The following is a 72,089-nucleotide window of genomic DNA, read 5'->3' as shown; positions in this document are numbered from 1 at the left end:
TGTTTTGTGGTAATTTGTGTGGCAGCTCTAGGAAACTAATTCATACCACTAAATTAAAATAGATCCCTATTTGTATCAATACCAATATTAACACCAATATTTGTATACAAGGATGATATTATTCTTCCAATTCTTAATAACACAGTTAATAATTACGTATGATTGCATCTTGGCTATTAAAATTAAAAATTATTTGTTTGCCTATTTTTTTCCAATCACTATTTTTTGTCTCTCTTTTGGTTTTAGAGACTTAGGAATTTTACAATGGACTCTCTTGTTGTGGCAAACAACAAGTTTTGCTTTGATTTTTTCCAAGCAATAAGCAAGGATGACGATCATAAGAATATCTTTTTCTGTCCACTGAGCCTCTCAGCCGCCTTTGGCATGATCCGCCTCGGGGCTAGAAATGACAGTGCACATCAGATTGATGAGGTAGGTAATTGTGCTGGTGTTCCTGGGGTCCTGAGCCCTGTGTGCACTCTCAGAGTCAGACACTAATCCCACTCAGGTCAGCTGAATTGCTTTCTGTACCCTGGGGTTGCTTGGTTTCTCTGCAATCCTGTCATTCTTCAAGACTCACTCAAACTTCAATTTCCTTTTTGGAAATTCCCCAGCTTTCCCCTTCTACAACTTTTCTCAATGTTCTTCTTTGTCTCCATCTCTGTCTCAAGTCTGTCAATCTTTATTTCTCTAATTATTATTATTAATATTGCTAGTAATTTTTTTTTTGGTACTGGGGATCGAACCTTAGGACCTTGTGCTTGTGAGGCAGGTGGTGAAACCACTGAGCTAAATCCCCAGCCCGCTAGTATGTGTATGTGTTTTCTTTCTCAAGCATTTTGTTGACTGGTTATTGAGCACTAGACATTTATTCAGTGGCTAGAGTGCTTGGTATTCTCCTTCCATCCTCTCTCTCTTATTCCAAATCACATTTGTCAAAATGTTCTATTGGCTTTTCTTTCCAAACATATCCAGGACCAGGTGCTTCTCACTATCTTCCTGGCATCTGAACCACACCATCTCTTCTATCACGGCTCCTATTCAGCCTCCTGCTCCCACTGACCATCTATTCTCCACCCAGAAGTTTGAGGTCCTTTCAAATCTAAGGCAAATCCTGTTTCTTAGTTGCTTAAAAACCCAGACTTCTCTTTTTGTTCATGATAGAAGCCTGAGTCCTTAAAATGGGCCACAGGATCTGGGGATCTGAGTCTCCAACCAGCCCTGTGACTCATCTCTTGCCCTCCCTGCCCCTTCCTATGCCTACCACATTGAGAAAGTCGCCCATTCCTGCCCTCAAGCCTCTGTTCCAGCTTCCTTGGCCCCATGGCTCTTCCCTTGGACAGCTAATATTTTAGTTTGCTTTCTCCTTCATGACTCTGATCCTCCTCTAAGAGGACTCCTCTGACTTCCCAATCTAATACCAAATTCATGTCCCCAATCTCATGAAAGATTCCAGCTATATTCTCCCATATGATATTTCCCACCATTTAACACACTGAATAAGGCGATCAATTACTATGAATTGCTGTTTGTATGCCTCATCTACTAGAATACAATCTCCTAGTAGACAGGAATCTTTGCCCCAGAACAGCTCATGATTTAGAATAGACATCCAGTAAATAATGTAGAATGAATGAATGAAGGTGACAAGAACAACTACTCAAGTAACCAAAAGCTCTTGATGTTGGCCTTATATGTCCCTGGATCTAGCACTCAACATAAAGTTTAGGTATATGTAAGGTTTTTTTCCCCTGAATATAAAGAGGTCAAATTTATGGACCAAGGCAGAATGTGTTTGGGATCATTCTGCTTCATTTATCTACTTAGACTTTCTATATTATTTTCTTGATCCATTTGCGAAACATAGCTGCACAATGTGGTTTGCATCTTCCAGGTCTGGCTGATTTTTCTCTATGGTACTTGAGAGTCCCTGGTAATGACGAGTATGAGCAGTGCCAGATGCACCACTTGCCAGGCTCTGGAAAGCTCATCTTTTGTCACCCTTCTTCCCTTGATTGTTTGGAAACTCTACATCAGCTCTATCTTACACAAATATGACTTGAGCCACATATATAATAAAAAAAATTTTAGTATCACATTAAAAAGGTTAAGGAATAGCAAGAATAGTTTCAAATTTTTTTTTAAACAAACATTTCTAAATATTTTGTCAATGTGTAATCAAGATAAAAATGTAATAAAATGTAATTAATGTAAAATTTCAATGAGATATTTTGCAGTCTTTATTTTTCATAGTACCTTCAGTTTGTATTTTACATTTGATTTACAGTCACTTTGGACTGGCCATTTATGAAGTGCTCAATAGCTACATGTAACTTGTGAATACTTTTATATTCTTTTAGTTTGTTATGTTTTTTCCCTTCCTCCTCCCTTCCTTCTCTTCCTCCCTCCCTCCTTTCCTCCTTCACTTCTTTCTCTTTAAAATTTTTTTTATTATTTCCTTCCTTCCTTCCTTCCTTCCTTCCTTCCTTCCTTCCTTCCTTCTTTCCTTCCTTCCTTGCTCTTTCTTTGTCCCTTCTTTTGCATACCAAAGATTGAACCCAAGGTTTTTGCACCATCTTGCTAAGTTCCCAGGCTGTACTGGAATTTGTGATCCTCTTCCCTTAGACTCCCAGAGTATTGGGATTACAGGCATGCTCCACCATACCCACTGTATATTCATTTCTAAATGGAGCCCCTGTGAGAGGGGTAGCATTCAGTTTTTTCCTCTCTATTCTACCCCACAATCTGAGGAAAGAAACATCCATTTCGTAAATGATTATTGATTATGTAATCATGGCTATAGTCACATTACAAAAATGTTTCTAAAAAAAATGTTTCTGAAGCTATTCAGATTTCCTATTGGTCACATTATTTGAATGACTCTGTCCCATTATTATACAGGTACTACACTTCAATGAACTTTTGCAGAATGAAAGCAAAGAAACTGACTCCTGCCTTAAAAGCAATAAACAAGTGCTACCTGATAGCTCTCCAGAAGGGCAGCAGCAAGCAACAGGGTCTCAGGATGTGCAGGTGAGCTGTGGCCCTAAACTCTTGCCCATCTTTACAAATCATTCTGCTGATTGCATTATATTTGGCAATGGTTGCTTATCCCCAAACATTAGGTACTGGCTTCTGTGGCAGCAATAATCTCATATGACCTATGATTCCTTTCTGATGATGCTTTTTATATGTCTGTGGCTGTGAGTTCATTCCCTAGAGTAGGACCTGTTATTTGTGCTCATGATGAACTTAGATTATAGCCTCATTTCTCCCCTGCTTCTACAGGGCCCAGGTCCCTAGAATGGAGCCTAGTTGAAGATGAAGGGCAGTAAGGGGTTGGGTCACTGAGGAATTCTCACTCCCCACCTCTCATGGTTCTATATTGTGCTGAAAGCTCTACTGACCCTTATGACCCTAATGAAATGAAAGTACTTGTCATTTAGTGGTGTTTAGCTCTTCTGATAGGGTTAAGGTCACATATTGTTTCTTCTTTTGTCAGCCTGAATCCTCAAGTGATGAGAGTAAGCTGCTAAGCTGTTACTTTGGGAAGCTTCTATCCAAATTAGACAGGATCAAAAATTACTACACCCTGAGTATGGCCAACAGGCTTTATGGTGAACAGGAATTCCCAATTTGTCAGGTGAGTTGTGCATGGCTGGTGACTGAAGGTGCCACAGGGCATAACCCTTAGAAAGAAGTGAGTTGGGCAGAGGAGTAAAGGTGCCATCAGCATATAGGAGCCTTCTGGGCTGTCATACCACAACCTCCAGTATTGAGGAGGTAAGCCTTCTGGGCTGCCATACCACTGACCCCAGCACAGAGGAGCAAAGCAGACACCAACATAAAGGAGCCTTCCAGGCTGCCTACCACTGCTCCCAGTGCTGAGGTGAACCACGTGGGTGCCAGAAGCACCCCCCCCCCCCGACTTGAGATGAGAAAACACATAAACAAGTCTCAAAACCAGACTTCCAGATCACCTAAAGCAATCCCAAAGAAAACAAGATGGAACAATCTGATACTCAACCACCTGGACTCCCTAAACTGGCAACAAAAGAGGATCTGGAAAAAAAGAAATAAGAAATAATTTCTAAGATAACAGCAGAGATTGTACCCATAGTGCAAGACATGATTAATAAACTAGAGAGGACACAGATGAAAAAATAGAGGAGGTGAGGAACATGATGGAATCCCAACATAGGCAACAAATGGAATCAATAAAACAGATGCAAATAGATTTCCAAGAGATTAAAAATTCCACTGAAAGTTTACACAGCAAAATGAGCCAATGTGAGGACAGAATTTCAGATATAGAAGATAAGATTGCAATTAGTGACCAGGAAAAGAAAAATTTCTCAAAAATAGTAAGGGACCATGAGAAATCAATTCAGCAGCTACTAGAGGATGCAAAGATGAATAACATAAGACTGATTGGAGTCAAGGAAGAAACAGGAGAGAGTGCAGATGACATAAAAAAACTGTTCACAGAAGTGATGGCAGAAAACTTCCCAAGCAGGGGAAAAGAGCTTGACATACAGATAAATGAGGCATATAGGACTCCAAATAGCCTTGGTCAAAAAAAATCTACACATAGGCATATAATTGTTAAGATTCCAGAAACTCAATAGAACAAAGTTCTACGAATAGTTAGAGAAAAGAAACAAATCACATACAAAAGGAAGCCAATCAGAATTACAGCAGACTTCTCAGCGCAAACCCTCAAGGCAAGAAGAGCTTGGAGTGGTGTGTTTCAAGCCCTAAAGGAAAACGGCCTCCAACCCAGATTGATGTACCCTGCAAAACTATCTTTCAAAACTGATGGTGAAATAAGAAACTTTCATGACAAAGAGCACCTTAGGAACTTCATGAATACCAAACCAGCACTCCAAAAAATTTTTGACAATATCCTAGGAAAAGACAAAGAGGATCACAACCCTAGGAAGCCCAGCAGAATGAATCCATTGGGCACGACAAGAAATTAAACACAAAGGGGGAGAATCCAACAAAAAGAAAAAGTCATGACAATGATAAGTCAATATGTATCAGTTATAACCATCAATGTTAACAGTCTCAATTCACCAGTCAAAAGAAATAGACTGGCAGAATGGGTCAAGAAGCAAGATCCAACAATATGCTGCATACAAGAAATAGTTAATTCAAAAAGAAACTCATAGACTGAATGTTAAAGGGTGGAAAACAATGCTCAATGTGACGGGAACCCCCCAAAAAGCAGGAGTAGCTATCCTCTATGCAGATCAAGTGGATTTCAAACTAACACTGATTAAGAGAGACAAAGAAGGACATTACATCCTTGTAAAGTGAATAATCCTATAGGAAGAGATGACAATCATAAATATCTATGCACCAAACACTAGTGCACCCAACTACATAAAACAAATACTAACGGACATGAAAAGTTATATATGCACTAATATAATAGTAGTGGGGGACCTCAATACCCCACTGTCACAAATACATACATCAACTAGATAAAAAATAAGCAATGAAATACTAGAACTCAATTGAACTTCATGAGATAGGAACCCCCCCAAAAGCAGGAGTAGCTATCCTCTTTGCTGATCAAGTGGATTTCAAACCAACAATCATTAAGAGAGACTAAGAAGGACACTACACACTTGTAAAGGGAACAATCCAAGAGGAAGAGATGACAATCATAAATATCTATGCACCAAACATTAGTGTGCCCAGCTATATAAAACAAATACTAATGGACATGAAAAATCAAATAAGCACTAATACATTAGAAGTGGGGGACCTCAATACCCCACTGTCACAAATAGATAGATCAACTAGACAAAAAATAAGCAACAAAATACTAGAACTCAAACAAACTCTTGAACAAATGAACTTAACAGATGTTTACAGAGTGTTCCACCCCCACAGAATGAGAATACACATTCTTTTCATCTGAACATGGGTTGTTCTCCAAAATATTCCACATGTTCTCTCATAGAACATGTTTAAGTAAGTGCAAAGGAATTGAAGTTATCCCTTGCATATTATCAGATCATAGTGTAATGAAATTGGAGATCAATAGCAAAAGAAACCACAAGAATTTCGTAAACACATGGAAACTGTACAACACACTTCTGAATAACCAATGGGTCACAGAGGAAATTAAAAAAGAAATCAGACAGTTCCTACAATTAAATGACAATGCCAATACAACAAATTGGAATCTATGGGACACAATGAAAGCAGTCCTTAGAGGGAAATGCATAGCAGTGAATGCTCATATTAGGAAAACAGAGTGAGCCCAATTAAACAACCTGATGCTCAACCTCAAGCTTCCAGAAAAAGAAGAGCGGGACAAACCCAAAGCTCATACAAGGGAGGAAATTACAAAGATCAGAGCAGAAATCAATGCAATGGAGACTAAGACAATGATACAAAAATCAATGAAGCCAAGAGTTGATTCTTTGAAAGAATCAACAAAATTGAGAAAAGCTCAGAAAAAGGAAAGAAAAGGCCCAAATCCATGCAATTAGGAATGAAAAGGGTGAAATTACAACAGACCCAGCAGAAATCCAGAGGATCATCAATACCTACTTTGAGAACCTATATGTTAATAAGATGGAAAACAGAAGAAATGGACAGATTCCTAGATACCTATGAATTACCAAAATTGAATGAAGAAGACCTAAAAATGCTAAACAACCCAATATCAATCAATGAAATTGAAAACATAATTAAAAACTTACCAACTAAGAAAAGCCCAGGTCGTGATGGTTTCACTGCTGAATTCTACAAGACATTTAGAGAGGAACTGCTGCCACTACTGTTTAAACTCTTCAAGGAAATTGAAAGGGAAGCAATACTCCTGAAATCATTCCTGGAAGCAACTATCACCTTGATCCCCAAAGAAGAAAAAGACCCAACCGAAAAAGAGAACTGTAGGCCAATCTCACTAAAGAACATAGATGCAAAAATCCTTAATATGATACTGGCAAATAGAATGCAGAAGATCATCAAGAAGATCATACACCCTGACCAAGAGGGGTTCATCCCAGTGATGCAAGGATACTTCAACATACACAAATCAATAAATGTAATACAGTATATCACTAGAGCCAAGAACAAAAACCATATGATCATCTCAATAGATACAGAAAAAACATTCAACAAAATCCAACACGCATTTATGACAAAAACTCTCCAAAAAATTGGAACAGATGGTGTCTATCTCAATCTGATAAAAATCATCTTTGAAAACCCAACAACTAATATCACACTAAATGGTGAAAAACTAAAATCCTTCACACTAAATCAGGAACAAAAGAAAGATGTCCACTCTCACCACTCCTGTTCAATATAGTTTTGGAAACATTAGCCACAGCAAGTAGACAAGAGAAAGAAATAAAAGGAATAAAGATAGGAAATGAAGAAGTCAAATTGTCATTATTTGCAGATGACATGATACTCTATAGAGAAGACCTTAAGAACTCCACCAAAAGCCTTCTAGACTTAATAACCAAATTCAGTAAAGTAGCTGGATACAAGGTTAACACACAAAAATCAATAGCTTTCCTCTACATGAACAACAGATTCACTGAGAGAAAATTGGGGCGATCAATTCCTTTCACAATAGTATCCAAAAAACTGAAATACCAAGGAGTCAACCTAACGAAAGAAATCAAAGACCTCTTCTCTGAAACCTATAGCACTCTGAAAAGAGAGACTGAAGATACTATCAGTAAATGGAAAGATATCCCTTGCTCCTGGGTAGGAAGAATCAATATAGTGAAAATGGTCATTCTTCCAAAACTGCTATATAGATTCAATGCAACCTCAATTGAAATTCCAGCAGCATACTTCATAGACCTTGAGAAAACAATCCAAAAATTCATTTGGAACAAGAAGAGACCCAGAATAGCACAAGTAATTCTAGGTAACACAGTCATGGCAGGGGTATTACAGCCCCCAACTTGAAACTATACTACAAAGCTACTGTGATAAAACAGCACGGTACTGGCAAAGAAACAGACCTGAAGACCAGTGGAACAGATTAGAAGATGCAGAAACCACTCCAGACACATTCAGCCACCTCATCTTTGACAAAGGAGCCAAACACCTTCGCTGGAGGAAAGATAGCCTCTTTAATAAACGGTACTGGATAAATTGGGTTTTAACTTGCCAAAGACTAAAACTAGGCCTATATCTCTCACCATGCACTAAACTAAAATCAAAATGGATTAAAGATCTAAATATAAAAGCAGAAATGCTGAAATGGCTGGAACAGAAGTTAGGTAGAACTCTTGAAGACATCAGTGTAGGAAAAGACTTTATGAACAAAACCTCAGTTGCCCATGAACTAGCACAAACAATCAACAAGTGGGATCTCTTTTCACTAATAAGCTTCTGCACAGCAAGAGAAACCACCAGCAGTGTGAAGAGACAACATACAATGTGGGAAAAAATTTTTCACCAGTGGTCCCTCAGAAAAAGGTCTACTATCTAGAATCTATAAAGAACTTAAAAAAAATCAGACCTCCCAAATTTGAAGACCCAATTCGAAAATGAGCATCTGAAATGATCAGACATTTCTCAGAGAAACAAGTAGAAATCGCAAATAAACATATGAAAAAAATGTTCAATATCACTGATCATTTGAGAGATGCAAGTGAAAACAACACTGAGATTCCACTTCACCCTAGAAAGAATGGCTGCTATCATGAAATCAACCACTAACAATTGTTGGGGAATTGTGGGGAAAGAGGAACCCTGCTCCACTGCTGGGTGGGAGTGTAGACTGGTGCAACCACTGTGGCAATCAGTATGGAGATACCTCAAAGAACTAGGACTGGGAGTCCCATTTGACCCAACTATTCCCCTGCTGGTTATCTTCCCCAAAGAATTAAAAGAATTATACCACAGTGGTATATGTGCACCCATGTTCATAGGAGCACAGTTTGTAATAGCTAAAACTTGGAAGCAGCCCAATTGCCCATTAACTGGAGACTGGATAAAGAAAATGTGTGTGTGTTTTTTTTTTATAAAATGGAGTACTACTCACCCATAAAAATGAGAAATTAGCTAAAAATGAGAAATAGCTAAATGGATGCACATTGAGGCGATACTCTTAAGTGAAATAAACAGGACACACATGTTTAAATACCAAATAGTTTCTCTAGTGTGAGAAACTGAAGGTGTAAATAAGGACTAAAAGTTATAATAGATAATGTGAAATTGGAAGAGAAGGGGCAAAGGGGAAGGGGAAGTGGGAGGGGGAGGGGAAAGGAAAGAAGGGAATGGAATTAATATGAGAAAATGAAAAAAATGGTAACAAAGTCTTTGTAAATAGGGAGGGATGGAGGGGTTGAAGGGAAGGCAGGGAAATGGGGGAAAAATATGAACCAGGAGAGATTATGTAAAGGTGCCAATTTCCAATAATGAATGTCATTATAGTGTATACCTAAAATGTACCAATAAAATTAATTTAAAAAAGAAGTGAATAGTTGGATGATTACCTGTCACCTAGCACACATATTTGACAAGATGAGGTGTCTGGGACCTGCCTCCTTGGCCCCCTACTAGTGTTTCCTTCTACTTGGTTTTTAACATGAGTGTATGAGGTCCATAGACTGGGTGGAGAAAGGGTCATGTGAGTAGCTGCCTTTGGAGAATGAGCAGGTTTGGCAATTGCCTTCTCCTGACTCCTTTGCTAATCAGGGTGCCTGGTAGATGCAGTTTATAGTGCCTCTGCCTGTGGGCTTCCTTCATTGTACTTTGCTATCCACCCCCTTATTTTTAAAAACCATCAGGCAGCCCCCAGGGGAACTGTGCTCCTTTCAGAAAGGCAGGACACTGTATAGGGGTTAAATGCCACAGGTCTCATCTCTGAGGCCAAGAGCTTTCACCTGGAGCAAGGTGTGCTTCAGTTTGGTCTCCAGAAGGAGCCAGGTATCAAGCTCTAAATGTGAGGGATGAGACCAGTGGCAAACATGTGCCACAGCTAGTTAGGACTGGGCTGGTCAGGGGAGGGAGGCAGGCGACTTTGACCAAAATAAGTGTATTCTCTTGCAATGGGAATGAAGCTTTTAAGAAAACAGTTTTTGAGATATAAATTCTTTTATCCCATAATTCATCTAATAAAAGTATACAAATCAATGGTTGCATATATTACATCATTTATTTAAAATACATGCAACACAAAATGTTCACCATTTAAAATATATAGTTCAGTGGTATTAATTATATATCTACTTTTATGCAGTTGTCACAGAATTTCTCATCACCTCAAACAGCAACTCTGCGAGTATCAAGCAGGGGTTTAATTCTCTAAATAGAAGAATTTTAGAGCTGAGTCCTTCAAGTTACTTGATATTTATCTTGTGATGTCTCTAGGAGTAGATTGTTCAAATAAAAGGATAACTGATAGGGGAGGCTCATGTCATTATAAATATAGACTACTTTATAAATGAATGTCTGTGTCCTGTTGTCACTACAAAACCAGAATCATTTCTGCCTAATCAAGTCTAGATAGCAGCTGACAGGCCTGTTTCTGCAATGCTAGGTGACGAGGTACATCTTTCCTACTAGGCTTCTCATGACTGCCTCACTCTTAACTGTTATCATCTTCAGCTGACTTTGTCGTACTATTTTGCATTTACTCCAATTGAACAGGAATACTCAGATGGTGTGATTCAATTTTACCACACGACAATTGAAAGTGTTGATTTCCAGAAAAGCACCGAAAAGTCTAGACAGATGATTAACTTTTGGGTTGAATCTCAATGCCAAGGTAAGAAAGACCAAACACATAGTAGCTGTTATTTCTTTCCATTTCAAAGAGAACCAGCCATCCCAGCTGTTCAGATTGTCCATCTTTTGGAGGTAGATGTTCACATGTACAGACTGTTTTCAAAGCTCTTCTTGAACATCATCAAAACAGTTAAAATCTTTAGCTATTTCTGTTTCTTATTATTGTTCTTTTTCCCCAACATAAATAAAGGTAAAATGCTTTTCAGCCAAGCATAATGCTGGCAGGATGTTAACATTTTCATTAATTTTAAAAGGTTAATGAAAAGTTAAGATTTCAAGTAATTCTAGTTAGTCAGAGAAATATGGAAATAATAATATCATCATTCTTATCAATGTTTCACTCTATGAATAGGCTCTTTCCTGAGTGAAAGAGCATGTTAAGTGCAACATATAGAATCATATTTTAATGTAAATCTCTCACATTCTCAGCCAGAATGGACTCTTCTAATTGGAAGTGAGATCAGTCTGTAAGATTACAGGGTTCCTAAAGTGGTCATTTCTTCCTGGGCACATTTAAATATAATCTGGTGCCCTCAACTTGCTGGGTGGCAGCCCAGTTCATTAAACATACTTTCCTGGCTGCCTTGTGTAGGAAGTATCCACCATCTGGCATTCATCTTCAGCTGGCCCCTACTCTCCAACTGTCCTCTTTATAGTCTCTTTTTCATGTAATTCAGTTATGTGATTATTCCAAAAAACACATAGATTATGCTGCTTTAGAATAATATTATTCTTCATGACATACCTGTACCTTGTTTGTGTTTAACTTGGTAGAGTAAGAAGTTCTTCATTCCTTTTTTTTTGGTACCAGGGATGGAACTCAGGACCTTCCCCTTGCAAGGCAGGTGACAGTACCACTGAGCTAAATCCCCAGCCCTGAGGTTCTTCATTCTTAAGATGTTTGCATTAGCTGGGTCAAATGGAACCTCTAGTTTTAGTTTTTTGAGGAATTTCCACACTGCTTTCCACTCAATATCTTCCCAAAAGAATTAAAAGCATCATACCACAGTGACATCTACACAGCTATGTTTATAGCAGCAATCAGTTTGTATAGTTAAATATAGGAAACAGCCCAAATGCCCATTAATGGATGAATGGATAAAAAAGATGTGGTATTTTTATATAATGGAGTACTACTCTGCCATGAAAAGAATAAATGAGGGATTTCTAGGTAAGTGGATCTACTTTGAAAGCATATTGTTAAGTGAAATAAATCAGACACACATGTTTAAATATTGCATTGTTTCTCTGGTGTGAGAAACTGAAAGGGCAAATTAGGACCAAAATGTATAATAGAAATTGGGAGATAGGAAGAAGATGTTCACATGGGAAGGGGAACAAGGGACGGGGGAAGAGGAAAAAGGAAGGGAAAAGAAAAAAAAAGGAGACTAGAAGAAAAAATGGAAACAAAGCCTTTGTAAATTAGGAAGGGAAAAGGGTTTAAAAGGAAGGGAAGAGATTGGCGAAAAAAAGAAGGATCAAGATATATTATGCATAGTTACAAATTCCCTAAGATGGATGTGATCATTATGTATATTTCAAATGTAAAATTAATAAAAAAGATGTTTTCATTAAAACAAAACATAAACTAAATGAAGCTGAACCTGTCTTCAGGTAAATGGCCTTGATGTTGATGAGCATCCTGATTCTCAGTAACTCTGTTTATAAAATGATAGAGGGGAGATTTCTTACTTCCATAAAATTCCATGATTCTCTAAAATGGTATTTTAAAATTTTTAGTAAATAGTACTCATAGTCTCATTGCCTGAATTGTTCCTCCTATAAGCACTAATTTTTTCTTTCAACATTTCTAATGCTTTTAATATAGAGTTTCATTTTCATAGTATGTGTGGATCACTATCACTCCTTGAATCACATCAGTATCCTCAGCGCTGAGTATTCATTTCCCCATAGAACCCAAACTCATAATCTCTATAATATATCTGGGACATATATCTGAGTCCATATATCTGAGTTCATATATTGGAATTGTTGAGGACCTCATTTATTGCACTTACATATCTATCATATAACCAAATAATGTATCACATGTAAAACTGCTCTTTAATTATATAGTTGTGAGTTTCAAAATTACAGCATGGCTTGAGTGTCTTATAATTACTTGTGATTAATATCTAAATTTGCATTTCATTTATAAGAATCTACCCATGCATTAAAGTTTTCAGTATTATTTTATATGATGAACTAAGAACAAAGAGAAGCTTTGTTTTTACAAGATGAGTCTGATTGTAGAATGGAGAGCAAATTGGAAGTGCACAGAGGTGGGTGTAGATCCTGGTGGTGGAGTTAGGGCACCATGGCAGAAGAAGAGGATGGAGGAGCTGGTGGCTGGGGCCCTTGGTGCTAGGTGAGGGGTGTGAAAAGGATGGACTGGAGAACTATGACTAGGTGCATTGGAAGGATTTTTATCAATCAGTTGGATAGGTGGTATGTTATTTAACGAGAGTTAGAATTATCAAGGATGACTCATAATGCTCTAACCTGAACATCTCAATTCTTTAAAATGCATAGCAGTGTCTATGTGCCCAAATAAGGAGATTCTCTTTTTGCCAGCCATTCATGTCTCCTTATAATGTGTCAAATATTTTAACACGTTTTTAATAAAGCAAAGATTGTCTGTAAAGAGAACATGCCCTGTTCATGACCTATGTTTTATTTTAAAAAAAGGGTTTCTTAGAATAAACACAGTTTATAGCCTATAGTTTGAAGTATTTGTTGTAATTATTACTATTTATTTATTGCATTTTCATTAATGCAGATGTTAATTTTATTTAGCTATCCTACAGTGTACACATATTTCATAACATCCCATTATACATGATAAATATATATAATTTTTAGTCATCAATTAAAAAATACTTTTGAGTCAGGTATGGTGGTACCTGCCTGTAATTCCAGCACTTGGTTTGGAGGCAGGAGTTTGTGCTACAAACTGGGATACATAGTGAGCTTAAGACCAGCCTGAGTTATATAGCAAGACTTTATATAATAAAACTGAAAAAAAACTTTAAAAAAAGAGATTGGCTTCTTCATCTTGAATTTGCTTTTGAATTAAGATAGCCAACAAGTGAGAGGACTCAACTTTACCACTAAGTATTCTTTCCCTATTTCTTGTTCGTTTGTAGTGGTCTTACCCTTCTGCCCCATCTTCCCCAAGACTTACCTCTTACCATCCCCATGTCAGAAATGCAAACCATTTTGAGTCTGTGTTTCATGGAGGAAATGGTCTGTAGTCTTGGTGGCAGTCCTGGAAAAAGAAGAGGGGGAATGAGGCCCCTTATTGCTCCAGATGTGCCTCAGAGTGCTCTTTTCTACCAGTGTTTGCACGGGTTTGCAAAACTGAATAAAATCCACCCCCACCCCCACCTCAGGGTTAGCAGCCTAAGGGCCAAGTTAAGTTGCTGGACATGTTTTTTGATTGCCAGTGTGTGGCTGCAGAAAATGTTTATCTGCAACTAAAAGTGTGAAGTACCTGAGAGAAAGGTAGTGCACTGCTTCTCCTGCCTGCAGAATAAGAGTAAGACCAAGGGTCTTGCTGTTCCTCATGGCCAACAGGCTGGGAACAATAGTTGACCTGCTTTCATTTGTCTTTGGTAACTTGTACAGTGATTTTTCCTTCCTCTGTTTTTGGAGGCTTTTCCTTCCTGTCTCCTACCCACCGGACTCTGACTTAGGGCCAGCTTACTCCTGGCCTTTCCTTAGGGGAAGTCTTTATATTCCAAAATTATTTGTCCTTCCTTTATCCACATGCCATAGATTCTCATTCCTTTAAGGATCAATGGTCAAGAGAAAGTAGTTCACTAAAGAAATACTGTTAAAGGATAATTATCTTGCTGGGGATTTAGCTCAGTGGTTCCACTGCCTGGCCCGCAAGTGCAAGGACCTGAGTTCGATCCCCGGTACCCCCCCCAAAAAAAAGCAATGAATAATTATCTAGTGTATTATGGGATTTAAGTAGAGATCTTCTTGAGATAAAAAGATCTTGTTTTCTTAAGACTGCAGCCTATGTAACTAGTGATTTGATATTTTGAGGTGGAAAAATGTATACGCCGAAATGGACTATTGCTCAATGGTGTAGGGGCTTTCCAGTCATTTTTAATGCTATGTTATTGAAGAGAAAGCCCCCAAAGTGGGCCAAAAGATGAAAGAGGGAGCTGCAGCACTGATCCTGGCCATCCTTACTGCTTCTGGGCTGTTTAACAGCAGCTCTTATTGCCTACAATATATTACTCCATTAAGAACAGGTAACTATACATACTTCTCATGGCTTATGAGGGGCAGAATGAGAGAAACCACGTGAAAATCCTTACAAAATAGGTTTTATGTCATGGTGCATAAATTGTATGCATTTTTGTTTATATGTCCTAAATTCTTGAGACAAACATTTATACCATAGTCATTTTCTCCTGGAGACTGTAGTCAGGTGGTTGGTGTATAATTTGAAAGTTAAACTATGGTATTAGATGTCTGATAACAAGTTCCAACCATAGTGGTGTAGAGAATCAGAGATTCTCTGAGTTCTAGTACTCTCAGTTGGATCCCTGATCAGGGTGGAGTGAGGGAGTTTCCCACATGATCACTCTCACCCTTACCTCCCACTTGCACCCCACCCACAATTATGAGTTGTTCTGTTTTCTTGGGTTTATTCTTAAATCAAACACTCTCTAAGAGTGGGGATATTAAGATGCATTGAAAAATCTTTTTACATGAACACTGTGATACTTTCTCTGGCACTTTGTCTTCAGGTAAAATCAAGGAACTGTTCAGCAAGGACACTATTAATGATGCGACTGTGCTGGTGCTGGTGAACGCTGTTTACTTCAAGGCAAAATGGGAAAAATATTTTGATTGTAAAAATACAGTTGATGCACCTTTCTTTCTAAATGAGGTACTATGTTGGAGCCCATGGTTTGCTAGATCTCTCACTGATATTTTCCACCAACAACAGTTTGCAGTGTGTAGACACAAGTCTAAAGCTTAGTTCTCCAAGTTGTAGCTTATAATTTAATAAGAACATTTTGTGACTAAAAAAGTCAGTACCTGAAGTTCATTGAGCATTTTTGTACTACTGCACTGAATATTTCTCCTTCATTATTTCTTTTGTTCCTCAAAGTGACATTATGAAATTGGTGTCATTATTTCTGCTTAGGATTTGAGAGCAAAAATTTCAAAGACTAAGTTACTCAACTGTGATTGAAGTTCACATTTGCACTTGTCCCCCAAATCCATGTCCTGAGCCACTAGGCTTAGAATAGGAGGACAGGGCAGGTACTGGATCCCAGCCAACCACTGGTGCTGGTTGACTTTGTTACTGGGGACAAGCTTTTTTCTCAAGCACTAAATGCCCTTATCAGTAGATTAATGACTTCCACCACAAGGTTATTGTGAGGTTTAAGGGGCCCAGAGTGGTGTCTTTTCTTCTACAAGAAACCTATGGAGCAAGTATTATTAATTAATATGTAGACAATTAACATTTAATCTGGTCCCCATGGGCACTGTGGAGGGATTGTTCAGAACTGAGAGGCTGGGACTGAGGCCAAGGGGGTTGGGGTGTAGCAGGCATTGAAGACAGAGAATTTGCAGGTCTTGCTTTGGCTGATGCAACTATGAGAGATAAGTAATAGAAAGTCTACTGATAAGTAGTCTTAAGAGTTGAAAAATGATTAAAAACACCAGAGGATAAAAGTGTAAGTATTGGCAAAGTAAGGGCTGATTGATCCATGGACAGAGGACTCTTAGGCTGGGTCAGTGGTGTGGGGCTTGTGGGGCAGACCCTTCTGATCTTGTTCTCAGGAAAAGTAGGGCCATAGGATTTTGTAAGATTTCCAGGGCTTCTTGTCACCTCCTGCCTTGTCTACTGCAGAATGAACAGAAGAGTGTGAAGATGATGAATCAGAAGGGTCTGTATAGAATTGGTTTCATCGAGGAGCTGCAGGCACAGATCCTTGAAATGAGGTACACCATAGGGAAGCTCAGCATGTTCATCCTGCTGCCGTCTCCTTCTGCAGACAATGTGAAGGTCCTGCAGGAGGTCAGTCTCCCTTTCCATGTCTGCACGCAAGTTTAATTAGGGATAGGTGGAGAATAACACTATCTATCATCTATCATCTTGAGAGAGGAGAATATCCCAGCTATTGGAGATACTGAAGACTATATAAGAATCTGAATTACATTTTATATTTATTTGTTTAAAACTAAAGAATAAATGCTAAAATATTGGAATATGATTATCTCTAACTTGATAGCCATTTGTAATCATTTTTCCAGATCAAGGAATATGGATGTTGAGTAATTTGAGAATTGCTGCAAATTAAACAGCACCTTTTACCTAAAGAGAATGACTTCTAGCCTCTTATTCAGACTGTTTTGCTGTAGTGCAGTCACATTCTGTTCTGATAGAAGTAGAGATTGACACACTAAGGCAGGAATTAATGAAGGTCTGGAAGGCTCAGTTACTAACTGTTCTAGTAGGGAAAAAGTGAGAGAAAGTGAGAGAGAAATGCTACTATAGTAATTACAATAACAGTAACAACCATTATTCCAAATGTACTGTGTGCCAGTACTATTTTAAGTACTTTATGCACATTATTTTGTTGAATCCTTGCAAGAGCCTAATTGTATTATCTTTGTTCTACCAAAGACGAGATTTAACTTCAAAATGTTAGGGCTGGCCATAGCTCCTCCCATCGAACTTTGCTGGTCTTTGGACATGAGTCTGTCAAACACCAAAGTCCACTGACACCCAAATTGTACTGTAATTTCTAGAGAGGAAACAGATTTAGTTGGAATACTTAAAAATGAAATCAGACACTTAGAAAAAAACTTTGAAGGTTATATGTAGTTGACTGTTGAAATGGACTCAGGCAATTTGAAGTAATTGGGAGTTCTTTGAAAACTTTTTAATCTTAACCCAAATATTATTTTCTTTCTCTTTCAGCTTGAAAGGAAAATAAGTTATGAAAAACTAGTGGCCTGGAGTGGCTCAGAAAACATGTCAGAAGAAACAGTAGTCATCTCCTTCCCCCAGTTCACCCTAGAAGACACCTACGATCTCAAGGCTGTTATACAAGATATGGGCATTACTGATATCTTTGATGAAACAAAGGCCGATCTTACTGGAATCTCTCCAAGTCGCAGTCTGCATTTGTCCAAAATTCTTCACAAGACCTTTGTGGAAGTGGATGAAGATGGCACCCAGGCAGCTGCAACCAGTGGCGCTGTTGGTGTGGAGAAGTCACTGCCGTCTTGGGTGGAGTTTAATGCCAACCACCCCTTTCTCTTTTTCATCCGACACAACAAAACCCAAACCATTCTTTTCTGTGGCAGGGTCTGCTCTCCTTGAAAGGAGTACAGCAGGTGTGGGAAGAAAATGACAATGCAGTCTTCCCCTTACTTAGCATGAGCACTTGCATTTCTGCCACTATTTAAAGTTGACCATATTCTGTTACCAGCTGCATGTGCTCTTCCTTCAGCTGTCAGTCTGAGTTTGTCCTGATCTTTCTCTTACCCCAAAGTTGATTTTCATCTCCCTGTTAGTTTTGAACGGAACTTAACTTCCTCCCTTTACTACCCTAAACTTTCAACCATATAAATTCATCCTCTCTGACTTGAAGTCTAACACAATTCAGAGTGGTATTGATTTATGTTACCTTCCTCATGAAGAAATATTAAAAGTTCAAATCATTAGATTGAGACAGTTAGGAAGCACCTGGCTCTCCCACTTTTCCTGTCTGGGCTGGAGGGGGCATGGGTTGGCTAGGGGCTGTTGTGCTCCTCCCCCCACTTCCTTCCCCAACGTATGGGGACACCTTGGTTTGGTGTCCTCTCTGGCTATCTACCAGCTACTCTCTACTCTAACATGAGTGCAGCTCAACTATCAGCGTGGTGCCCCTTCCCAACTTCTGCCACTTTACACACTACTGTTGCCTTTTTGAAGAAGGGAGGGTGCACCCTGGCAAGCCTAAAATCAGGGAGCGAAGGATCTGGGCCCATTGTTAACACTCCCAACCCCCCCAGGTCTTCTTCCAGAAGATTCTCTGGTTTTAGCCCTCCTACTTCACTGGATCTCTGCCATAACAGCTGAGGCTGTCCTGGAGCCCTGCACCAATCACAGATCTGTAGTTGAACCAATCACAGATCTGTAGCTGCTATATAAGCAGCACTCCGTACACACTTACACACTTCTCTGTTTAGTTTAGGAGGGGTTCCTCCAGTGTACTTACCCTCCTGTGCTGCAGCATAGGCCCTGTTAAAATAAAGAGTCATTTTGGTTGTCCTGTAAACCTGCTCATGATTTAATTTAATAGTGTGGGCTCCAAAAGGCCTATAAATCTGCTTGGGATTCTTAACCTGAGTACTGTGGACAGAGTGGTTGGTTAAAAAACAAACAGTAATAAACACTGGGGGCTGTTAGCACTGAACAGCTCCAGAGACCAGGAGCCAGTGAAGATCAATAGCAGAGATCAGCACTCAGCACAGTTGATCTGTGGTGTTCAACAAAAATCAGTGCCAGATAGTGGGGGACAGCAATGGCAGTGATCAGTTGCTGGCTGTGGCAGCTGTTCATGTGTAGAATTATTTGGTGTTACTTGGTTACATCAATACTGCTAGCAGAGCTAATTCATGAATTGAGCAAAAGAACCTTAGGGTTATTGGCAACAAGACTAGTGAGAGATGACAAATGCCAAAACCACTTAAATATGGGTGGCAAGAGAAAATGTTTGAAATGTATTTGGGAGACTCAGCTCTATTTCTAGGGTAGTCATAATCGTGGCCGTCACTGGGCGAGAGGTGCTGCCTCTTCCTCCTATGTCTTCTATTACCTGCAAGATATCTCTGAGAACTTTTGACTGGAGAAGGTAGGGTTCTGGGATATATTTAAATGATAGCTAGGGGTATGTGAATTCCAAGTCCAGCATTCCCCATGCAGCAGCTCACACAGCTGGAGCAAGAGAATGATATTTGTATTGTGAATTTGACACTAATCTAGAAAAGTGGATTTTAAAATGTTTGTCTCAGTTTTCCATATTGAATCCTCTCAGGTGCTTCCCTAATGCTTTCCTTCTACCTTTTCTTTGCCCCTTTCCTCAGAGAATTCCCATCTGTAGCTGGTTACTCCTAAATGCCCAGTATACTGAGGTGGAAAGAGGGATGCTGCCACTATTGTGGACACCTAGGACTCCCATTCCTCTTTTTCTGCTCTTTGGCAACATGGACCTATTTGTCCTGCCAGAGCCGCGTGTCTGACCACATAGTGAGAGCACTCTTGGGTCTCAATGCATGTGGAAATCCTTTCTAGGAATGCTGTTGGCTTCATATTAACTCTGGGCTTCTGAAAGCCAAACTCCTGAGTGATCAAACTCTTGGGCTCTCCAGCTCTGTTCTCTGATAGAACCACCTGAGTTCATGATCTCTACCTTAGCTAAGATTTCTGGAATGACCCCCGCATATCTCAAATCAAGGAATCAGCCAACTTCTTTTCTCCAGAGTGACTGTCCTCCTCCCAGCTGCCACTGGCCTGGGTAAGGGTATCTATAACAGGTTTTGCAGGAATAGACGGGTTAATTTTATCCGATTTGATACTGGCCTCTTCCCTAACCCTCTGTCTCCTTTGTATTGTGAGAGACAAATTCTACATTCTTCATGCAGTTTTCTCATTATCAAAGCTCATTTATGGAATAAAATAATTTGTTATTGGTAGTGTGAGGCAGTTTGAGGCAAAAAGGAATTCTTGACTTTTTACTTGTCTTGAACCAGTAGGATTTGGCTGCAACATGGGAGCCAAGGCAGAAAGGGTGTTCATGTCAGCAGACCACTCTGATTGCTAGAAAACCAAATCACCAGAAGAACGAGTCTCCCTATTTATCAGTCCAAGTCTCCCTTCATCCAGTAATGCTGACAAGTAGAACAAATGAGGTAGTGTAGATTCAAGAACAATTGCTTCCTTAATGACTACAGATATTGTGGTAAGAGAATGATGAATGTATAGCACCCAATAGGCCCTCTAGTGCTGTCTAGTTCACAGACTCTATGTTCTACTTACTGTGTTTATACCCAAATCCTCCTTATAAATTTATACATCATCTAGTGCATATCTTTCCCTCAGACTCTTGCTTAGTTTTTCCCTTGAGCTGGGGCAAGCCATAACATGTTGCTTCAGCCTTAGTTACTGTTTACTTCTTTTGCATGAATGGTATTTTAAAAATCATTCATTAAGCCTACAGAGGTTCCAAGTAGGGCAACAGGCTGAGGAAGCTGTGTGGTTGCCTTTGAATTTCTTTGCTTTATAGTTGAATGTGAACTCCAAATATGTTTTTCATCTACAGTATTCATGTTATATTGCTGCTTTCCCAAGTCCATTTTATTTTTAATCAAAATAATCCAAATCCTTTTTACTCAATAAAAATAGCAAAATACACTCACAAAATGCATATCATTCACTTAGATATTAATTCTCTAGACTTAAATATTTAATTTATAAGTTCACATGCTCGAATACAGTAAGTTTCCCTGGTAAATAATGTTATTCACCAAGTGCATCAAATAAAGCTTTTGCTGCAAATGACTGAACAGGATTTTAAAAGCAATTAGATACACCATAGTGGGGCTGGGGAAATTCACATGTCTTTTGTTAACACACATTGATTCTGAAAGACAACTCATGATCAAGGTGAAAAAATGGCAAAAGCATAGGGTTATGAAAGAAAATAAGGAAAGATATGCTAAAGAGATAAAAAGAAGCTTCACAAACAATTTATAGCAAGAAGTGGAAGTAAATTTTAGAACACATTATGGTATGCTTAATAGGATTTAACTAGACATGGTATACATGGAATTTAAACAGAAATCCATGCAGATAAACTGTGCTGAAAGCTTTACCTCTAAAATCAGGAACAAAACTCTTGAAGCCACAGGTGTAGGCAAAGACATTCTGAATAGAACCCCAGTTGTATGTAAAGTATTACCAAGAATCAGTAAATGAGATAATATCAAATTTAAAAACTTCTGTACAGCAAAAGAAACAACCAACAGAGTAAAGAGATAACCTTCAGAATGACATCTAATATTTAAATATACAAAAAATTAAAAAAATTAAATTCCAAAAATAAAAACCCAACAGAAAATGGACAATGAATTAGACACATCTCATAAGAAGAAATACAGGGTCAATAAATACATGAACTGTTTAACATTGCTGGCCGTTAGAGAAATGGAAATTGAAACAACACTGATATTGCATTTTACCCCAGAAAGAATGGCTATCATCAAGAAATCAAATAATAGCAAATACAGGCAAGGTTGTGCTGAAGAACCCTTCTATATTGTTGGTAGAAATGATAACTGGTACAACCACAGTGAAAATCAGTATGGAGATTCTTCATGAAATTAGAAATTTCATTTGATCCAGCTTTTCCCCCTCCATGTATCTTCCCGAAAGAGTTAAGGACATCATATTACAGTGCTACTACATGTATACTAATGTTTATAGGAGCACATTTTATAATAACCTCATTCTTGAAGCATCATATATGTCTATCAACAGATTAATGCATAAAGAAAATGTGGCATTTGCACGCAATTGAGTACTACTCTGCCATTAAGATAAATGAGTCATTTTTAGGAAAATGGATGCACTTTGAGACCATAATGTTTAAGTGAAATAAGTCAGACACAAGCTTAAATATCACATGGTTTCTCTTACATGAGAAACTCAATAAATAAGTCAAGAGCAAAATAAAAGCAATAATAGGAAGTAGGGAGATAGATCTTTCTAACCTGGGAAGAGATTCAAAGGATGGAGGGAGGTGGAGAGAGAATTAAGATGTGCTATGTACATGTTCACTTTTGGTAATTCATGTATATCTAGAAATCTATCCATTTCTTCCAAGTTCTCCAATTTATTGGCATTCAAGTTTGCAGAGTAGTTTCTAATAATCTCCTGGATTTCAGCAATGTCTGTTGTAAGTTCACCTTTTTCATTTCTATTTGCCTTGATTTGGATCTTTCCTTTTCCTTCCTTCCTTCCTTCCTTCCTTCCTTCCTTCCTTCCTTCCTTCCTTCCTTCCTTCCTTTTCTTCTTCCTTTCTTCTTCTTTCTTTCTTTCTCTTTCTTTCTTTCTTTCTTTCTTTCTTTCTTTCTTTCTTTCTTTCTTGTTTCTTCTTTCTTTCCTTTCTGGCTAAAGGCTTGTCTATTTTGTTTATCCTTTCAAAGACCCAGCACTTTGGGTTCAGATTGTTCTTGTTTTTCTAGGACCTTGGGGTGCATCATTAGTTATTTATTTGGGCCTATTATGTTTTGGTGATGTGCTCATTCACAGCTATAAACTTCCTTGTTATAATGCTTTCTTTGTGTCTCATAAATTCTGGTACATAATAGTGGCCTTACAGTTTGATTCTAGGAACTATGTTATATATTCCTTGATTACTTCTATGACCCACTGATTATTCAAGAAGGTATTGTTTAATTTCCATATGTTTTCATAATTTCTGTGCTTTTTGTTGCCCTTTATTTCTAATTTCATTGCAGTATGAACTGATAATATGCTTGGAAAAGTTGGATTCTTTTGCATTTATTTAAGCAGGCTTTATTGGTTAGTATGTGGTCCATTTTGGAGAAAGATACATGTGTTGCTGAGAAGAATATGTATTCTGTTTTTGGTGGGTGCAATAGTCTCTAGATATTTATTAAATCCATTTGTTCAAAAGTTTTGTTGAATTCTAGTATATCTTTGTTTGTTTAATTGACCTGTCTATAACAGTAAGACATTGAGGTCACCTACTATAATTGTATTGGTGTTTATCTCATATTTTATGTCCAGTAGTGTTTGTTGCATAAAGTTGAGTGCACCATTGTTTGGTGTGTATATGTTTATAATTGTCATCTCTTACCATTGAAATATTTCCTTTACCAATATGTAGTGGCCTTATTTGCCTCTTCTTATTCATTTTGGGCTGAAGTACATTTTGTCTGAAAATATGATAGGTACTCCTGCTTGTTTTTGGGCTCCTGTTGCCTGGAATATTATTTTACATCCTTTCGATTTTAGTCTATTATATTTTCAATTAATTATGTTTCTTGTATAAAGCATACTGTTGGATTTTGTTTCTTGATTCATTCTGCCAATGTGTACTTTTTGATTGGGATTTGAGACCATTCACATTGATAATTATTACTGATAAGTATTGACTTACTACTGTCCTTGCAGTATTTTGCTATTCCTTATTCCCTTTCTTTCTATTCTACTTAACTGCTTACCCTACAATGTGTATTCATTCTAGTAGACCTTTTGTCATTGTCAGCTTCCTTGTCTCTTTCTAGAATATCCTTGAGAGTTTTTTGAAATGGTTGTTTGTTGATCCTGAATTTCATTTGGTGCATTTTATCATGGAAATATCTTATTTCTTCATCAATTTTGAAAGATGGTTTTTCTGGATTTATCAGTCTGGGTTGGAAATTTTCTTTTCTGGCTTGAAACACTTCACTCCAAGCTCTCCTGTTTTTTGAGTTTTGTGTTGTGAAATCTGTAGTTCTAATGGTTTTGCCTTTGTAAGTGATTCATTGCTTTTATCTAATAGCTTTCAAGATTCTGTTTTTTTTCTTGGACTTGCAGGTTTTTGCCTATGATATTTGGGATATGCCAATAATTTTGCCATAATGACCATGTGGAGAGGGTCTTTTTTGATTTTGTTTATTTGGGGTTCTGTACAACTCACTTATCTGTATGTTAAATTGTTTTCTCATATTTGAAAAGTTTGATTATTTTAGTAAACTTGTTTTTCATACCTTTTGTGCTGTCTTCTGATTTTTCTCTAATTCCAGTTAGTCTTAGGTTAGTCTTCTTTGCATCACCTAGCAGGTGTTGGATCAATTTTTTAATGTTCTCTTGTTTTAAAGGTATCTCTTATTAATTGGTCACAGGCAATGGGCTTGTTTTCTAATTCTGACACTTTGTCCTCACATTAGTCATATCTACTGGTCATACTTTTGATACCATTTTAAATCTTCTGAATTTTTATGGGCTCTAATTAATTTCTATGCTGGTCCTTAATGTTTTGTATCATTTTGTTTAACCCAGCTGCCTTTATATTAATATTTTCTCTAGACTCAATGATCTTTTATTTATTAGGCCCATTATTTCTTTAGTTATATCTTTTTTTAGCTTATCAAGTAACTTATTCCTCTTCTTTTGTTATCTTCTCTGTTATTCTTTCAAAATATTTGGCTCTGTGTCTTTGGATTTCCTCCCCTTCAATGACCCATGGATCAGATTTAGGGGAGTTGGGAGATTTTGGAGGCATTTTGTTGCCTTGTCTTGTCATGTTTCTATATATTTTTTGTTTCTTGTGATGATGCTTACATGGTTATTATAGTGGAAAACTTTGTTGCTAGTGTGGAGACCTCTTTAGTTAATGGTTGCTTTTCAGTGATGCTCACTGAGCATAGATAACTATTGGCTTTTTCTTCTGTTCCAGGATCCAGCCACTGGTGTTTATTTGGGAGGGGCAGATACTGTGTATTTGGCCCAGTATCCAGTTCACCAGGAATTGTCTGCTGTAGTGTTAATGACACAAAGGCAATCCAGGTATTGGTATCCAGGGACAACCAATTAATAGCAACAACTATGTCATCTTGGCTATAGTAATAAAATTAGCAAAATAACAGCATCGAAGACAAACTGGATATTGACATACTCTAGGAATCAATAGTATATCACCCCTAATTATTGAAAAGAGATCTATAATTATAGTATAAACACTAAGACAAACCAAATACTATCCTACAGTAAATATCCACTAAATGGAACAACTATACCTTCACTAGCAATAGGACAGCATTCAACAGTAATAGCATAGTTAGCTAGCTACCTAAAATTTCTTAAAGCTTAATAGTTATACAAGTAAAGGTAGAAGAATGAAAATAGTAAACTTTGAAAAATTAATCTTGGAAGATGAGATGGAGGAGAATAAAGTTCGAAAGGGTATCCTATTAAGTCAAAGGAAACTACTAGTATTAGAAGAGAGTCACAGCAACTTGCTGCAATAAGTTGGGTGCTGGCCTTATACATGATCAGATTGGTCAGTGCTTCTATTGTTCTGTGCAAGGGTAAACAAAATGTAGAGTCAACTTGGAGTTGGTGGGTGGCCACAAGCAGAGTATGTAATCCACAGGCGTGGAATTGGTTAGGGGCAAATGGCATGGCTTCCTCTGCTCCTCTAGATGAGTAGATCAGTCCAGTCCATGGTGGTGGGGGACACAGCTCAGTCCAGTCCTTTGGGGGCTGTGGCATCATCTCTTCTTAAAATCTAAGCAGATGCCAAAAAGCAGCCAAGAAACAAAATTTACACAATGGAAACTTCAATTTGTGACAAGTGAGACAAAGTTGAATGTTTCTCTTAGAACATACAGAAGATAATGAAAAAAGTTGGTAGATGTAAAAAGTGTAAAGAAAGTAAGACAAAGAATGATGTTGTTTCTGAAAATGAAAGTGGATTAATTGGTATAAAATCAATAATCAAAGACCTAATGGAAGAAAATTTCCTTAAGTTGGATGCTGACTTGATTACAGTGATTGATTTCTAAGAAAAATAATACAAAGTAGACGGCCAAGAAACTTTAAAAACAAAAAATTGACTAAAGAATTTTGTCAGCATCTTAACAGAAAAGAAAATAGCTTATGTGTAAAGGGCAAAAGAAAATCATATGGGCCTCAAATGTTTATTTTCAAATTCTGAGAGCAATAAAACCTAGTTTTCAGGTTTAAAGGAAAATATGATTAAAGAATTTTGTACTCTGTCAAATTGGCTTCTGTGCACAGTAAAATAGATTATTATTCTCAGGTATATTTCTGTGTATGTGAGTGTGGGTTTAATCTCCAGCACTGGAACAATGCAATAAACATCACAGAAATTAAGATTAAAACCATGTTGTTTTGAGTGGAATCCAGTGGTAGTCTGACTAAAAAATCCAATAAGGAAATTTCTTCAGTAAAAATATGACCTCAATTTATAATCAAAGGAATAAAATTCCTTATTCAGAATTCTTACTATGCTAAAAATTGCTGGCAATTGTGATTCTTCTTGTTAGTGCTGACTTTAAAAAAAATGTTACATCCAGGCATGGGATGAATTTCAGTAGTCATTGTATTCAATTTCAGTATTCAATTGTAGCAAGAAAATCTCTGAATTAGACTAGTAATAATAATTACTAATATAATACTATTGCATTTATCATGTGCCAACATTGCTTGAAGTCTTATATGCATTAACACATTTATCTTCTCAATCATTCTGAAAGGTAGGTTATTGTTATTATTCACACTTAAAAAATGGCAAATTGAAGCACAGAAGAATTAAGTGGAAGCTGGATTTGAACCAGGCTGTCTGGTTGGATGTTATACATTCGGTATATAACTGCTCTATCCATCCTTTAAGTAGAAATAAAGAACAAGGGGTCATTTCTCTGCATTTCTTTATTTTATATACATGAACCTGGCAGCCAAAACCTACTCAAGGCAAAGTATTGGGCCATAGTTCAGAGTCTGAGGTTGAGAACACTGCTGTTTTGGGGGTTTAGAGGTCAAGAATTCAGGATGTGGTAGGGTACAAGGTGGGCAAACATTATATCTGGTTAGGAGTGCAGTAGGAATGGACAGGCAGGTCTGTGTCTTCTTGCTCCTGTCATGTGGTAGGTAATGAGAGATACAGGCCTGAAGTCAGAACAGGGTGTCTGCTTGAAATGTGGATGACAGTGGTGCCTGCAGCTGCCTGGCAATCTCAAGGAGGAGGAGGAGAGATTCCCACACAAGATTTATAAGCACTCACACACTTGCTGGGAGGCACATCTAGCCCTTCCCATTCCCAAGCTGCCAAAGCAGGTTGTAGTCATTGCCAAAATGGCACTCATTTACAGTCAAGTGAAGAATCTCAAATACAAAAATGAGCCTATAACCTAAACCCACCAAATATTTGATAAAAAAACTACATAAGAAAATCAACTTCTATAGAGTTAATAGGTCAAATAAGAGACTTTAAAGTTAGTAGCAGTCATCAAATAAGATCAGGGAATTATTAAAAGATTCACTTATCATTTCTGGTAATAAAATAATTACTACAAAAGACCAGTAAGTGGACTGAAAAGCTGAGTGAACTTAGGTTAAGGTTTAGTTGGAATATTGAGCTGTAGAATTATACAGAATACAGAATAAAAAGGGAAAGAAGTAAAAATATACTGTACTTAAAAATATTAGGAGCCATGTCAGGTAGTTAAAGAAGTCACAACATTCATTACTGGAGATTTCAGGAATAAGAGTAGAAAGAAGGGGCAGGAAATGTGGCTCAGTCATTCATCCCTGGATTCAATTCTCAGCACACACACACACACACACACACACACACACACACACACACGAAGACATAAACACAAAACAACAAAAACAAAACCAAACCCAGAAAGAAATGAGAGGAGGAAGTACTAGATAGTCAGAGACAGACAGACAGACAGGCAGATGGACAGGAAGGAAGGAAGAAAGGAGGGAAAGAAGGAAGGAAGGAAGAATTGAAAGAAATTGTGCATTTTCAGAATGAAAGAGGCCATTGGGAATACAAACATCCACACTATGGCAAATTATATGGTACCAAGAAAAAAAAATTCTGAAAGTATGATGAGTTAAAAAATAGAAGCCATAGTTCAGGTTTTTCTTTGACATTACAAGAAGATCGAATGATATCTTGAAGTTCTGAGAGAAAAGATTACAAAACCAAAATGCTCAAAGAAAGTGCCATTATTCATGTGTGAGGGCCACACACATGAGCAAGGACTCAGAATTTACCATAAGCCAACTTTAACCTTAAAGTGTGTCTAGATTCTAGAAGTTCCACTCAAAAATATAAACTAATTGGAGAGGAAAAAATGGAATATGAATAGCAATTACAAAAAGAGAAAAACATGATTTAAGCTCAAGCAGGAATTAATAATTAAAAAAAAGATCCAGACATTCTCAACATAAGAGGTGGGAAATAGAGGCACTGAGAAAGGAAAAGAGAATTAGAGAGATAGAGGAGGGAAGCAAATAACACCTCTGGGGTTCTGGATATATTTTAGGGGATGATGGGGAAAATAGCTTAACTCTAGACATTAATAGAATACCACATGCAATATTTGTGTTAAATCCATGGAAATTAAATATCACTCTTCTCAACAACCAATTTGTCACAGATTACATTAGAAAAGAAATTAGACAGTTCCTACAATTTAACAATAATGCCCATACAGCATACTGAAATTTATGAGACACAATAAAGAAGTTCTATGAGGGAAATTTATAGTAGTGAATTCTCATATCAGAAATACAGAGCAAGCTTAAAAAAACAACCTGATGTTGAACATTAAGCTCCTAGAAAGAGAGGAGCAAGTCAAGTCCAAAATTTGAACAAGGGAAGAAATTATAAAAATCAGAGCAGAAATTAATGCAACTTAGACTAAGAAAACAAAACACTGCCATTCCACCACTCCCAGCCCAGAGGAAGGGGCTTCTGGACCACTGTTCCACCACTCCCAGAACAGAGGAGGTGAGCCATGCAGGTGCCAACAGCACACCCGCCCCCCCAACCCCATCGAAATGAGAAGACACACAAGTCTAAAAAACAGACTTCCAGAACACCTACAGCAACCCCAAAGAGAAATGAGATAGAACACTCTGATACTCCACCACCTGGACTCCCTGAACTGGCAACAAAAGAGGGTCTGGAAAAAATGAAATCAGAAATTTCTCAGATAACAACAGAGATTGTGCCCATAGTGCAAGACATGATTAATAAATCTAGAGAGGACAAAATTAAAAAAAACAGAGGAGCTGAGGAATTCGATGGAATCCCAGCATAGGAAACAAATGGAATCCATAAAACAGATACAAACAGATTTCCTGGAGATTAAAAACTCCATTGAAAGTCTACACAGCAGAATGAGCCAATGTGAGGACAGAATTTCAGATATAGAAGATAAAGTTGCAATTAGTGACCAGGAAAAGAAAAATTGTTTCAAAATTATAAGGAATCACAAGAAATCAATCCAGCAGCTGCTAGATGATGCAAAGAAGAATAACATGACTGATTGGATTCAAGGAAGAAACAGGAGAGGGTATAGATAACATAAAAAAACTGTTCACAGAAGTAATGGCAGAAAACTTCCCAAGCAAGGGAAAAGAACTTGACATACAGATAAGTGAGGCATATAGGACTCCAAATAGTCTTGATAAAAAAAAATCTACACATAGGCATATAATTGCTAAGATTTCAGAAACCCAACAGAAGAACAAAGTTGTATATGCAGTTAGAGAAAAGCAACAAATCACACACAAAGGAAAGCCCATCAGAATCACAGCAGACTTCTCAATGCAAACCCTCAAGGCAAGAAGAGATTGGAGTGACATATTCCAAGCCCTAAAGGAAAACAGCCTCCAACCCAGATTGATGTACCCTGCAAAACTATCTTTCAAAATGGATGGAGAAATAAGATACTTTCATGACAAAGAGCACCTTAGGAACTTCATGAATACCAAACTAGCACTCCAAAAAATTTTCGATAATATCCTAGGAACAGACAATGAGGATCACAACTCCAGGAAGCACAGCAAGAAATTAAACACAAAGGGGGAGAATTCAACAAGAAGAAAAAGTCATAACAATGATAAGTCAATATGTATCAGTTATAACCGTCAATGTTAATGGTCTCAATTCACCAATCAAAAGGAATAGACAGGCAGAATGGGTCAAGAAGCAAAATCCAACAATATGCTGCATACAAGAAACACACTTAATTCAAAAAGAAACTCATAGTTTGAAAGTTAAAGGGTGGAAAACAATACTCCATGCAACAGGAAACCCCCCAAAAAGCAGGAGTAGCTATCCTCTATGCAGATCAAGTGGATTTCAAACCAACACTGATTAAGAGAGACAAAGAAGGACATTGCATCCTTGTAAAGGGAAGAATCCAATAGGAAGGGATGACAATCATAAATATCTATGCACCAAACACTAGTGCACCCAACTACATAAAACAAATACTAACGGACATGAAAAGTCATATATGCACTAATATAATAGTAGTGGGGGACCTCAATACCCCACTGTCACAAATACATACAACAACTAGATAAAAAGTAAGCAATGAAATACTAGAACTCAAACAAACTCTTGAACAAATTAACTTAACAGATGTTTACAGAGTATTCCTCCCCACAAAATCAGAATACACATTCTTTTCAGCTGCACATGGGTCATTCTCCAAAATAGACCACATACTTGCTCATAGAACATGTTTCAGTAAGTGCAAAGGAATTGACATTATCCTCTATATATTATCAGACCATAGTGCTATGAAATTGGAGATTAATAGCAAAAGAAACTGCAAGAATTTCATAAACACATGGACATTGAACAACACACTACTGAATAACCAATGGGTTACAGAGGAAATTGAAGAAGAAATCAGACAGTCCCTTCAATTAAATGACAATGCCAATACAACATATCAGAATCTATGGGACACAATGAAAGCAGTCCTACAAGGGAAATTCATAGCAGTGAATACTCAGGAAAACAGAGTGAGCCCAGTTAAACAACCTGATGCTCAATCTCAAGCTTCCAGAAAAAGAAGAGCAGGACAAACCCAAAGCTCATATAAGGGAGGAAATTACAAAGATCAGAGCAGAAATCAATGCAATGGAGACTAAGAAAATGATACAAAAAATCAATGAAGCCAAGAGTTGGTTCTTCAAAAGAATAAACCAAATTGGTAAACCCTTAGCCAACCTTATCAGAAAAAGGAAAGGCCCTAATCCATGCAATTAGGAATGAAAAGGATGAAATTACAATGGAGCAAGCAAAACTCCAGAGGATCATTGTTGGTGGTCTCTTTAGAGGGAGACCCGGAACACTGGGAAAGCACAGACTTTTAAAGAAAGAAAAGGAGACAGCCTGGGGGACGAGCAGCAGTTTAATTCCTCTGGCACTATTCGACAATCACAAAGGAAAGAAGCAAGGCTTGTACACATGTAGGAAAGCAGATTAGTTATTCTGGCTATTGTCTTTCTGATTTTTACATCTGATGATAACCAGTGACTTTAAGTGACTCATAAAAGCTGCAGGCGAATTCACAAGTCCCCTGTTTCTGTTCACCAATCCCATAAATCAAAGAGCACACCGCAGCCCTCTTCTTATCAGATAGTATCAAGAGAGCAGGATGATTTCAGCCAAAATCAAGCCCACTGGCCCACCACAAACATCACAGATGTGCATAGTGAGTCCTATCTCTCTCACCACCTGTAGAGTCATTGGGAGAGTCATTGGGTCACGGTCCTCTGATCCCAGGAAATGGTGAATAAGAAAACTAGGAAAACCTGTTTTTCTCCCATGAAACTTTCACAATGTCTCTTAAAGTTTTCTGGCATTCTTTTAACAAACAGACTTGTGGAATTTCCCAGAAATGACTTAATTTTCTGTTAACAAACTTCTTGTGATCAATTCTTACAACTAGACAGCTGAATCCTACAATTTCCCACAGATCATCAATACCTACTTCGAGAACCTATACACCAATAAGATGGAAAACACAGAAGAAATGGACAGATTCCTGGATATGTATGAATTACCAAAGTTGAATGAAGAAGACCTAAAAATTCTAAATGACCCAATATCAATCAATGAAATTGAAAGCATAATTAAAAATATAACAACTAAGAAAAGCCCAGGTCCTGATGGCTTCACTGCTGAATTCTACAAGACATTTAGAGAGGAACTGCTGCTAATACTGTTTAAACTCTTCAATGAAATTGAAAGGGAAGCAATGCTCCCAAATTCATTCCTGGAAGCAAGCATCACCTTGATCCCCAAAGCAGAGAAAGAGCCAACCAAAAAAGAGAACTATAGGCCAATCTCCATAATGAACATAGATACAAAAATCCTCAATAAGATACTGGCAAATAGAATGCAGAAGATCATCAAGAAGATCATACACCCTGACCAAGTGGGATTCATCCCAGGGATGCAGGGATGGTTCAACACAAGCAAATCAATCAATGTAATACACTATATCAATAGAGCCAAGGACAAAAACCATATGATAATCTCAATTGATGCAGAAAAAGCATTCAACAAAATCCAAGATGCATTTATGATAAAAAGCCTACAAAAATTGGAATATATGGTCTCTACCTCAATTTGATAAAAGCCATCTGTGAAAAAGCAACAGCCAATATCATACTAAATGGTGTGACAAAAAACTGAAATCCTTCACACTAAAATCAGGAACAAGACAAGGATGTCCACTATCACCACTCCTGTTCAACATAGTTTTGGAAACATTAGCCACAGCAATTAGACAAGAGAAAGAAATAAAAGCAATAAAGATAGGAAATGAAGAAGTCACATTGTCATTATTTGCAGATGACATGATGCTCTATATAGAAGACCTCAAGAACTCCACTAAAAGCCTTCTAGACTTAATAACCAAATTCAGTAGAGTAGCTGGAAACAAGGTCAACACACAAAAATCAGTAGCTTTCCTCTACATGAACAACAGACTTACTGAGACAGAAATAGGGGAAATAATTCCTTTCACAATAGCATCCAAAAAACTGAATACCAAGGAATCAACCTAACAAACAAAATCAAAGACCTCTTCCCTGAAACCTATAGCACTCTGAAAAGAGAGATTGAAGATACTATCAGAATATGGAAAGACATCCCCTGCTCCTGGGTTGGAAGGATAAATATAGTGAAAATGGTCATATTTCCAAAACTGCTATATAGATTCAATGCAATCCCAATTGAAATCCCAGCAGCATACTTCACAGACCTTGAGGAAAGAACTCAAAAATTCACTTGGAACAAGAAGAGACCCAGAATAGCAAGAGCAATTCTAGGCAACAGAGACATGGCAGGGGGTATCACAATCCCCAACTTGAAACTATACTACAAAGCTACTGTGATAAACATAGCATGGTACTGGCAAAGAAACAGACCTGAGGACCTGTGGAATAGATTAGAAGATGCCAAAACAACTCCAGACACACTCAGCCACCTCATCTTTGATAAAGGAGCCAAACACCCTCACTAGAGGAAAGATAGCCTCTTTAATAAATGGTGCTGGAAAAATTGGGTTACAATTTGCCAAAGAATAAAACTAGACCTATGTCTCTCACCATGCAGTAAATTAAAATAAAAATGGATTAAAGACCTAAATATTAATATAGAAATGCTTATTTGGCTGAAACAGAGGTTAGGTAGAAGAAGACATTGGTGTAGGAAAAGATTTTATGAACAAAACCTCAGTTGCCCATGAACTAGCACAAACAGTCAACAAGTGGCATCTCTTCTTATTAAAAAGCTTCTGCACAGCAAGAGAAATCACCAGCAGTGTGAAGAGACAACTCACAACATGGGAAAAAATCTTCACCTGCTTTTCCTCAGACAAAGGTCTACTATTTGGAATCTATAAAGAACTTAAAAAGATTAGACCTCCCAAATTTAAAGACCCAATCTGAAAATGGGCATCTGAAATGAACAGACATTTCTCAGACAAAAAGTAGAAATGCCAAAGAAACATATGAAAAAATGTTCAACATCGCTGGTCATTCGAGAGATGCAAATGAAACAACACTGAGATTCTACCTCACCCCAGAAAGAATGGCTGCTCTCATGAAATCAACCAATACCAAATTCTGGCATGGCTGTGGGGAAAGAGGAACCCTGGTCCACTCCTGGTGGGAGTGTAGACTGGTGCAACCAGTGTGGAAATCAGTATGGAGATACCTCAAAGTACTAGGACTGGAAATCCCATTTGACCCAGCTATTTCCCTGCTTGTTATCTTCCCCAGAGATTTAAAAGAATCATAGCACAGTGATATATGTATACTCATGTTCATAGCAGCACAAATAACAGCTAAATCTTGGAAGCAGCCCAAATGCCCATCAACTGGAGACTGGATAAAAAAATGTGTTTTGTTTTAACACAATGGAATAATACTCAGCCATAAAAAACGAGAAATTAGAGCCATTTAGAGCTAAATGGATGCACATCGAGGCAGTACTCTTAAGTGAAATAAACAGGACACACGTGTAAATACTGAATAGTTTCTTTAGTGTGAGAAAATCAAAGGACTAAAAGGTATAATAGATAATGTGCAATAGGAAGAAAAGGGGCAAAGGAGAGGGGGAAGTGGGAGGGGTAGGGGAAAGGAAAGAGGGGAATGGAATTAATATGAGAAAATGAAAAAAATGGAAACAAAGTCTTTGTCAATAGGGAGGGATGGAGGGGTTGTAGGGAGAGGAGGGGAAGGGGGAAAAATAAGAACCAAGACAGATTATGAAAAGGTATAAATTTTAATGATGAATGTCATTATATTGTATACTTAAAATGTACCAATAAAACAATATTTAAAAACAGAAAACAATACAAAGAATGAAGAGTTAGTTTTTTGAAAGATTAAATAAAATCGATAAACCCTTAGCAACCTTATCAAAAAAGGAAATAAACTACTCAAATCCATCCAATTAGGAATGAAAATTATGAAATCACAACAGATCTTGGAGAAATCCAGATGATAATCAATACCTACTTTGAGAACCTGTATTCTAATAAGGTGGAAAACACAGAAGAAATGGACAAATTCAGAGATACATATGAATTACCAAAGCTGAGTCAAGAAGATATAAAAATGGAAAGATATAAAAGAAGAATGAAGAAGATATAAAAAGGAAAGAAGGGAAAAGAAAAAATATGAGAAAAGGAAAAACATGGAAACAAAGTCTTTTTAAAGAGACAAGCATGGAGGGGGTGAAGGGAGGGCAGGGGAACGGGGAAAAAAATAAGAATCAAGATATATCATGTAAAGGTACAAGATCCCAATAATGAATGTAACTATATTTTACACCTAAAATGTACCAATAAAGTTAATGGACAAAAATTGTAAATAACCCAATATTAGGAAATTAAATTGGAGATGTAATTACAAACTTACCAACAAAAAGAAAAAGTGATCAGATCCTAATGGATTAACAGCTGAATTCTAAAAGAAATCAGAGATCTAACGCCACTACTCCTCAAATCTTTAATGAAATTGAAGGGAAAGAAATATTCCCAAACTAATTTCTGGAAGGAAGCATTACCCTCACACTGAAACCAGAGAAGGATCCACCAGAGAGAGAGGGAGAGAGAGAGAGAGAGAGAGAGAGAGAGAGAGAGAGAGAGAGAGAGAGAGAGAGAGAGAGAAACTAGCTACAGGCCAATCTCCCTAATGAACATAGACACAAAAGTCCTCAATAAGATACTGGCAAAAAGATTGCAGCAAATCATTAAGAAGATTATACACCATGACCAAGTAAGATTCATCCCAGGGATAAAGGGATGGTTCAACATATGCAAATAAATAAATAAATAAATAAATAAATAAAGTACACCATATTAACAGAGTCAAGGACAAAAAACACTCAATGGTCTCAATAGATGCAGACAAGGTATTTGACAAAGCCCAACACCCATTTGTGATAAAAAACCCTAAAGAAAATTCGAATATAGTCTTTATCTCAATCTGATAAAAGCCATCTATGACAAAACAACAGCCAGCATCATACTAAATAGTCAGAAATGGAAAGCTTTCACTCTAAAATAAAGAACAAGACACAATTGTCCACTATCACCATTTTCATTCAATATAGTTCAGGAAACATTAGCCAGAGGAATTAGACAAGATAAAGAAAAAAAAAAAGAATAAGGATAGGAAAGGAGGAAAATTATCATTGTTTGCAGATGATAATATATAGAAGATCCCAAAAATTCTACCAAAGAACTCCTAGATTTAATAACAAAATTCAGTAGCACAGCTGGATACAAAGTCAATACTCAAAAATCAATAGCATTCCTGTACACAAATAGAATACTCATTGAGTGAGAAATTGGGGAAACTACAACATTTGCAATAGCAGCAGAAAGAAAGAAAGAAAAGAAAGAAAGAAAGAAAGAAAAAAGAAGAAAGAAAGACAGATTTGGGAATCAATCTATCAAAGGAAGTAACAGTCCTTCATGTTGAAAACTAGAGTACTCTGAAAAAGGAAATCACAGAGGATATAAGGAACTGGAAAGATATCCTTTGTTCTTGGGTAAGAAGAAGTAATATAGCAAAATTGGCCATACTTTCAAAATTGTTATACAGATTTAATGCAATCCCAATCAAAATATTAATAGCACACCTCACAGAATTAAAGGAAACAATCATAAAATTCATTTGGAACCAGAACAGAGCTAGAATAACAAAAGCATTTCTGGGGAACAAAGACAAGGCAGGAGACATCACAATCCCTAACTTAAAGTTATACTACAAAGCTACAGTGATAAAATCAACATGATACTGGCAACAAACAAAAACCCAGATCAATGGAAGAGATTAAAAGACACAGAAATAACTCCACTCTTCAGTCACCTTATCTTTGACAAAGAGGCCAAACTCCTTCACTCGAAGAATGATAGTCTCTTCAATAAATGGTGCTGGAAAAATTAGATTTCTAAATGCTGAAGATTAAACCCAGGCTCATATCTCTCACCATGCATTAAACTAAAATAGAAATGGATTAGAGATCTAAATATTAAAACAGAAACACTAAACCTGCTGGAAGAGGGAATAGGTAGAACTCTTGACGACATTAGTCTAGGAAAAGACTTTATGAACAAAATCCTCATTGAACAGGAAATATCACAAAGAATTAGCAACTGGGATCTCTTCTTATTAACAAGCTTTTGCACAGCAAAATAAATCACCAGAAGAGTGAAGAGACAGCCCACAGTATGGGAAAAATTTTTTGCCAGCTTTTCCTCAAAGGACTAACATCTAGAATATATAAGGAACTCAAAAAATCAAGCCCTCCAAATTTAAAGACCCAATCCAAAAATGAGCATCTGAAATGAATAGACACTTCTCAGATGAATAAGTAGTCACAGCAAATAAATAGATGAAAAAATGTGGCTCCCTTTGGATATTATCAAGTAATCAACCAGCAACAAATGCTGACAGGGCTGGGGGGAAGAAGAAGGAACTCTTCTCCATTGTTGGTGGAAGTGTAGACTGGTGCCACTTCTGTAGAAATCAATGTGGAAATTCCCAAAATTACTAAAACAGAGGTTCCATTTGACCCAGCTATTCTTCTTGGTATCTTCCCAAAAGAAATAAAAGCCTCATACCACAGCGGTATATGCACACCTACGTTTATAGTGACACAATTTGTGAGTGGCTATGGTTTTTTTTTTTTTAAATACAATGGTGTACTACTTTGCCATAAAAAAGGATGAGACATTTGTAGCTAAATGGATAGACCTTGAAACCATACCCCTAAGTGAAATAAATTGGACACACATGTTTAAATACTGCATTGTTTCTCTGGTGTGAGAAACTAAGTGGAAGTAACGACTGACTGAAATGTATAATGGATGTTGGGAAATGGAAGAAAGTGTTCAAATGGGAAAGGGAGCAAGGGAGGAGGGAGGGAGAAAGGAAGGAAGGGACAAGAAAAAAAGTGAAAACAGAATTAAAAATGGAAACAAAGCTTTTGTACACATGGATGGTAGGGAGTTTGAGATGGGGAATGGGATAAAATAAAATAAATTTTATTTACAAAAGAAATGACTAACATGAAGAGAGACTGTCAGAAATGGAATATAGGGCAGATGCACAAGGCCATATCTTCAGAGACTCCTTAAAATCAAGGCAGCAGGGGAAATGGATCCAAGAGTCACTAGTTGATACAAGGAAGCCTAACTTAAAATTAACTTGAGTTCAAAAAGTCAGAAGACAATATTAATGGTATAAAATCTGTTTGCAGAAATTATGAAAAAAACTTTCCAAGCATGGGAAAATACTGTAACATGCAGGCAAGTAAGCCATATAGAACCTCAAATAGCCATGACCAAAAAAGATTTCTCCATGACCCACTGTAGTCAAAGTCTCAAATGTCCAACACAAGGATAGAATCTTAAAAGCTGTAGACAAACAAACAAATAAACAGCCAAATCATAAAGATAAGCTCATTAAAATTACATCAGACTTCACAACACAAACCTTAGATGCTAGGAGAGCTTGGAATAAAGTATTTCAAGTCCAACAAATAAACAAACAACCCCCCAAATCTAATCATTAACCCAGATAAATATATCTTGTAAAACTATCTTTAAAAACTGATGGAGAAATAAGGACTTTTCATGACAAAGAATGCCTTAAGGAATTCATGACCACAAAACCAGCACTCTAAAAATTCTCAAGGAAATCCTGGACAGAAATAATGAACCCAGTAATGAAAAAAAAAGGTCTGATGAAGTGACATCAAGCAGGGCGAGAAATTCTGCTTTCTGAAAGGGGATTCAGTTTTCTGAAAGGGGACATAAAGGAACCAGCAGTAGAAAATACATACAAAGACAGAAATAAATCATTGCCATTTTAGAAATAACTTGAGGTAATTTCAACTTCTCAATCAAAAGACACAGATTGGAAGAATGGGCTAAAAAACTACAGAACTCAGTGGTATTCTGCATACAAGAGACACATTTAATCCAAAAATATTCATGGATTAAAAATTAAAGATAGAAAACAATATTCCTTACAGTGGGAGCTTGAAGTCAAGCAGGAGTAGCTATCTAATTTTCAAAGTGGACTTGAAGTCAAAACTGATCAGAAGAGTCAAAGAATGTCACACTTATTGGTTAAGAGAACAACTCAACAGGAAGAGATAACAAATGTAAATGTATGTACACCAAATATCAGTGCACCTAACTTCACAAAACAAATACTACAGGACATCAGATTACAACACAGTCATGGTAGAGGAGCTCAACATCTCACTATCACAAAAAGACAGATCAACTAGACAAAATATCAGTAGAGAAATATCAAAAGTTGAGTCACACCATCGAACAAATAAACTTAATGGATATCTACAGAGTGTTCTACCCAATAAAAGTAGAATACACATTTTTCTAAGCAGTACGCAAAACTTTCTGCAAAATAGACCACATAGTAGTCCATAAAGCATACTTAAATAAACAGATACTAAAATAATTTCTTTCATATTATCATATTACAGAACAATAAAACTATATCAATGACAAAAAACCATTGGAATTATTCAAACACATGGAAATTACATAATATATTCTTGAATAATCAATGGGTCACAGAAGAAATCAAGGAAGAAATTAAACAGTGCCTAGAATCAAATACCAACATCAATACAGCATACCAGAACCTATGGGGCACAATGAATACAGTCCTAAGAGAGAAATTTTTGCTATGAATATACACATTAGAAAAACAGAGCAAGCCCAAATAAGTAACCAAATGATGCACTGTAGCATCCTAGAAAAGCATGAACGATCCAAATCCGAAGGAAGGAAATCATGAAGATCAGAGTGGAAATTAACAAAATAGAGACTAAATAAACAATATAAAGAACACTGAACTGAAGAACTTGTCTTAACAAAATAGACTCTTGACCAAACTTATCAAGTGCTAGAAAGAAAAGACCCAAATCAATGCAATTAGAAATTTAAGGAGGTGAAATCACAATGGACATGGCTAAAATCCAGATTAATAAATTATTAATTAATCAAGAAATCTTTACTCCAATAAATTGGTGAATCCAGAAAAAATGGATAGATTCCTAGACACTTATGAATTGCCAAAACTAAACCAAGAAGATATTAAAACCTTGAACAGTCAAGTAACAGGCAGTAAAAATGAGACAGTAATAAAAAGCCTACTAAGAAAAGCCCAAAACTCAATGGATGTACTTCTGAATTCTGCATGAATTTCAAGGAAGAGCTAATGCCAACACTCCTCAAACTCTTTATGAAAGTTGAAAGGGAAGGAGCACTCCAAAAGTCATTCCTGGAAGTTATCATTCTCTTGATTCCAGAGCAAGGCAAGGACTCAAGCAAAAAAGAAAACCACCAGCCAATGTTTTTAATGAACATAGATGCAAATCCTAAGCAATATACTGGCAAACACAATGCAACAAATCATTAGAAAGGTCATATATTATGATCAACTAGGCTTCATCTCTGGGATGCAAGCATAGCTCAACATAAATCCATAAATGTAATACATCATACAAACAGAAGTGTCTTAGTTATTTTCTTGTTGCTGGACACAATACGCAACACCCACAGCTCTAAGTAGGAGAGGTTTATTTTGGTCTGCAGTTTGTGGAGGTTTTAGTCCATAGTCAGCTTGATTTAAGGCAGGGCTACATGGGAGAGGGGCATTTCAGCAGAGAAAGAGCTCAAGGGATGGTAGTAGAAAACAGAGAGAGCGATCAAGGGAGTTTGGGGGTGGGGAGATATACCCTTCCAGGCCACACGCCCAGTGACACACATCCTCTGAACAGATCCTGCCTTCTAACAGCAAGTCAACTATACTCATCAGTGGACCAAGCCACTAATGAGTATCACATCCCCATGATTTGATCACCTCCTAAAAGACCCACCTGTGAATACATGAGGCTTTGGGCGGGGAACATGTAGATATAAACTATAATAAGAATGAAAGACAAAAATCACATCACAGTTTCAATAGACACAGAAAAAGCCTTCAACAAAATCTAGCATCCATTCTCAATAAAAACCTTGAAGAAAATTGCTATAGGAAGATCTTATCTCAATTCGGTAAGAGGCATTTATGACAAACCTATTATCAATGTGATCTTAAATGGGGGAAAACCTGAAAGCCTTCTCTTTGAATTAGAAATAAGAAATGTGTGTTCACTATCACCACTCCTGTTCAATATAGTACTCATAACTTTAGCCAGAGCAATCAGGCAAGTGAAAGAGATAAAAAGGATACACATAACAAAGAAGTTAAACTATCTGTATACACAGACAATATGATCTTTTACAAAGAAGGGCCCCCAAATTCCACCAAAATACTTCTAAAACCAATAATCAAATTCAGTAGTGTAGCAAGATACAAAATCAATATAAAAATCAATTATTGTATGCCAATAATAAACACACTGAGAAAGAAATTAGGAAAGTAATAATATTCACAATAGCATTGAGAAAAATTAAATGCTTAGGAATTAATCTTACCATGGAAGTGAAAGAGTTCTATAATGAAAATATTATTCCTCTGAAAAAAATAGATTGAAGAGGAGATTAAAAAATGGTAAGAAATTCTGTTTCTGGATGTCAAAATGGCCACATTACCAAATTGATATATAGATATGGTAGAATGCAATCATAATCAAAATATCAACAATTAGAAAAATGCAATCCTAAAATTGATATGGAACAAGAAGAGACTCAGAACAGTAAAACAATCCAGGGTGGGCAAGAAGAACAAAAGAGGACATCATAATTCCAGATTTTAAGTTACATTACAAAGCATTTAACATTACAGAGTGTTAAATGTAACGTGGTACTGGCACAAAAACAGATATACAGATCAGTGGAGTAGAATAGAGGATGTAGACCCAACTCCAGGTGCATTCAGTCATATGACCTTTAGCAAAGGTCACAAAGCATATGCCAGAAGAAAGTTCACCTCTTTAATAAATGGTGCTGTGAAAACTGGTTACACATATGTAGAACATTGATCTTGACCCATATCTCTCACGATGTATTAAAGTAAGATCAAAATTGATCAAAGATCTAAATGTCAAAACAGAAACACTTACTTTGCTGCAAGATAGAAGAGGTAAAACTCTCGAAGATGTAGTCATAGGTAAGAACTTTTTGAGCAGAATCCTGATTACACAAAAAATAACATCAAGAATCAACAAATGGAATAATATCAAATTAAAAAGCTTCTGCAGAGCAAAGAAAGTAACAAATAGAGTGAAGAGTCAAACTACAATCTGGCTACAAACCCCAGCTACTCTTGTGACAGAGGACTAATATCTGGAATATATAAAGAACTCAAATAATTAAACCCCCCAAATAAAAAAAATGAAAAAAATGGGCAATTTAAATAAATAGATACTTCTCAAAAGAAGTAAAAATGGCTAGTAAATACATGAAAAAATGTTTAGCATCAGTGACCATGTGAAATATGCAAATTTAAACAACACTGACATTCCATCATACCCTAGAAAGAATGGCTATCATCAAAAAATTAAATAATAATTGCTGGTGAGGCTGTGGGGAAAAAGGAACCCTTTCACAAAATTTGTGGGAATGTAAACTAGTACAATCACTAAGGAAATCAGTATGGACATTCTTCACAAAACTAAAAATAGAAATTTTATTTGACCCAGTTATTCTAGGTATTTTCCTGAAAGAGTTAAAGATATCAAATTACAATGATACACACATACCCATGTTAATAACAGCATAACTCATAATAACAAAATCTTGGAAGAGGTCTGTTTGCCCATCAATAGATGAATGGATAAAGAAAATGTGTTATATATACACAGTGGAGTACTACTCAGCCATAAAAATGATAAATGTGAGTCATTTGTAGGAAAATGGATGGACCTTTAGAGCACACTGTTAAGTGAATCAGTCACAGAAACATAAATATCACATGGTTTCTCTTAGATAAGAAAACTAATGCATAAATAATTTAAAAAGTTAAAGATGGATATCATGAAATTGGGAAATAGATCCTCTGCAAATGGGAAGGGGATTCACCAATGAAGGGGAGGGAAGGAGAGGGAGGGCAAGAGAATGTAAAAAGAATTAATATGTATTATGCATATGTATCAACTTTCCATGATATATGAGGTCATTGTTTACCATAAATAATTACTAATAAAATAAAAACACTAAAAATAAAAAATATTAAAGTAGTGGCAGAGAAAAAAGATACTAAATAAATACTAATGGAAGGAATGCAACTATAATAATATCAGAAAAGAATCCAATTGGAATCCAAAACCATAGTAGAAAGAGAAATATTTCACTTTGATAAAAGATGCCATCTATCAAATATAAAAATAAGACTCAATATATAAGATTTCAATATATAAGGAGGTACAAGTTTAAAAACTGAAAAATTTATAAAAATATTGAAAAACTTAAGTATGCCTTCTCTACATACTAATAATTCAAATAGAAAGTGCTCAGAAAAATTCAAAGCTTTTAATTCTTTAATAAACAAGAAATTAGTAAAACCACACATTTTGCATGTTTTCCCCCAGAACATAAGAAAAGAAAACATACTTCATAGACCCAAGTAAAGGTGAAAATAATAAAGTCAGAAATGTTAAATAATGAGAAAAAAATCTTTTAAAAGTACTGGAGGTATGACTAAAAAATTAATGAAGACTAACAATTTAGGCACAAGAAAAGGGATATATGTGGTTGTGTATTTGTGGAGGTAGAGTATATCTAAAGATATATTTTCAGGGTAGAATTGCTGGATCATATTTTTTTTTCTGGATCATATTATAATTGGGTCATATGTATAATTTTGTTTTCTTTGCTAAATTCCTATTTTTAAAATTATACCATAGTCTGTCCATTAGTAATATATGTATTTATTAGTAATATCTGTATTTATCTATTTCTTTAAAAATCATACCAACAGAATGCTGTAAAGCCTCAGATTTATGCTAAATTATAAGAAAATACATATTAGTACAGATTTAATTTAAAATTTCCTCATTGTGAGCTGTCATAATGTCATTTTATCTCTCTTTTCCCATATAATATCTATGCACATTTATTTGTTTTTTGGGTGGGAGGTGCTAATTTTAATGTTTTTTTCCTTAATTTCTAAGAGCTCTTTATATGTTAAAAGGATTAACTCATTGTATTAGAATTGGCAAAGCCCTTTTCTCAGTTTGTCTTTTTTGTTTTGTTTTGTTTTTTTGAGACAGGGTCTTGCAATGCAGTTTAGGTTGACCTTGAACTCATTATGTAGTTCATGTTGGCCTCAAACTTGCTGCAATCCTCCTGCCTCAGCCTCCACAGTGCAAAGTGCACAATACTACCATTAAACCTGAATACTGAGGTTTTAGTTTAGAAAAAACAACTCATACATTAACATTTTGTTTTTGTCTTAGAAGAAAAACAACACCTGTGCCATAGGTTTGGACTGCTGACCTACGTGGTTTGCTTTTTGATCCCATTGGAGTTTATTTTGGCATATGAGGTGAAATATGTATCCACTTTTTATCTTTTTGTAAATGGCTACCCAGTTGTTTCAATATCTCTTATTAAAACATCTATTTTTTCTTCAGGGAGTTGAGATACCACATTTATTATTACTAAATTTCCATATGTGCTTTCATCAGCTTCTGATCATTCTATCCTATGTTATCTTAGTCCAGTTTGGTCTGTCTATTCTTGTGCCAGTATGTTTTTTTTCTGTTGTTGTTCTGGGGATTGAACTCAGGGCCTTTAGATGCATTAAACTACATCTTCAGCCATTTTCTATTTTTTATTTTGAGACTGGATGTCACGAAGTCACTAAGTTGCCCAGGGTAGGCCTGAACTTTGGATCTTCCTGCCTCAGCCTCCCACTGTGTTGGGATTATAAATTTGTAAGGCCCTATCATGACCTGATCAATATTGGTATTTAGTGATAGAAGATTTGTTGCCTTTCCTTTGCAATCTTTTCCTATTTATTTCTATTGGTTTATTTTTCCATGTGAACTTTAAAATCATTTTGTTTTTCTGTTTCAGTTTTTCTCTTTTTAATCTGCCCTGTGGTATTTAGGAAAGTTTACACGGTTGCCCTGGACATCAATTTCATACTATTTCAGTAATATAAGGACATTATACCACTTTTTCCATATGGCAGGGTTTTAAAGGCTATCCTTTGACTTCCATTGACTGCACAGGCAATAATAAAGATACAGTTCTACCTTCTCAGTTTTTTCTAGCATCTCTTCTCACTTTAAGTCTTATTTTCATCTTTGGTAGAATATATAAAATATATAAAATTTACATATTACAATATACAGGCTCAGGATTTATTTTATTTTTGAAATACTTTCTTGAATTATAGGCTTAAATATTATTTCTACTCCAGTATTTTGTTTTTGCATTTCAGAGACTTCAATTGCATGTATTTTAGATCCTCTGCCTTTCCTAATTCTATCCTTTCTATTTGATATTTTTATCTTTTCATTTTCATTCTCTAGGCTATTTTTATTTCTCCTCTCTGTGTCCCTTATTATACTTTATGTTGTAGGCAACTTGTTATTCAATCTCATTTGTGAGATAATTTTGTTATTTCTGTGATTTCTTTCCTGACTTCAGACAGACAACATTATATATCTTTTTGTTGTTGTTTTATTAATGATATTTATCCTGAATTTATGATTAGTAGCACTCTTCATATTCATAATTACTTTTTGAATGATATTTACTTCATAAGGTAGCATTATGTTGCAGCTTTACCCATCACTGTTGATTTATAGGGTAGTATTTTTGTCAGCTGAAGTTTTGATCTATTTTTTACAGTAGATTTTCATAGTTTAAGGGACCTTTTTTCTGTGCATACTAAAATATATAGGATTTTCAGAATAAAAATGACATCTTTATGTTGGTTTGAATGCTATACTCTCTTTTCTTAGTTCAAGATTGCCCTCTTCTGTTGGTATAGTTAAGTGCAGTTCAGTGGATGTTTCAAATTAAATGTTGCCTAGGGATTTGGAAGTATAGCTTAGTGGTAAAATGCTTTCCTAGGATATGTGAAGCCCTGGGTTTATTCAATCCCTAGAAATATATTAAAATAAAAAATTATGCCTCAATTTGCTTGTTGATCTTAATATGTTTATAGAGATTTGAAATTAAGTGATTTTTATTACACTGAATTACAGTTCTGTAAGACGAATACTAGTAAAAAGATACTAAGACATTGTTTGAGATTTTATGATTGTCTTTAGAAAAGCCATATAAATGATTATTTATCAAAAATTCATTAAAGTGGCTAGTTATATATCTCCCACAAAAGTTATCTTGTATGTCAGTAATAATCATTTACAAACACAGTACTTAAATTTATACCCCGTAGTTCTATTTGAGATTATTTTGTTATTATTTATTTATTGTATCCACCTCCTGAATAGAATGTGAATTTAAGGACAAAAGAATTTTTAGAAATATAGTATATCCATTGCTATACTTCATTTCCTAAACTAAGATCTTTAAGACAGAGTAGATGCTCAAAAATATTTGTTGAATAAATTGAATTTATTCCACAAATAAATATTTGTGGAATAAATAAATAACTGGGAAAATCCAAATTCTATTCACAAGAAAATCAAAACTATGAAATGTATGAAAGTCTAACAAGAATTTTTTACGAAGAATAAATATATATAATGTGGAAATATTAAAATGTGGACAGATAGCTTAATAAAGTATCACAAAATTCATACCCATGCAACTACCACCCATGTGAGGGAATAGAATATTGTCATCACTCCAAAACCTCCACATTGAATCTTTTTCTTTTTATTACTTTCTTCCTCCTCTTGAAAATATAACCATTATACTGACTTGTAACACTACAGTTTAGTTTTTCCTGCTTTTGAAATTTATGTAAATAGAATCATAGTATACATTTCTTTCCATTTGCCTTCTTTTTTTCAATACTGCTCATGAAATTCATTTATTTTGCTGTCTGTAGCTTATTTCAGTCATTGTCATAACTGGGTAGTGTTTCATTATGTGAATATACCATAATTAATTTATATGTAATTACTGTTGATATAGATTTGGGTTTCTACTACTTGGCTATTATGAATAATGGAGGTGTGGATGTTTTTCTACATGATTCTTGGTTCCCATGAGCACATATTTATAATTCCACCTGAGGTGGAAATGTCAGCTTATGGGATCTATCTATCTATCTATCACCTATATGTAAAAATGTTTAAATTTTGTTCAACAACATTTATTAATCTTTAGTATTATTGAAAATGCTTTTGTATATTCCCTTTAACTCTGTAATCCATTTAGAAGGGAAATTTATATATAGATAGTATGAGGTAGTAGTCAAGATTTTTTCTCTATCAAATGGGCTCAGTGTTTAAAAAAATTAAATGTATTGAAATTTTTCTAAACCTTTGTTTTGGCCTATCCTTTGCAAAAATGAGATGACTTAAGTATTATTTAATAATAAATCTTGCTACCAGACAGAACCAGTCTTATCTCTTCCTTTCTTCAAGGAAGCTGTGGCTACTCTTAGGCCTTTGCTATTTTCTATATATTTGGAATCAGTTGGCCAAGTTTTTGAGACATGAAACCTGAGATTTTAATTAAGAAGTGATCAACTTTGAGAAAATTGATCTCTTTATAATATTGAGGCTTCTTCCAAACCATATTCCTCAGTTTACTCAGTCTTCTTAATTGCTCCAAATCACCTCTAACATTTTCCTTTTAAAGGCTTCTACATTTTTCACATTTTCTAGGTATGTGATGCTTTTTATTATTTTATTTTCTTAATTGACATAAAATTGTATGTGTTTATTGGGTGAAAAATGATGATTTGCTTTGTGTGTATATATACACATATATGTAGATATTGAATGATTAAGTTTAGATAATTAACATATACATTACCTTACATAGACTTTTGTTACTCTTAAATTGTATATTTAAAAATTCTAATGTTTTGATAGTATATTAAAAATATCTGATTTTCATATTGGTTTTACATTAAAAGATCTTGAACTGTTTAAATTGTCATAATGTAATCCTTCCTTCCTTTGTAAATGATAATTTTATTTTTCCTTTTGAATCTTTTTATTTTTTAAATAATAAGCTAACCAATTAATTAATTGCTCTATTGTACTTGTGAGGATCTCTGGTTCAATTTTGAATAGATGCAATGATTGTGCACATAATTTTATTTTTTTGGTAAGTGTGTAATTAGTTTTTTGACTAATAGTACATCAGGATTATAACTTTTTAAATTCAATGTATTAATTCTAAATTATTTGAAGAAAATATTATCTTGATTACTCAAGATTTTTATCTCAATCAGCATTACATGTATAACTAAAGTTATACACATAACATCTTATGTTGCAGAAATTCTTAATGTCATATTTTATTTTAATTTCCTATGTTTTTGATTGCAAAAAGAAAAAGGGTTTTTCTTTATTTCTTCTTACTTATAAACACTATTGAAGGATATGTAAGATGATATTCTTCTTCCTCTATAAAAAAAATGACAAATTTCACATGTAATATATTAACTCTAAGGAGCTCCAATTTAACTTCAAAGAGGACTTTTTCACAGATCTTGATAAACTGGTTAAAAATGAAAGGAGGATATATGCAAGAATTGTTAAAGAATTTTTGGAAAGTGTAAATGATGAGGACATTGGAGTAGATACTAAGATACTTTTGCCTTAGGTCAGGTACTCTAGAAACAGAGACATAGACAATAATTGTTGTTTGTAGTTTTTTTGAGGAAAGGGGCTGCTTCTTTTAGAGAAGCAGGATAGGATGAGGAAAATATTAATTAACCATCTGCTTTCAGCTGGAGACTGGCTGTTGCCTGATCCTATGGAAGAAGTCTAGGGCATAAATCTTACTACGAAGTTGGCCTTACCTGAGGCTAGGTGGCTGCTTTTTGTACCTTTGTGCCAGTGAGTCATGTGTAGGTGTGCCCTGGGTGGGCTGTGGGGTGGTGTACAGACTCTAGCCAGGTCCCACTTAGTTGAGAGTCCCTGGCCCCAGAAAACAGCAGCTGTGAATGAAGTATCAGCCAAAGCAGCAACTGGGTGTTAGATGGACAGTTCAGGAAAGGATTGGCAGGATGGATTACAGTATAAGTTTGGAGATGAAACTTGTTACAAGCCCGCACCAGTAGCATACATGCAGAGGCTTTACCCAAACTATGAATTATGGGAGAGGATGACGAATCCATCAATGCCCTGCTTCAGGGCTGAACTAGTTCCTCTCCTTCCTCCTAAGCATAGGAGCTATTTTTATGGTTCTTAGTCAGCAACCAATTTTTCCACTGGAACAGTTTTGAAACCAGAAGGACTTATTAAATAGAAGAATAAGGAGAAGCTCAACAATTGCGAGTTGTGAAAGCATTACAAATTAGGTTTAGAAAGAATGTGGATGGAAATTTGTAACCAGATGGAGATATTTTTGTGTCCAGCAGTTTACAGTAGGAGCAGTTCCTGGTGATTACAACGGTTAGTGCATTTCTGTGTGAGAGGGTTACATAGGAGAAGGAAGATGAAACTCAGGAAAGTGAGAGATGCCATGGATTTGGAGATGTACAGAGTAGTGGTAGCAGTTAGGGTTGATGGCAGGGAGGGGAAAGTATCAGAGGGCCCTGTGGTTTGGGATTGGAGGTGATCGAAGGAGCATAAAAGAAGGGTGGAGGAAGAAAGTCTTGAAAGAAGCAAGCGTAGGGTGGAGAATAGGAACCAAAAAATTGCTTTCTGATCCCCAAATATGAATAACTGTTCCTAGAGAAGTCTGTGGAATGTTGTGATCCTGAAGGAAAGTCAGTTTTGCCTGTGAAAACAGATGGTGGAAGAAAGGCTTCAGAAAAAAGCAGAGGGCATGCAAAAATAGCTACACACTGAGATAGAATGTCTAGAGGCAACAGGGAAAGAACTAAGAGGACAAACTAGATATATTAAAACATGGAGTATTATAATGAACTCAAAGATTTTATGCTACTTTTAAAGGCATTTCAATGACATCCATGGTTAACTGTAACTAAGAACTAATTTTTTCTAAACCATACTCAATTTGCATAATTCTCAGTGACATTTAAAAAACAAAGATAGTTAAATATTGCTTTGAATTGCTTAAAGAGCTGTAATCAAAACATTATTTAGAAAAGCAAATTGTGAGTATTGAGACAGGTACCTATGCCAAGTCTTAAATGAGGCTTTTCTTCAAGGGAAGGGAAAGAGAAGATGCCCTTCCAAGAGCTGTTGCTTAACAATGACAAAGCTTTACATCTTTTATGAACACAAATGTTGAGACTAATGTAGATGCTCTTTTTAAAATTTATGCATTAAGTTTATTGGTACATTTTAGGTGTACAATATGATGACATTCATCACTGTACCTTTGCATGATATATATTGGTTCTTATTTTTTCCCCTTTCTCCTTCCCTCCCTTCAACCCTTCCACCCCTCCCTATTTACAAAGACTTTATTTCTGTTTTTTCCTTCTTTTCTCATATTTTTTCTTTCCCTTCTTTCTTTCCCCCTACCCACCACTTCCCTTTCCCCTTCCACTTTGGAACTTTTCTTCTTATTTCACATTATCCATTATACATTTTAGTTCTCATTTACACTTTTAATGAACTAGTAGGTCCAGTAGAAATGCTCCAGGGCTAGCAGGGAAAATTGGACTCTGGAAGTGTAATTTCCTATTAGGTTTTCACCTAACTTTGGTAATGTTTTCCTGGAAGAGAGAGGTTGTTGTGTGTTTATAAATTGTTGGTGCTTAGTACTCATAGGAGATTCAATAAATATTTATTGGATGAATTAAAATGAGAGATTTCTTAATGGACAGAATACTTGAGAACAAGAGTGGCTTTGTGTGTGTGTGTGTGTGTGTTTGTGTGTGTACACATGCATGCATGTTTGTATAAAGCTGCTTTCCCAAACTCTTCTCACTCCTTTTTTTGGTTCTTTTCTAGGAAGGCAGTTTTCTTTCATTTTCATCTTTGCATCTGGGATTCCAAAATAATGCAATTGCCAAATGAGCCTCAGTAAAGACAAAGGCCTGTCAGGACATAACTCCATACATCTGTGGTAAGTAAAGTATGCATTTAATTCATGTCTGTGTATGAATTAAATGCAGGCTATAAAAACCAATGGTTTCCAAATTGGCTGCACATCCTAATTACCTGGGGTGATAAAAAGTCTGACGCCTAGAGATGATGCTGATTCAATTAGTGTAGGGTGAGTCTTGGGCACATATATTGTTAATGTTTCTCAGGAGATTTTAATGTGTATCCAGGGTGCAAAACTACTACTCTAAACAGGCATTTCCAGAGGATTCCTGACATCAGTAGAGATGAAGATTTCTCAATCCACCCTTCCTTTTTGAGTCGTAGTTCATTTGACTTGGTCATTCTAATTCTATCCTTTAGTCCTCTTTTGAGCTACTGCTTACAGTCCTGTGTTGTTCTCTGGTTAATTTAGACCTTTTAATGCTGAGGCTCCCCAAAAGAATTTCTAAGGGATTTTGGAGAAATTAGAATTTAAACTTGCTTCCTAAATGTCTAAAGTGCATACTATTTGAGCTACACTTGAAATACAATTGCTGACAACTTCAAGTGTATGACTTCATGGCTATTAATGAAAATATAATGAACTAAATCCTCAGTTTTGTCATAAATGTTGCATGCTATTTTTATTAGGAAATTATCATTGAGAAACCTAATGCTGTTTCACTGGAAATGCAAATTGTAATAACTAGGGAGAGGCAGAGACAGAGAACTATAAATTAAGGACCTCAGCTACTCATTTTACATAGGCTTGCTAGTTTCTCACACAGCTACCTCCCACTCATCAAGAGCCAGGTAGGTTGTTCCTTCAGCTACAACTTAAGATTCCTTTGTTTTGAAAATGTAGATGTTTAAGTGGGAGGGGCAGGGGAAAGAAAAGAAGAGAAAGGGAAAAATATGAGAAAAGGAAAAAATGGAAACAAATTCTTTGTAAATAGGGAGGGGTAGAGGGGTTGAAGGGAGGGTAGGGGAATGGTGAAAAAAATAAGAACCAAGATACATCATGTACAGGTACAAGTTCCCAAGGATGAATGTAAATGTATTGTATACCTAAAATGTACCAATAAAAGAATTTAAGAAAAAAAGAAAATATAGATATCTGTTGATTTGAAAGAAGTACTTTTAATTGTGCATTGATTTTCCTTGAGATGGTTTTATTTAATTTATTTTATTTTTGAGTGAACCTGTAAGGTTTCCCTGTAGGGAACCTAAGGTTGAAATTGAAGCTATAACAGCAGCTATAGGATGGAGATGTAGGATGCCTTAGCGGGGATTAGCCCAGGACAGCAAAATCACCCTCAATATGTGGACCTACAAAAATTTTATTCTGCATTAATTCTATTCTGGTTTTGGGATTCTTTTTATAGCCTTCATAGAATATTTATAACATAGCTCTGATGAAGAAAACATAAAAATGTTTATACTCTACTCGTTTATTTTGGCAAATAGTAATTGTTCTTTTAAAAATTTTTCCTTCTGAGATAACAAAAATAATATTAGCACATGGAAGAAATCTGAGACAATATAGAAAAGCACAGATAAGAAAATTATTCTACCTTACCTAATTATCCATGACTAGAAATATTTGATTGCCTTTAAAGGAAAACTTAGCTCAGCATCAAATCATTATGAGGTTACAGATTAGGATTTAAGAGAAATCGTTATTTGGCTACTGTTTAAACTGGATTTTGAGTGAATCTAGAAATAGCATCAGATAAGGATACAACTGTTGGTTTTATTATTGTTAAGGCTGGATTTGAACATTGTTGAGGCTGGAGATCTGTGGGATTCCTATGTCTTTGGAGCCCTGCCTTGTCACAGGTTGAGCAGCTGTACAAGCTGTACATCAGCAGGTTAAGGGATAGGTTGGCCTGAGGAAGCTTAACATGAGGAATGGGCAGATGGAGGGAAACACAGGCAGGCAGGTTCAGAAAAAGAACATGAGAGAAAAGAACCATTATGATGTTAATCCCATTCCCCGGGAAAACAAGAACTAAGAACTACTAGAAGATGCCAGGCTCTAGCTAAGTGATGTCTCCTATCAAGAGAAGGCAAGAAAAATGGGTGAAAAGTAGGCAGCAGTGACTTTTGATTGGGAAGTGAAATCCAATTTTCTGCATCAGTGCAGGAAGAGTTCCTGTGACACAAAGCCATCCAATCCAAATGTTCAGTGTTTATTGTTTTTATCACTGTTTTAGATCTCACTAAAATCATCATGGATTTACTCAGCACAGCAAATGCTCACTTTGGGTTTAATCTTTTCAAAGAGTTGAAGAGAATACATGATGGCAACATCTTGTTTTCGCCTGTTGGTATGTCAACTGCCATTGGCATGGTCTTCCTGGGGACTGGAGGAGCCACTGCCTCCCAGTTACAGAAGGTAGGCAGCTTCTTTGCTGCCCATGCACAGACTGATTTCTGGGGCCAGTCCTCTAGTATTACATTAAAAATATGCTCATCTTAACCTGCAGCCCAGGAAAGAGACTATGAAGATGTGAAGCAATTTCAGGTCTTTCAGGGAAACCCTTTGTACTCTTCAAATAACATTATGCCATCTGCTCCTTGATGCTTGAAATTTCCTTGAGTGGGGAAATTTCTTTGGAGTGCATAGCCTTGTCCAAATCTATTATTCTCATAATTAAAGAGAGAGGATGAAAAGCAAAAATTCCTGGGAGAGATGACACAATCCTCACCGAGTATAAATGACGCATCAAAGGTGAATACATCAATGGATGTAGGCTCCTCTGAAGAGATCAGTGAGAAACCCAGATCGTTTCATGATTTTGCAAGGAGCTAATGTTACCTGTATATTATAGAGATTCCTTTAACAAGAGTCTACTTTCCCCTGACTGATTCCATGAGGTTTTTAATGCTCTAATCAAGGACACACTATTTTCTCCCCACCAGGTGCTTCACTTTGAAAAAGATACAGAAAACTCCAGAATAAAGGGTGAAGAACAAAAGGTAAGGGCACATTTTTTACAGCCTTCAGTGTGGTTACTTTTTAGGTGTGAGCTCACTGGGGAAAAGGACTGAGAAAAGTGAGAAGGAAGTAATACTTCACACTAATTATTAAGCAGTAATAATCACTGTAGCCAAGTAATACTGCTAAGTACATTAGTTCACTTTTTATTGCTCTAACAAAATAACTCAAGCTGGGTAATTAGCTCACAGTTCTGGAGGCTGAAAGCCCACTGTTGGGTGGCTCTATCTGTTTGGCTTTTAGTGTTAGTCCCCCTGGATGTGTTACAATATGGCAGATAAGGGGAAAGAGAACTTGCCATGTGCAGAAGAGGCCAAGCTGTGAGCTGGCCTTGCTTTATAACAGCCCACTCTCAAGAACTAACTCACCCTGCAGACTAGCATTAATCTTCTCTGAGGGCAGGGCCTCCAGTGGCCTAACCTCCCACTGGGTACCTAAATGCTCTGTTACTCCTAATGTCACTGTACTGGGGATCATCCCTCATGCACAGAAACCCTTGGGGGACAAACCACTTCCAAATGAGAGCACTAGGATTATGTAATAATTACAAACCCTTAATATTAAGAAGAAACTTTCATGAATGTTAACTATTCTGAAGCCTGGATGATTGAGACATCTTCACAGCAAACGGGATGGGTTTGGTGTTTTAAAACAGATTTGGGTTCGTCTTGGCTCTGTAGCTTAAAACCTATGTTACTTTGGGGAAATTATTTATCATCTTTGATCCTCCAAAAAATGTCTAGTAGGAGCATCTGGAACACACTGGTAACTCATCCAGTGGTGGTGGTGGTAGGTGGTATCACTAAATTCAATTCATATTTTGGTCCTTTGTTGGTATTTTATTTAAAAAATTAGCCCAGCACTATTTATGTCCTGGGGTCTTCCCTAGCTCTAGTGCTTTAGTGTCCATCACTTCTCTAACATGGAAAAGAAGTCAAGTCCATTAGGTCAGGTCTAGAATCAGGAGATGGTCAGAGTTCACAGGAAGAACAATTGTTCTGACAATAGTTATATTCCAGTTCCATGCCCTCATAAAATTCTAGCTCAAATAGCCCAGCTGTTCATTTCATAATCCTAAATAGCTATGCTGAGTGTCAGGGCTCCTGGGGTTTGTTCAGCATTGGGTCAGGCAGCTTTTGCCTTTTGTGTTCTCAGTTGAGGCATGAATTTGATACAAAGTATTTTCCCGCCCAAGCACGTAAATCCACACAGATCCTTTGTTTAAATTCAATAAAGACAAATTTCCTCAGATAGATGCCCTTGTCTTTGGTGAAAGGCTTGATGCCTGAGTGGAAGCTGGATTTCAGCCTTGCACAGGCACACTCTGTACAAACCCAAGAGACAGGTCTGCTCTGTCTCCAGCAATTTTTTTAAGGGGGCCTGAAGAGGTATAAAAAAGAGTAGAATTACTGACTGAAAAGCTACTAAGCCTAGAACACATCTCAGAGGCCATCTACTCCAATCTCCTTATTAATGGATGAGGAAACAAATGAGTAAAGTGATTTATCCAGAGAAAGTCTTGACATGTGCCATTTAATTATCATATACATTCTGAGTATTCTGACCTTGCTTTTAAAAATTGGTAAGATCTCAAAACATACATGTAAAAGGTATAAGGAATAATGCAATGAGTGCATTTTAATTCTTTCTCCCATTGTAAGAAACAAAAAATCCTTGATACTTTTTCTAAATACCTTTTCTTAACACACCTCCTCTTCTGAGAGAGGTAATTCCATTGTCCTGAGTTAGGTGTTCATTATTCCCATATACTTTTGACTTCATTACATACAGCATCTTTTCTAGCCATGGTTCTTTGGTTATTTTTGGTTCAGCACAGTGTTCACAAGATTCATCCATTTTAGCTGGATATCTGTATCCCTATTTGATTCATTTTCAAATTGAGATGTGAAGCAGGTATAAAATAAACACTTCAAGATTTTAATATAGGAGGGGCCGGGGATTTAGCTCAGTGGTTTTGCCTCCTGCCCCGCAAGCGCAAGGACCCAAGTTCAATCCCTGGTACCAAAAAAAAAAAAAGAAAAAAAAAAAACAGAAGATTTTTAATATAGGAAATGAATGTAAAAATCATTATTTTTTGGAAATACTTAAAGTCTATACTTTTTATCATATAATAATAGTCTATACTTTTATCATATAATAATATACAACTAATATTTATTGTAATGATATGTTGAAATGATGACATATTAAATATGTTGGGTTAGATAAAATATAATAATAAATTTAATTTCACTTGTTTCTTTTTACTTTTATTTATTTTACAACGGTTTTTAAATTAACTAATTTTCTTGGTACATTTTAGATATACATAATGATAACATTCATTATATGGAATTTGTACCTGTACTTGATATATCTTGATTCTTCTTTTTTTCCCCTTTGCCTTCCCACTCTTCAATCCCTCTTCACCTCCTTATTTACAAAACCTTTGTTTCCATTTTTCCTTCTATTATCTTTTTTCCTTTTCCTTTCCTTCCTTTCCTTTCCCTTCCCCCATTCCTTAGTCCCTTTCCTAATTGAACATTTTCTTCCTATTTCCCAATATCTCTTATACATTTTGGTCCTTATTTACCTTTTTGATTTCTCACACCAGAGAAACAATGTAATATCTAAATGCGTGTGTCTCATTCATTTCACTTAAGAGTATAGTCTCAAGGTGCATCCATTTACCTAGAAAGATCTCAAGTTTATCTTTCTTTATGGAAGAGTAATACTTCAATGTATAAAAAACCCACATCTTTATCCATTCATCAGTTGATAGGGGTTTGGGCTATTTGCAAGATTTAGCTATTACAAACTGATTGCTGCTATAAACATGGGTGTGCATGTATTCCTGTGGTATGATGCTTTTAACTTTGGGGGGAAGATACTAAGAAGGGAATATCTGGGTCAAATGGAACCTCTAGTTTTAGGGTTTTTTTTGAATCTCCACACTGATTTCTACAGTGGTTGCACCAGTCTGCACTCCCGTCAACAGTGGAGAAGGGTTCCTTTTGCTCCTCAGCCCCACAAGGATTTGTTATTGGTTGGTTTCTTGATAGCAGCCATTCTTTCTGTTTTAATTTGTATTTCATGAATGATCAGGGTTGTTGAACATTTTTTCATATATTTATTGGCTGCTTCTAATTCTTTACCTGAGAAGTATCTATTCATTTCAGATGTTCATTTTTGGACTGGGTCTATAATTTTGAGGGGGTCTGATTTTTTTAGTTTATATATTCTGGATTTCTATAGGATATGTTGTGATTTCACCCTTTCCATTTCTAATTGTATGGATTTGAGTCTTTTCTTTCCTTTTTTTGATAGGTTGGCTAAGAGTTTGTCAATTGTATTTAATCTGGAACACTCTTTAGACATCTACTACATCTATTTCTTCACAGGTTTGGTTCAGTTCTGATATTTCTTTGTTGTTTTTGTCTCATTGATCTATTTGTGACAGTGGGGAATTGAATTCCCCTATTACAATTGTATTGTTTGATTTTTCATGTCCATTAATATTTGTTTTATATAGTTGGGTGTCTGGTATTTGGTGTATATATTATGATTGTTTTTCTTCCTCTTACATTGTTCCCTTTATAAGGATGGAGTGAGCTTCTTTGTCTCTCTTGATCAGTCTTGGCTTGAAATCCACTTTGTCTGCAAAGAGAATAGCTACCTCTGCTTTTTTCCAAATTCTTGTCACATGGAGTATTGTTTTCCATCCTTTGACTTTCAGTCTATGGATTTCTTTTTGAGTTAAATGTTTTTCTTGTATACAGCATATTGTTAGATCTTGTTTCTTGATCCATTCTGCCATTCTGTTGCTTTTTAAAAGATTTTTTAATTAATTATATTGGTACATTTAAGGTATACAATATAATGACATTTATCATTGGAAATATTTTACATAATCTATCTTGGCTCTTATTTTTTCCCCATTCCCCTGCCTTCCCTTCAACCCCTCCACCCCTCCCTATCTACAAGGACTTTGTTTCTATTTCTCTTATTAATTCCATTCCCTTCTTTCTTTTCCCCTCAGTCTGTTTTTTTTTTTTTTTTTTGATTGGTGAATTGAGACTGCTTACATTTATGGTCATACTGACATTTATTGACTTATCTTTGTCACATTATTTTCCTGTTGTTTGTTCCCCTTATTTTTCTTCTGTTTAATTACTTGTTTTGCCTGGTAGATTCATTCTGTTTGGGTTTATGGAGTTGTAGTCTTCCCTATCTCTTTCTGGAATGTCCTTTAGAACATTTTGGAGTGCTGGTTTGGTGGTCATGGATTTCTTCAGGTGGTCTTTGTCATGAAAATATCTCATTTCTCTATCAATTTTGAAAGATAGCTTTGCAGGGTACATCAATCTGGGTTGGAGGTTCTTTTCTTTTAGAGTTTTAAATATTTCACTCTAAGCTCTCCTTGACTTAAGGGTTTGTGTTGAGAAGTCTGCTGTAATTCAGATGGGCTGTCTTTTATATATGTGATTTGTTTATTTTCTCTAATAGCATTTAATATTTTGTTCTCATGTTGAATTTCTGGAATTCTGATTATTATATGCCTTGGGGTTAGTATTTTTGATCATAGCTAATTGGAATTCTATATGCTTCCTTTATCTTTATGTCAAATTCTTTTTCCATGCTTGGCAAATTTTCTGCCATTACTTCTGTGAACAGGTTTTTTGTATGTTGCTTGTGCTATCTCTGCATTTCATTGACTCTGATCAGTCTTATGTTATTCTTCCTTGCATTTAGCAGCTATTGGATTGAGTATTTGTGGTCCCTTGTTATTTTTAAGAAATCCTTCTTTTTGTGATGGCTAACTGCAATCCTGCCTTCTAGATATGGAATTCTGTCCTCACATTGTATAATGTTGTTGCATATATTTTCAATCAAAATTTTTTTTTTTTTGGTACTAGGGATTGAACTCAGGACCTTGCGCTAGTGAGGCAGGTGGTAGCTACTTTCAATAAAATTTTCAATCTCCTGGATATTTGATTGAATCTGTTTCATGGAATCCATTTCTTTCCTACGTTGATTTGCATCATTTTCCTAAGCTCCTCTATTTTTTTATTTGTATCTTCCCTAGATTCATTAATCACACCCTTCATTATGGCCATCATCTCTGAAGCTTTCTGAGAAATTATTTCTGTTTTTATTTTTTTCTAGAGCCTCATTTATTTGCTTTGTTACTTCTGCTATTAGCACTTCAGAGTCCTGGTGGGTGGCTTTCAATTTATTCTGCCTCATTGCCCCCTGAGTTTGCCTTTGTCAAACTGGAAGTCTGGCATTGCATCTTGCTTCCTTGTCTTCTCATTTTGCATTTATTTTTGCAGCTTAAATACATATTTGCAATTCATGCAGCTTACAGTCATCTTGGGGAGTGGTTACATACATATATTATAGCTTTTTTCCCCCAATTCATTTCCTCTTTCCTCTCCTCCCTTCCCCTCTTCTCCTCTGGTTCCTTTATCACCTTTTTCATACTTGTTAATATTATTTGTCTTAGCTAATGTTGTGTCATATAATGTTTACGTTGATTGGAGTTATTAGAATCCTGTACATGGCACATCTTTTTTATTTCTTTTCATCTCTGCTCTTCTTTTGTGGTATTGATGGGAGAATTATTCTTTTTTATATTGCATATTTATTAACATAGATTCATGATTGCTTTTATACTTTAAAAACTTCCATACAAGATTACAATTGATTTATTCAGCTGTATTATGATAATATTTAGCTATATACTTACTTTTCCCAATAAGTTTTGTATTTTTGTACAGTTTTGGGTTACTGTTTATCACTCTTTCATTTCAACTTGAAAGACTGTATTTACATTTTGTGTAGGGGAAATATAGTGACAAAGTGTCTTTATTTTTCAAGGACAGTTTTAATGGATATGGTATTCTTGGATGGTGATTTTTCTTTCAATATATTGAATATATCATCCCATTCCCTCCTAGTCTTTAAGGTTCTACTGAGAAACCCTCTCATGATCTAATAGGAACTGTTTTGTATGTTGCAAGATGCTTTTCTCCTGCTGCTTTAAAAATTCACTTTGTGACTTTTGACAGTTTATGTCATTACGGTGGACATCTTTTTAGCTTTTGAAGCTCTTTGAGGTTTAAATTTGTATTTCCAACTGTTTCCTCTCTTTTATGACATTTACAGTCATTTCTTCAATAGGCTTTCTTTATTTTCCTCTTTTATTTCTTCTGAGGCTTTTATAATGTATATGTTGTTCCATTTAAAATGTTTTTAAGTCCCTTAGGCTCTCTTTACTTTCTTCACTCTTTTGTTTTCTTTTTGATCCTGTGCTTTCATAACTTTAAATGTCTTGACTTTCAGTTCACAGATTCTTTCTTCTAACTAGTCAGATCAGCCTGTTGATTTTCTCTAGTGAATTTTTTGAATTATGTTCCAGAATCTGGTTATTATTCTTCATCATTTCTCTGTTAATATTATAATTTTGTTTATTTTTGTTTATTTTTGCTATTTGAATTTACTGAATGTTATTATGATAGTTATTTAGAATATTTTGTCTGTTAATTTATATATCTCTACTTCTTTAAGGTCAGTTTCTGTAGATTAAATTTGTTCCTTTGGTTGGGTTAGATTCCTTTGTTTATTTGCATTCCTTCTTATCTTCTGGTGCTCTTTGTCATTCAAAAAAATTGTCCACCTTGCCTGTGGTCTGCTTTAGTATAGGCAGAATTTTCTCTAATCAGTCCAGATGGAGACTTTGGAGACCCCTCAAACCTTGGCAGCTGGGGTTATGTTTTCTTGGGGCTTGTGCTTGTAGTATACCAATTGAAGAGGTTTGTTGCTTTTTCCTTAGGAGTTCTTCCCGGGTTCTTCTGTACTACTGCAGCCTTTGATGCACATGGATCACTTTTATTCTCAGGGGTTCTAATATATCCTGTTCCCTTCAGAATTTAAATTCAGAAAATACAGAGACCACTCTCTCAGATAGTGCCCTTGAAGGTCAGAATGTTGGATATATGTTCCTATCTTCTGTTTCTACACTCAAGGAAGAGTCAGGTATTTTCTCCCATTTTCACAGTGCAGTATTGTGGGATGGGACTTAGGTGAGTCAGTGTCAAGAATTTTTCTACTAGGTTTCAGTGCAGTTGGCTGTATACTTGTCTGGAGATACAGGAACTTTTTGATTGACATAGATTTCTAGAAAGTAATTTTTGTTTTTGCCTTCTTGTTAAGTTGGTGTCTTTGTGAGTAAAGGAGGTCTTGAGTTTTCTACCCTTCCACATTACTGATACTTCTTGGAAGTTTCTTTTGTAAGGATTTACGTATAGTAGGTGCTGTCAAGTTGTGTTTGCTTCTGTTTATTTTTGAAGCAATGTTTAGCTGCATGTTGAATTCCAGGTTGATATATTTTTTTAAGTCCTTTGAAGATACGATTCAATTTTCTTTTTTCTAATGTTTCTTGTTGATAATGATGCTTAATTGGCATCATTGATAAGTTATCAGGGGCTGCCTGACCTTCTGATTGAGGGTACAGCTGAAGATGCAAGAATAATAGACAAAGAACAAAGAATAAAGAAATAAGAACAAATGATAGTTTATTACTATGGGGGCCCAGGATCTGATCTTAGCTCTCTCCTGGCTAAGACCACAAGCCTTAGACTTATCAGTATTTATTGATTACACAACATAGCAAGGGGAATAAAGACAGATGTAGGGAACAGCAGGACTAAGGCACTAAGGATCCAGGCTTGGAAAAGAGAGGAACGATGTATTCTTGTGAAGGACAGGTCATAGTTAACAAGCCACCTGTATTATCTTTAGTGAATGTTTGATCTGGGAGAATGACTGCAGAGTCATAAATCCTCAGCTGTAGTGTCATCTTGCTATTAGAGATGTCACGATCTCATCGATCACTGAGATCTCAATTGTAACCATTGGTATAGGGAATTCTGCTTTTGTATGCCAGCCGAAGTCTCTTCTAGCAAGTCATTTAGGCCTTGGATTGACTCACAATTTTAATCAAGAGCTGAATTATAAGCCAATTCAAAAATAGTTAAAGCCTACCGAGCACAGTTTCAAGCTGGTTGGGTTATATTCAATTTGGGTTGTATTACAGTTATGGTGTTTGTTTTTATTGTTCTTGAATTTAACTACAATGTATCTAGGTGTGGATTTTTTCATTTACCATGAGTTTGACTTATCGTGATTTCTACGCATGAACATTCATACTTTTCATCAATTCCAGAAAATTCTCAGACACCTACTGTTTTGAATAGTTCATGTCCTCCAGTCTTTCCTTTCTTGCCTTTAGAAGAATGCTAGAATTCTTATTTTATTGTTTAGATTTCTTAATGTAATGCATATTTCTCATCTTTTGCTTTTGTGCTACATTCTCAGAAAATTATTTAACTCAGTTGTTAAGTCACTAATTTAATAGTGTTTAATAGGTTGTTTAACCATCTATTAAGCTTTTAATTTCAGTATTTGTTAATATTTATTTCTGGGATTTATAGTTGATTATTGAAGCAACTTGAAATGTTTCTTAAACATATTTTCAATAGTTCTTTGGTTTATTCATAATTTGTAATTTTGGAATATGAGCTCATATTTGCCTAATAATATGGAAGTCTGTGAAACCTGTGATATGGTTACCTTTCTAATACAGTTTTTTTTTTTTTCCTGGAATAAAATCTTGGGATGTTACCAATCCAAACCAATTTTAATTTACTTCTTAGTTTGAGGTTTCCTAAACTGCAGAAGTAGTATAAATTTAAACCCCAAAACATGTTTAACAGCAGATTTTCCCCCTTTCCCCAATTTACAAGTGAACTCAGGTACAGTTGCTCATTGGAGAAATAATAGCTACATCAATCTTTTCTTCTCAAAAGCTCCAGTATATTGATCTGCTTGTAGCACATCTCAGTTAACCTGAGAGGTCAAAAAATGATTATCAACCTTTTACAGGGTCCTAGTAGTCAGGAGGTAGCTGAAGGTAAAATTCAGCCTCAGAGATTCTGATAGAACATCAGTCACATTTTTACATTTTTAACATGAATGTCGTCAAATATTCATTGATTTTTCATAAAAATGAACTGAGTGTCTATTATTTGCCAGTTGTTAGTCTAGGCATTGAACAACTAGAGAAGAAATAAAGAGTCAAAACAATGGAATGAACCAGCCAACCTATGGGCCTCATATTGTTGAGGAAGATGGCCTTTCTATGTCAGATACAAACAGAAACAGTTCATTTACTTCAAAACTAAAATGCCTCTTTTTTGCATTCTCTGAATGAAACCAGACAGAGCTCAACAGGCAATGGAACAATGTTTCACTGTGCCCCAGGGAAGCATTCTGAGTCAGCTGGCTCTGCCATGGAACACACCTCAGCCCTGAATTAGAACACTGATGAGTCCTATAGGAATATCCAGAAAAGTACCCATCCTACACCAGGACAGTGATAAATCTTATTTCAGTTGAATGTGTGACTCAACTTACTCCATTATGAGTTACTTTTCTTATTCACTGTCTAGAACAGAAATTTCTAAACTTTAGTGGACAAAAAGTATCTGAGGACTCATCTACTTGAGTGCTTAGAGTGTCTGGGTAGATAAAAAGAAATGCGTGAAACATGTAGTCTGCAATTATGTTTGAAAGCAAAAGCACAACTTGAGTCAGGAAAGAAAAATCTGTGATGTTGGGCTAGTGGAGAAGGCCTCTCGGTGGAGCTGAGATTTGTCATGACTTACAACATGATTATATGATTTTCATAAAAGCCAACTAACATCCAGGGGTCACACAGAACCCATAGACTGCCCTCAATGGCATCCAAGTGAGGGAAAACCCAGTGGCCACATTCTCTTGGAGGAGAATTTAGTCTTGGTTTTGTCAAGATAACCCACTGAATTTTGGTCTTGATTTTGAAGAGTGAGAAGACAGAAGAGATACATCAGCAATTCCAGAAGTTTTTGACTGAAATAAGAAAACTCCCTGATGATTATGAATTGTACATAGCCAACAGACTGTTTGGAGAAAAAACATACCTCTTTCTTCAAGTAAGTTTTGCTATGTCCAGCACATCTGTGAGTGGCAGTCATGAGTGGCCAAATTATCTTGTCTGGAGAGGGGTGCTGGGGGCATTTTCCAAAGTTAGCTGCCTGGTTCTGTTGACATCACTGGTGATCTTTCTGGCCTGCTCATCAGATATTCAACTTTTTTTTCAGTCCTGGTAATGTAAACCTGAATTTAGCCTTAATCCCATTGAACCTTCATAAAATTATACCTGGAGGTACTCAAAGTGACTTTTCCAGGGTCTAAAAAAATTCTTCTTTTGACATTAGTTGTCCCAATGAACAGAAAATTTTATTTAGAGATGCTAGCAATTGAAAAATTGACTTTAAAACCTCTTTGTATTTCTTTCCTGTTTCTCCTAAAGAAATATTTAGATTATATTGAGAAATATTACCATGCATCTCTGGAACCTGTTGATTTTATAAATGCAGCTGAACAAAGTCGAAAGAAGATTAATGCTTGGGTTGAAAGCCAAACAAATGGTAGAGTATGGGTGGGTCATTCATCACACAGACACTTCTTGACCAGCTTCTGGGGCTTGACGCTACATGAGTGCCAGGTAGACCAGCTTTGGGAAAGAGCCTAGGATGGGTTTTGCAGGGATGAAAAGGCAGAGCTGGGCAAGAAGGGTATGGGAAGGCACTGCAGATGGTGGAACAGTCACAGCAAATATAAAGATTTAAGGAGAAACAGGGAGGGGACCACAAAAATCCAGCTATAGGGAAATGATAGGGGGGAATTGTTTGCCTATGGATTATGATATCTTTGGTGTTCCACAAACTGAGCTCATGGTTATCTTCAGTTTATCATTTCCTTTATATCAAAGCCTTTATTTCTGAGCCTGAGTCCATAAGTGCAAATGTCTAGAGGGTTACTTTCTCTTTGTTAAGTGAGTTCTCTCTTCAAGACCTGTCTCTGCTGCCTACAGTTGGGGCCACCTGAACATTGTCTCCATTTGCACATTATGCAGGCTTGACACAACTTTTACCTCCATGTACAGCAAAGAATTTGATTAATTCCTGACCTCATTCTCCCCTTCTCATTTCTGAGCATGAGCCAAACGTATATGATATGCTGGAGAGAAATGTTAATGTGGAAATAGACCATGAGAAGCAACAGCCAATAGTTAACATTTTTATTCTAGTTATCAGAGAAGTCTCTGTTAATAGAGACTGTATGTTTTTTCATCCTTTATCTAGAGAAAGAAAATTAAAAGAATCAAAAAATAAGGGGTCTATCAAAAGGCTCAATGAACAGTATTTTTCAGAATTTAGTGTGGGGTGGGTTAATCCCAGAACCCCAAATCACCTCCTTTTCCTAAATCTCCTGTCTCTAAATCTTAGGTGGAAATTCTATTGCGTTGGTAAGAATAACAGCTAACACTGAATTCTTACGATGTGCCAGATAGTGTTTTGAGGTTTCACACATACTACTTACTCCTTTCATCAGTTTATAGCACAGATTTTATTCCTATTTTACAGATTTGTAGACTGAGGCACAGAGAAAATAAATAGATTCTTCATCTGACAGGGGGAAAGCTAGACACATACAGTCAATCTGGCTCCAGAGCCTGAATAACTGGCAACCTCAATTTATGTAGTGGGGTGAATAGGCAGTGGACAAAGTGAGAACCCCCATTGCTTCTGCCTGCAAACACTTTGCCAGCAAAGACTTCAGGTGCTAATCTGGCTGAGTTTTAATGATTCATCAAGTTCATCTGTATCATATCTGCCACACATATCATTTGTCATTTGGAAGATGGGTTAATCTTTTTTGTCTGTTTGCAGAAAAAATCAAGGACCCATTTTCAGAAAACTCTCTGAGTAGCTCCACCAAGTTGGTGCTGATAAACGCAATTTATTTGAAAGGAAAGTGGGATAGGGAGTTTAAGAAAGAAAATACCAAGGAGGAGGAATTTTGGCTGAATAAGGTATGATCATTTATTCATGTGATGTGCTTATACATTGTCTTAGTTACTTTTCTCATTGCTGGGACAAAATACCTGACACCCAAAATTAAAGGAGGAAAGGTTTATTTAGCTAACAGTTTGGAGAGGTTTCAGTCCACAATTGGCTGGCTCCAAGGCAGGGTGGATGACAGACAGACAGACATCACAGAGAAGAAACAGTTTGTAGCAGGTAGAAGGTAGCAAAGCAAGAAAAGGTCAACCTCAGCTCTTTTTATCCCTTATATCTTATCCTTATGTCTACTCACACCCTTAATCCTAGTGCCCTTGATCCTAGCATTGCACCATGAATCAATCCCAGCATCACACACTCTAGTTCTGGCCACCTCTGAAAAAGCCCCACCTATGACTGCAGGGGTGGGGTAGGGGGACATCTAGATACAAGCCATAACACATATGCAATATAAAATCTAGTCATATTGGAGCAATTATACACTGGTAGATAGCAAATATTCTTTTTGTAACTCTAACCTTTAGCATTTTCTTTTACATTGAATTATTTCAGTGAGCTAACTTGTTTGCCTCATGCCTTTTGTCTTATGTCTTTGACATTGTGTGCTCTGTTGATTCATTGCAGAGTACAAGTAAATCTGTACTGATGATGGCACAATACAATTCCTTCAGCTTTGTTTTTTTGGAGGACTTGCAGGCTAAAATTGTGGGGATCCCTTATAAAAACAGTGACCTCAGCATGTTTGTGCTTCTGCCCAATGATATTGATGGTCTGGAAAAGGTAAGCCTCTTGCAACTCCTTATTCTTGCTTTCATTTCCTAAGATGTTCTGTCCCACCACTTGCACTGGGTGAGCCTGGAAACAGGGCATCTGAAAGGAAGCTGCTGCCTGACCATGTCAAATAGAAAGTATGTCAGTGTGCACCAGCTACAGCCAGCTGTCTAAAGAGGAACATTAAATGGTATCAAGCTTATTGAGGATAACGAGTGCGCAAAAATTTTGGGATAAGCCAAAATGAACATTTAAGATTATATGGACGTTCTAAGAAATGGTCGATATCTTTGGACTCTTTCTGGAAAAAACTTACATATGCACATATGGAGGAAATTTTATTTGATCTTTTGAGTTTTTCTTTGATCTTTAGTCTTGAAGCAATTGACTTAGACCCACCCACTATTTAGTTACAACATTAAAGTGGCTACAGAAACCAGAGAGACTTTATTTCAAATTTTTGCCCCTTCAGTAGCTTTCTGATGTTTGAAGCTTCTTAACTTCCATGAATCTCAATATTTTCCCAGCTATAAATTGGGCTCTGTGGTGTTTAAAATATAGTATTGTAAGATTGGGGGAAATGCATTCTAGAATAAGTTGAGGACATAGAAAACATCAATAGAGGGCAGCTGCTAAATGATTAAAATACTAGATTTAATCTGTTCTGTGAAACTTGGCTAGTAGTCTTATAAGTTGGGAAATATTTTGGGACAGTAAAATGATATTTATACTTTGATTCAGAAACCTGAAGTGTGGGAATTACCCTAAGGAAATAATGCAGAGGACAAAAACTGTCTTTTGGAGTCAAATCAGTAATTTCAGTATTGAATACACTAGAATACCTGACTTGAAATTCATAGTAATTGATATTTCTGTATCTGCAATATTTAGCAGCGTCTATTATAGCACCTGATACATACTAGATGTCTGTAAAGTTAATAAATAGATGAATGTTGGCTAAAATTTGTAAACTTGATGGGAATAGCGTCTATAAGCTTGAAGGTATTTAGGAGAGATACATGGTATTGTGACAAAGTTAAATTTTATAACAGACATTCAATGTGATGGAAATTATACATGGCTACAAAAACTAAAGAGGGATGGAAAAAAATAAAATTCATTTCATGTGATTGAGTTTTCATATATACACAGGTAATTTAAATATAGAAATAACATCTGCCTACTATCTAAAAGCAATAGTGTAGTGAAATAAAATTTTACTTATTACTAAAAATAATTTATGACTACTATAAATCAAGTATTGCACATTTAAATTTTTATAGATAATAATGATAATCTGCCTTCTTTTTCTTTGAAAAAATAGATTATAGATAAACTAACTCCTGAGAAGTTAGTGGAGTGGACCAACCCCAGGCAAATGGAAGCAAGGAATGTGAGCCTGCACTTGCCCCGGCTTGAAGTGGAAGACAGTTATGACCTGGAACGTGTCCTGGTGGCCATGGGGTTGGAAGACATTTTCAGCCAGTGTGAAGCAGACTACTTAGGAACATGCCTGCAATCCAGGTTGCAGGCCCAGAAGTTCCTGCACAGGTCATTTCTGGAGGTGACTGAGGACGGCACGGAGGCCACTGCAGCCACTGGCATGGCCTTCACTGTCTCATTAGACTCAGGCTGTGAATATGTTCACTGTAATCACCCTTTCTTGTTCTTCATCAGACACAATGAGTCCAACAACATCCTCTTTTTTGGGAGATTTTCTTCTCCTTAAAATAATCAAGGAGGCAGGCATTGTGGCAATGCTTGTAATTCTAGTACTCTGGAAGGCTGAGGCAGAAAGGTCTCAAGTTGAAGCCCTGCCCGGGCAACATAGTGACTTAGCAAGTCCTTATCTCAAAATAAAACTTTTTTAAAAAGGGCAGGGGATGGCCATGAGCTCAATCCCCAATACAGGGGGCAGACAGGATGGGGAGGTAGGGGGGTGAGGGGTGGGGGAGGTTATGGCTATACATGTTTTTTCTTAGAAAACAACGAGCTGAGTTGAAGTATTAACAGTATTATGGAAATTGTCCATGCATTACAATTCCAGTCTTGTCCTTAAGTCAATGATTTAATGACTGTAATAATGTAGGTTTATAACTTTCCCTGAAAGTGGAGCATACTTTTGTGCCATACATAAAGGGAGCAAACCAAAGATCATTCTTACTCCCCTTGGTTTCCTTTTGAAAATAAATGAATATCTTGTAAATTTTTTTTGCACTGATAGGGAGAAATAGTATCTTTGATAAAGAATATGTGAGTGGGTCCCTTAAGTTTTAGTATTTTGACATTTTATAATACACAAATAACATAAGACAATAATTTACTCAATTATGTGTTACTTTTTTCCTTTACTAAACTATACACAGGAAAGAGACTTTAGAGACATAATAGTAAGACATAAATTTAGGTTCACATGTGAGAATAAAATGAAATAATAAATAAAATAATATGCCAGATAGAAAGGATTTCCATATTTCATCTTCCATTCTAACATAGTGTATTACCCATTGTCATCTGGGTAAACATTTGATATCTGAAATAAGTATGATAATTGAGAGCATAGATATTGCTGTTGATCAAAATGCCCACCTTATTAGTCTTTAAAAGTTAATACTTGGAAAATAATTCTTAGTCATTAACCATGGCTCCTCATTGCTCTCTCCTTTAACTGATGGAAATCGTCATTCTACTGTCTGTTTTTCTGGATTTGCCTGTTATGGATTTGTATAAATGATATCCTTCATGCGCTTAGCATAATGCTTTCAAGGTTCATCTAAATTATAGTGTGAATCATTTTTATTCTTTAGTATGGTTAATATTTCATTGCATGGATTTGTCAAATTTTGTGTATCTACTTATTGGCTGATAAACATTTGTGTTTGACATTTTGGCTATTCTGTTTTTTTTTTTTCTCCTGTACTGGGGATTGAACTCAGGACCTTGTGCTTGTGAGGCAGGTGTGGTACCACTGAACTAAATCCTCAGCCCTTGGCTATTCTGAATAATGCTGCTATCATAGGGAAATTTTGTATGAGTTTTTGCATGGACATATATTTTCATTTCTCTTGAGATGGAATTTCTGGGTGGTACTTTCATGTTTAGCATTTTGAAGAACTGCTACATTGTTTTCCAAAGCATTAGTATAATTTTATAATCCCCCAGCAAACATATATGAGTTTCTGTTTTTAACACGGTTGCCAATACTTACAATCTGTTTTTTATTTTTATTTTAAAATTTTTTTTATTTTTTATTTTTTGTTACCAGGGATCGAGCTCCGGTCCTTGCACTTGCGCAGCAGGCGGCGAAACCACTGAGCTAAATCCCCGGCCCTACAATCTGGTTTTTAAATTTCAGCTATACTAGTGAGTGTGAAGCAGTTCCTCATTGTGGTTTTATGGACTATTTTGAAATGTGATTGGAGTCCAATTTGTTAATATTGTATTACTTTTTACAGTGCTGGGGATCCAACCCAGAGTTTCACACTCCAGTCTTATTAATATCATCTTGTAAGGATCACACTCTTGTCAATCTAGGTCCTCACGATTCAAAACATGTGCTCTGGGTTTATTCTCGATACTTTTAGCCCTTCTATTTACATCCCTAATCCATTTGTTATTTGAGTGTGTTTGTAGTGTGGGGATAATGGTATAAATTCATAAATGGTATATAATCACCACAGCATTATTTCTTTAAAAGATGGTCAGTTTGGTGTTGTCCTAGTATTTTAGTAAAAATCAATTGATTATAAATAAAAGGTTTTATTTGAGGGCTCTCAGTTCTGTTCCGTTGCTCTATGCTACTATGCCTATGCTAGTACTGTTGTGATTCTGAAATCAAAGAGCATAATTATTTTGTTCTTTTTCAAAATTGTTTTGGTCATTACAGGTCCTCTGCATTTTTATAAGTTTAAAATCAGTTTGTCTATTTCTTTAAAAAATTGGTATTTTGATAAGTATTGCATTAAATTTATAAGTAATTTTATCAATTTTGAGTTTCCTGATCTATGAGTATGCAACGTCTCCATTTATTTAGCAATTTCATTCTTTGTAACAGTATTTTGTAGGTACTACTACTGTACAGGTCTTTTTTGTTGACTTTCTTTTGACATTTTTTGATAGTATCACGAATGGTATTACTTTTTTAATTTCACTTTGATTATTCACTCATAGTGTTTAGACCTCTGATTGGTTTTTGTCTGAAAATTTTATACCTCCATTTTGCTAAACTCATTTATTAGTTCAAATAGCTTTTTCTTTCACCTTCATCTCAAATTGTCTCAGGCTACTCAAGCAGTGAAAGAGCTGGTCATCATGACCTTGAGAAAACTCCCATGTTGATGAAGGAGAGTATAATGGGAGAAGCGCCAGCCAAGGCAGCCTTAACCTCATAACTTTTTGCATTAAGTTCTGTAGGGTTTTTTTTGTGTGTGTGAATGAATGGTTCTTTGGTTGATTTCCAGAACATAGATATGGTTGTTTTTGACATCTTCGTCCAGCTTTCTAGTTGTATTTTGGGGGCCATACCTGAAGTCTTACTTTCTTTGTTTTTTTTCACTTTTAAAAATTTTATTTATTCATTTAAAGTTGATGAATAAAATTGTATGCATTTATCATTCTTAACATGATGCCCTAGAGCATATATGCAAAATGTCAAAAATATTCTGGTTGGTATTGACTGATTTTATCTCAGTATTTCCCTGCTGAAGTCTTACTTTCTTGTTCTGGCTTGCTTTGATCCTCCCTCAACCAATTTAAAATTGTTTCGTATGAAAGCACTTCCAATACCTGTCTGACATGAAGAAGGTTCTCAACAAATATTGATCAAATTAATGAAATTACTATTTTGCAACT

The 72,089-nt window shown here is 36.1% G+C and overlaps 2 protein-coding genes across 4 annotated transcripts in view; both read left to right on the top strand.

Moving 5' to 3' along the window:
* Serpinb12 (serpin family B member 12) overlaps positions 1–19,082 on the top strand; it is a 25,774-nt gene extending 6,692 nt beyond the window's left edge. Inside the window, exons 2-8 of the mRNA XM_004858450.3 lie at positions 247–432; positions 2,902–3,033; positions 3,503–3,643; positions 10,645–10,762; positions 15,549–15,691; positions 16,667–16,834; positions 17,741–19,082. Of these exons, the coding sequence (XP_004858507.1) occupies positions 265–432; positions 2,902–3,033; positions 3,503–3,643; positions 10,645–10,762; positions 15,549–15,691; positions 16,667–16,834; positions 17,741–18,145 (1,275 nt within the window). The 5' untranslated portion in view covers positions 247–264 and the 3' untranslated portion in view covers positions 18,146–19,082. The remainder of the gene's footprint in view (positions 1–246; positions 433–2,901; positions 3,034–3,502; positions 3,644–10,644; positions 10,763–15,548; positions 15,692–16,666; positions 16,835–17,740) is intronic.
* Positions 19,083–51,766: 32,684 nt separating this feature from the next.
* Positions 51,767–71,220, top strand: LOC101704147 (serpin B13). Of its 3 annotated transcripts, none has more exons than XM_004858451.3 (8): positions 51,767–52,310; positions 53,714–53,895; positions 54,423–54,479; positions 64,404–64,532; positions 64,913–65,030; positions 66,336–66,478; positions 67,092–67,247; positions 68,563–71,220. In XM_004858451.3, exons 2-8 carry the CDS (start codon positions 53,731–53,733, stop codon positions 68,965–68,967), a joined length of 1,173 nt encoding a protein of 390 aa, XP_004858508.1. In that variant the 5' UTR covers positions 51,767–52,310; positions 53,714–53,730; the 3' UTR covers positions 68,968–71,220. The 3 variants fall into 3 exon arrangements, with proteins under 3 accessions (XP_004858508.1, XP_087047766.1, XP_021094943.1); XM_087191640.1 differs by having other exon boundaries at positions 51,768–52,310; positions 53,783–53,895; XM_021239284.2 differs by having other exon boundaries at positions 51,768–52,310; positions 53,714–53,827.
* The last annotated feature ends 869 nt before the right edge of the window (positions 71,221–72,089 follow it).

Source organism: Heterocephalus glaber, unplaced genomic scaffold (assembly GCF_053883595.1).
Source record: "Heterocephalus glaber isolate CG9 unplaced genomic scaffold, H.glaber_assembly_v1.0 deba00000331, whole genome shotgun sequence".
Taxonomy (NCBI): Eukaryota; Metazoa; Chordata; class Mammalia; order Rodentia; family Bathyergidae; genus Heterocephalus; species Heterocephalus glaber.
Note: the sequence above shows the minus strand (reverse complement) of the source record. Positions and strands in the feature narration are given on the sequence as shown.

Coding starts and splice junctions, on each gene's coding strand:
- LOC101704147 (XM_004858451.3), top strand. CDS start 53,731: ATGGATTTACTCAGCACAGCAAATGCTCACTTTGGGTTTAATCTTTTC. Junction 64,533..64,912: donor AAACATACCTCTTTCTTCAA/GTAAGTTTTGCT, acceptor TTTCTCCTAAAG/AAATATTTAGATTATATTGA. Junction 65,031..66,335: donor GGTTGAAAGCCAAACAAATG/GTAGAGTATGGG, acceptor GTCTGTTTGCAG/AAAAAATCAAGGACCCATTT.